Source organism: Peromyscus eremicus, unplaced genomic scaffold, assembly GCF_949786415.1.
Source record: "Peromyscus eremicus unplaced genomic scaffold, PerEre_H2_v1 PerEre#2#unplaced_46, whole genome shotgun sequence".
Taxonomy (NCBI): domain Eukaryota; kingdom Metazoa; phylum Chordata; class Mammalia; order Rodentia; family Cricetidae; genus Peromyscus; species Peromyscus eremicus.
Genome location: NW_026734297.1, coordinates 195,670 through 267,758, shown reverse-complemented (window position 1 = coordinate 267,758; position 72,089 = coordinate 195,670). Strand labels below are relative to the sequence as shown.

Sequence of the window (72,089 nt, the reverse complement as noted above, 5' to 3'; positions counted from 1 at the left end):
AGTGTCTGGTGACCAGGGGGAAGTGTGCTGTGTTGATCAGTGTTTGGATTTTCAGAAAGTCTCTAAATTCAAAACTGGATGTACTTGAAATGGAATCTGTGGTCTTTCTTTTTAAACCAGTTTCATGAGAGAGAAAATATTAAATGAGTTAGCAATACTGAACATCAACTCAGTAGACGTTTCATCCCTTGGATGTGATCACTCCATGCCTAAATAGCCCTGATAGTTGATGTTCTTCCTGCTGGGTTTGTGGCTATTCTCTGTAAACCTCTTGATTCAGTCAGGTTTTCAAGAGACCTGAGAGTAGAAGAACTAGAGATACATCACATTTTTTTTTTTGGTTTTTCGAGACAGGGTTTCTCTGTGTAGCTTTGCGCGTTTCCTGGAACTTGCTTTGGAGACAAGGCTGGCCTCGAACTCACAGAGATCCGCCTGCCTCTGCCTCCCAAGTGCTGGGACTAAAGGTGTGCACCACCACCGCCCGGTGACATCACATTGTTTTAGAGATTAAAAAATCATGTTGCCTGTTGTCTAAATCTTGTGAAGCAAATAACATCAAATGAAAAACAGCTGCTCCTGATTGTAGATGAGCAACTGTGGACAACCAGGGATTTGGAGGTGTGCCTGCCTCTTCCTAGGAGGTTAGATCAGTCCCAAGTGACTTTGTTAAGGGTATGCTGTCCCCTGTGAAGATAAAAGATGCTAGTGTTGGTCAGAAGAGCAAGGGTATTGCTGGAGAGAAGCAGGAGGAGGAGAAATGCACAAGGAGTCAGTTCCCTGGAGAGAAAATGTCAAGAACTGCTTCTGAGGTCCAGAGAGGAAGGGGTAGGACTCCCTCTGTCCGGAAAATTTCTTTTAAGTCTTTTCTTGGCCAGAATGGGTTCTCTTGAAGTTAGTAAGCCTCAGTGAGAGGTCTGTAAAGTTCTTCGTTGCAGTGACTTCTAGTTAAATACTCATGCCTGCAAGTAGCACTTAAATTTAAGGAAGCATTGGTCTGTATACAGTCCTGCACCCTTCCTTGTAAACGACCTTTTCTCCTTCTTGCAGCCCCCCAGGTTTCCCAGCTCAGCTAGACAAGGTTGATGATACAGTTTAAGCCACTGTTGGGAAAGGCAGAATTGAGAAAAGCCTCTTAGGGGAGGTAAGGGACTCTTTTTGATGACAGGAAAATGAATTTCCTCTCGTGGGGTTGAGGCAGCGGCATAGTGGCCGCTGTGGATTTATCCCACAGCAGACGGCCTGTGCCGTGTTGGAGAGTGTGCCTTTGCAGGTCCAGGAAGGTCGAGGGGACAGAAGAGGAGGATAATGTCGCTAGAGTTTTCCTGCCTGGCCCACAGTCAGGACAAATCTCTATCACCTGCCAGTCCCACAGCCTGTCAGACCCGACCAAGTAAACACAGAGACTTATATTGGTTACAAACTGTATGGCCGTGGCAGGCTTCTTGCTAACTGTTCTTACAGCTTAAATTAATCCATTTACATTAATCTATACCTTGCCACGTAGCTCGTGGCTTACCGGCATCTTCACATGCTGTTTCTCATTGTGGTGGCTGGCAGTGTCTCTCTGACTCAGCCTTCCACTTCCCAGCTTTATTCTCCTCCTTGTCCCGCCTATACTTCCTGCCTAGCCAATGGCCAATCAGTGTTTTATTTATTGACTAATTAGCAACACATTTGCCATACAGAACATCCCACAGCAGGATAAAGCTCTCTTCTGCCATGCAGATTTCAGAGCATATTGTGGACGTGTTTCTCCCCAGTGACTGGTTTGTTCTTATCAGCTGTCCCTGGAATAGATCTGACTTCTGAGATGTAGGGGAGTCAGACAGTCAATGTGTGGAGGTTGTGACCCTGTATGTCCTTAGATGGGTGACAAACCAGGGCTTTTTAAACTTGGCAGCTAAGCCAGTGGAGTAGTTTTGGCTAGTCTTTGCATTTCCCTGACTTGTTGTTTTTGCATGCTGGGGGTTAAACCTAGGCTTTGTGATAGTTAGAGAAATGCTCTCCCCCTAAGCTGTTCCCAGGCCTCCAGAGGAATTCTATAAACATATTCTCAACTAAAACCATCTGGAGTCTTTGTCTCTGTAGGTGTGGTGGTGTGAGAATGGTCCCCATAGGCTCATCTAACTCAATGCTTGGTCCCTAGTTGTGCAGCTGGTTGGGAAGGTGTGTCCTTTGGGAGAAGGTGTGTCATTGGGAGCAGGCTTGGAGGTTTCAAAAGCCCTTGTCATTCTCAGTGGGTTCTCTGTGCCTCCTGCTGTGAACCAAGTTGATACAAGCTTTCAGTTGCTGCTCCAGCACATGCCTACCTGCAGCCATGCTCACCACCATGATTGTCATGGAACCATGAGCCCAGAATGAAATGGTTTATTTTATAAGGAGTGTTGGTGCCAGTGTCTTATCATAGGAAAAGAAAAGAAACTAAGGCAGCAGGTAAAGCACTTACCACCAAGCTTGATGTCCTGAGTCTGATTCCTAAAACTCAGAGGTGGAAGGAGAGAATCAAATTCCACCTGTTGTCCTCAGACTGCCACACATGCCCCACGACATCCACGCTCCTATACACATATAAACACATATACTCAATAAATAAATTTAAACCAGAAATATAAAAAAGTCTTTTGGCCTTTAGGGAATTAGAATTTTGAAAATTAATATTTAAATAATTAATCTTTTAACCTTAGAACAAAGCATATGACTATTTACTTACATATGATTCATTTGAATTTCTCAGTAATATCTGTAGGTTTTAAAATATGGATCTTTATCTGCTTAACAAATTTATCTGTATTAAGGATATATGATTAAGTACAGTTTTAAATTCTGTTTTTACATTTTTATGTTTAAATAATGAATGGTTGTGTGTATCATGTGGTCCATAATGACATCTGATGAATGGTTGTGTGTATCATGTGGTCCATAATGACATCTTCATGCGTGTGTCCAACATGGATGAACAAAATAGAATGATCAAATGGGAGTGGTTGTCATATCTATCACCTCATATATTTTCCATTGAGAGGACTTTGAGAAACTGAAGGTTTGGTAAATATCCCTGAGGCCCTGGACTCAGAGACAGCACCAAAAATAAAGTAGACCATGTGTGACAGTGGCAGCCTGAAGGAGAGGATATCTGCAAGCTTGTGTTCCCCTGGCCTGGGTTGTTGTATTTATTTGCATATGCCATTCCACTGTATCTGCCAGACAGGTTTCATTTCTATTTGTTGGTTGTATGCACATGTGGGTGCATATTTTTGCAGGTTCCTGTGCGTGTATATGTAGACCGGAGGTCAAATTTGCGTGCTGCTCATCATGAGTCCTGACCTTTGTTTTTTAAATGCTTGTATTAGCATATACTAATTATGCATACCATGGATCATTACGACCTTATCTTAAATGTTTATGGCTGTGCCGAGCATTCGAAACTAATAATAAGTCTCTGGGTCATGATTTGGGAGGTGGATATTGGCCAAAATATAAAAGACTGTCCAGGAAAATCTTACCAGGAAACTGGGATTCTTGGATGAATCAAATGCAGGATGGAAAAATGTAACTGAAAGCTTTTTATTTACAGCTCTTGGTGTAATTCTATTTTTTCTTTCTGCCAAGCTGGTAATATCAATGGAATAGCTGCAGCAACAGAGAAATATTTCTGCCACTGCTGATGAGTTTAATGCTGTGTCTTCCAGGTGAGGAAATGGAAAGGGAGTAGGATTCTTGATGTAATTCCTTAAGCTTAGTTGATTATTTTGTCTAATAATGCCTGTGTGATCTGTTTTCCTTATCAAGTCCTAGAGATGTACAACAAACTGAAGGACCAGATAAATAGCAAAAGGTAAGACTTCTTAATTGAACAGTTTTTGCTATCTAAAATTTCTTTAATTTACAATACTTAAAAAGATTTATTTATTTATTTTTGTGCATGTGTGTGTCTGTGTATTTGCTGTGTGTGTGTGTGTTTGCCCACAGAGACCAGTAGAAGGCATTGAATCCCCTGGTGCTGGAGTTAAAGTCATTTGTGTGTTGTCTGATGGGGGTGCTGGGGTCTGAACTTGGGTCCTCTAGGAGAGCAACAGGTGCTCTCAACCATCCCCTTGTCTCTCAGGTGTCCCTTTTGCAGTGAGCTGTCTTCAGTCTTTCCTTGACTTCTGTAACCTCATCACTAATGCCTTAGAACCCATACATCTTCATTCTTTGAAATGATTGCTTCTAAGCTTAAAACAGTCATCTTTAACTTAGAGTGGATCTTCAAATAATATGGCAAATTACATATAATGCAAGTTTCTAGTAATAGTAACTTCCATCTACATGAAAGTGCTTTATAGGTTTAATCACTTGTTGCCGTTTGTCTTGACTCGGGTGTGTGGGTTCACTAGGATCCTTGGAAGGAAGACTCAGAGGCATCTTAAGAATGACTCTAGCCTTTCATGGCTGCAGGGGTATAGTGACATTTTATTTGTACTAAAATGTTATTTGTATGTTAATAAATAAAGTTGCCTGGGGTCAGAGCTATTAGCAAGCCATAGGAAAGCAGGGCAGTGGTGGTGTACGCTTGTAATCCCAGCACTTGGTAGGCAGAGCTAGGTAAGTCTCTGTGTGTTCAGGGGTACAGCCAGTATTGGATACACATGCCTTTAATCTCAGTACCAATCATGGAAAACCCGGAGGTCTATACAGACAGGCCGTGACAAGGCGGTCATGTGGTTGGGTTTACAACCATTGAGAAGGCATAACAGAAAATCTATATAACGGCTTTAACACAGAAAGTAGCTCTCTTTCGGAGAGGTAGAACCACTGCAGGAGGAAGGGTAAGGTTTTAGCTCTTAGCTCTGACCTCTTGGCTTTCTTCTTTGCATTGGTTCTGTGTTTCTTTTTTTTTTTTTTTTTTTTTTTTTGGTTTTTCGAGACAGGGTTTCTCTGTGTAGCTTTGCGCCTTTCCTGGAACTCACTTGGTAGCCCAGGCTGGCCTCAAACTCACAGAGATCCGCCTGGCTCTGCCTCCCGAGTGCTGGCATTAAAGGCGTGCGCCACCACCACCCGGCTTGGTTCTGTGTTTCTTATTTAATAAGATGGTTGGTTACATGTACACAGGGGGGTCCAGTCTTGAAGGACTGAAGCACCTTCCCTTCATCTAGGGTATTTTTATTTCTCTCCATTACAGTTTAGCCATTTAATTCCATATGCTCAAAACAACCTGAAAGAGACTCCCTAAAATACAATGCCAAGTGCAAATTCCTGGATTTCTCAGGTACCACAATTTTCCCGGTTTCCTGAACCAAGTTTTGCATAGGCTTTGTATCCTTAGGAGACTCTCAGATAAGAATCACATAAGGCAACTAGAGAAACAAAAGGTTTTGATTAAACAAGGATGGATTAGGGCTAGGTGCTACTCTCTGCAACCAGACCAGGTGTGGTTCAGCAGGAATGCAGCCACAATCATTACCTGTTGTGCATATGAAATTATCTCCTTGTACCTTATATACATATGTAATTTTATGACAATTAACAATCTAAAATTATACCTTTGTCTAGCCTCCCTTTCTTGGTGTTAGTGTTGCCATTGCTTATTTCAGAATACAGCATCATGTTGGTAATACATTTGCATATTTTTCTATAAACTTTCACATTTAAGTATCTTAAAAGATCTTCACTTATCTATATATATTCAAGTAATTCTGGCACTTTTATTTCTTTATTTACACCCAAGGGGTTTTTTTTGGTGGTTTTTATTTATTTATTTATTTATTTTGGTTTTTTTGTTTGTTTGTTTGTTTTTTCAAGACAGGGATTCTCTGTGAAGTTTTGATGCCTGTCCTGGATCTCTCTCTGTATACCAGGCTGGCCTCAAACTCACAGAGATCTGCCCACTCTGCCTCTCCAGTGCTGGAATTAAAGGCATGCACAAACATTGCCCAGCTTAAACCCAAATTCTTTACCATCTGTTTTTGGATTAGTGGAATAGCTGTGAATTTTTTCAGAAATATAGTATTTCTGAAAAATTTTACATAATTGTTGTTTTTCCTAAACTATAACATCCACCATTTTGTGTGTACAGCTTAGTGTTAAGAACATTCACAATGTTATGCCCTTCACTGCCTGACTTTAGAACATATCAGTCACCTTGAAACTTTGCTCCCATTCTTCTTTCCCTTATTCTGGGCAGCTACAGCTCTACTTTATATGTTTTCATATTGTAAATATCTCACATAAATGGGGCCACACATTTGTGGCCTTTTATGTTTGATTTCTCCCTCTTACAGTGTTTTCAGGGCTCACCCATCCTTTGGTGTGAACCAGTACTTCATTTCAGTTTATGGGGGTGCTCTTCCACTGTGTGGATGGACTCCATTTTATTTCTTTCATCAGTTGATGAACATTTGGGTTATTTTTACTCTTTAGTTATGATGAATAAGGCTATAGATATTTGTAAACTAGGTTCTATTGGGAATATATCTGAGTAGAATTGTTGGATCATGCTATACTTGTGTGTTCTACCATTTTGTGAAAATGGTTGGCTACTTCTCAAAGCAGCCGCATCCTTTTATCTAGATAACATCATCATATTGGTGTGCTAATTATTATTTAAATAATAAGTCAGTGCTTATTATTATTTAAAATATTTTTAGATTTGTTTTATTATTTTATGCACATGAGTGTTTTGCCTGCATACGTGTTTATGCCTGTTGCTCATGAAGGTCAGAAGAGAGCTTTGGATTCCCTTTGACTGGAGCTAAAGACAGTCATGAGCCAACGTGGGTTCTATGAGTCAAACCTGGTTCCTGTAAAAGAGCAACATATTCTCTTAAATGCTGAACCAGCTTTCTAGCCCCAGTGTGTATTCTTGTCTGTGTCTTCTAGTTATAGGCATCCCAGTGGAAAATGTTATCTTGTTCATCTGCTGATTCAAAAAAAATTGGTGGAGGGAGCTTGGAGATATGGTTCAGTGGGTAGAGTGCCTGTTAGAGAATTGTTGGGGATGAGGTCTGACTGTGAAGCTGGAGGGAGGGCTCAATGTGCCTCAAGGGACCAGGCCTGGCCACCACAGTAGTCTGGGTGTGGAGCCCAGTGGTCAGAGGTGTCTAGGGGCAGGGCCTACAAGGGGAATCTCTGTGCAGCAGAGAAAGCCACCCCTGCAGCAAAGTGAGTAACCAACAATGGGAACCTGGGTCTGGGACAGCTGTAAGTTACCCACTGTTCAATTAATGGGTAAGGAGATGTGGGAGAGTTGGGAGTTGAGCAGGAGAGCCTGTGAGGTGATGGTCATCCTGGAGAAGGCTCATGGGAAGAACAGGTAGGACATGAGGATGACAGGGTGGTGCAGATGACAGAGATCAACAACCACCTAAAGACCTGGCCCTGGTTTTCCTTCCTGTGGGAAATGGTTGATGCTGGGCATGGAGGCCACAAGTTCCTATAGTGATATTTTATTTGTACTAAAATGTTATTTGTATGTTAACAAATAATGTTGCCCAGGGGTCAGAGCTATTAGCAAGCCTTAGGAAATCTGGGCGGTGGTGGTGTTGCATGCCTTTAATCCCAGCACTTGGTAGGCAGAGCTAGGTAGATCTCTGTGTGTTCAGGGATATAGCCAGCATTGGAGACACATGCCTTTAATCTCAATACCAACCATAGAAGACCTGGAGGTCTGTACAGACAGGCAGTGAGGAGCCGGTCATGTGGTTAGGTTTACAACCAATGAGAAGGCAGAACCGAAAGTCTTTATAAAGACTTTAACACAGGAAGTAGCTCTCTTTCGGAGAGGTAGGACCAACGCAGGAGGAAGGGTAAGGTTTTAGCTATTAGCTCTGACCTCTTGGCTTTCTTCTTTGCATTGGTTCTGTGTTTCTTATTTAATAAGACAGTTGGTTACATCTACAAGCTCTTGAGTGTGTCTGTGGATTGTGCCAGCCACACAGTGGACCTGCAGTAACACACCTTGCCCCTAAGGATGGGAGAGATGTCTAAATGAACTCAATTGCTACTTTTTTTTTTCTTTTTGGTTTTTCGAGACAGGGTTTCTCTGTGTAGCTTTGCGCCTGTCCTGGAACTCACTTGGTAGCCCAGGCTGGCCTCGAACTCACAGAGATCCGCCTGGCTATGCCTCCCAAGTGCTGGGATTAAAGGCGTGCGCCACCACCGCCCGGCTCAATTGCTACTTTTATCACCTTTAATCATAAGTTAACTGTGGACCCTTGTGATAGTGGCTCGCCAGGGCTGGGCTGGGTGGTTCTCACTTGTTTACGTCACTTCAGGTGCTCCTTGCCATGGACAGTCTTGCCATTGATGGTCACTGATAGGAGCTCTGTGTCCTTTTCCATATGCTCTCCTGGCCAGTCTCCACAATGTGTTTTTGTGACCTTGTAGCAGAATGAAAAAGACCCATAAAAAAGGAAGCACATGACCGTACCTACGTATGGTGGAGGAGAGAGTTTATTATAGCTAAAAGGGAGAGCATAGCCAGAGGGAGGGACATCTGAGAGGGTCCAGGGTGGACATGACCCTGATCCTGGCCATGTGAGGAGGGAGAGGTGGGGAGAGAGAGGAAGAACAGGGAACCAGATGCAGAGCCAGAAGGCCTAAAACAGGAGTAAGCAAAATGGCTGGACTATATAGGGAAGGTCACCTGGGGGAATGTCAGCCCAGCCCCTGGGCTAAAGAAGTTTAGGGTGTGCAGGAGGGTATGACAACCATATCCTATAACAGGTAGGGACTGAAGGAGGCAGGGAGAATCTGATGGTAGCATCTGCTTTGATATGTCAAATGGGCACCTCAGCCATTTGTCCAGTGTTTAAGACTGAACATTCACTATTTTTATTGTTTGTAGGTCTAATTGAAGACAGATTCAACACACAAGAGGAAGTAGAAGAGAAGATGATACAGCTTGCCCCTATCATAGCCCAAGATCAGAGAACAGGAAAGCCATCATGAATGCCTGAAATCTACTGAAGCCCATGAGAGAAGGCCCTAGTTTGGGGTATCTGGACTGAGCTGGCTGGCTATTTTGGTTCTAGGGGGTTGCACCATTTGAGTCTCAGAAGAAGAACACATGAAGTTGTTTGTGTGATTAACCTTTCCCTTTGGGAGGAGGTGTTCATGGGTCTCTCTGTAACTAGGGTTAAGGTCAGGGGCAGTGGGGGTGGGGTGATGAGGCATCCTGCTCAGGTCTTTTTGCTATGGCTGTAATTCTACTGATGCTTGGGACTATCACTTTTAGCATCTGACTCAGACACCTCTCTGAACTTCTCTGCCTCTTCTCTGTTTACAGGATTCTCTTTGTGGTGCCAGCTCAAAGGCAGTTTGCAATAGGTTTCATTAATTTCCTAGGAAGCGTTTGACTGCACACCCAGCAATTGGTCATAGCTGTTCTTTGTGGTGGAAGGGACTGGGTGTATTGACCCAGTAGGCCTGCAATAACACACCACACCCCTAAGGATGGGAGAGGTGTCTGCAAGAACTCAATTGTCACACTTATTTTCCTTCTGATTTATGTGTTAACTGTTCCTCTTGTGATGAGGGCTGGCTCAGGGCCAGGCTGGTGGCTCTCACTTATTCACTTCAGGTGCTCCTTGCCATTGGTGGTCACTGACCAGAGCTCTGTGTCCTCTTCCTCCTTAAGCTCTCCTGGCCAGTCTCTACAATGTGTGTAACCTTGTGTTGATGTCACAAAGGGCCCTTTCAGAGTCAGAGGCTGAAAGGAGATAAGGGGAGGGGAGTGCAGCTTTTTCCCAGAATCCTCTGGGGTGTCCCTGTGGGCACTGCACTGGTAGGACAGATGGGCTGGGTCAGCAGCTGGCAGGGGGCTCCATCTCCATGAAGCAACCTTACCATGGTCATCTCATTCTGTACTCCAGGAGCTGAGTTACCTTACCCATTTTCCCCATTGGCCTCAGTTTCCCACCTTCATGGACCCAATCTAAGTTGGAGCAGGGAGGAACAGGAGGATGAGGACATGCTTACTGAATGCCAAGGACCATCCCACTGTATTTCATAGGCAGCCTTTAGTTCTGGAGGAAAGTAATTTCCCAAGCCTCAAGTGGCTCACAATACTCTTATTATTTAAATAACAGAGATGTTAAGTGTTCAAAACATATCAAAGTATCAGGATGTTTGTAAAGTAAAAGGGCCCTTCCCAGAGCAGAGTCACATTTCTCAGTGAAACACTGTTCTGCCTGGCTATGTTGTTCTACTTTTATTTGTGTGTGTGTGTGTGTGTGTGTGTGTGTGTGTGTGTGTGTGATGCTGAAAGTGTTATGTGACAAAACTGTTCATGGGGAGACACCACACACACACATCTACTTAACCCAGATAGGGAGTCCATGACAGACCGAAGTACAGATACCACTGAAGTCCAACCTTGAGAACCAGTGAGTTTTATTGGGGTTATTACAGGAATGTGGGTGAGGGGTCACTTACAGGAGCAGAAATGACTCAAAGATGGCTGCGTCACCCAAGCCCACCCCAGCACGGGTGACAGCTCACAGAGCTGGAACCTGGAGCACACTGCACAGCCTGCAGGCAGTTCAGCAGGTTGGACACTGTCCTTTCTGGGTGCCTCAGTTGGCCTAAACTGAAAGGTTTAAACATTCCCACTTTAATAACTGAATTTAGGTTTCAGTTCTCTGAAAGAAGCCAACAGATGTCTCTTCCAACAAAGCTCCATTTATCAACAAATGACATTCAGGGATGAGGGAGAGAGCACAAACAAGCCTGAGTCAGCCCCACGATGTCTCAAGGACAGTTCCTGCAACCCCCTTGAATCTCACCCAAGGTTGTCTTTCTTTGCCCCCAGGGCCACCATGTGCACTGTGTGATGCGGTAGTGTCCCCGGCTTGCATCATCATGAGTGTGGTGACCAAAGATGATGACAGGTGGTATCATGTGCAGTGGGCCACATGGAATGAACCCAAGGTGAGAGTAGATGGTGTGTGAGTAAATCTGGCTGCAGTCCCTGCTGACCTCAGTGTGGGGCATCTGCAGGAGCCAGGGGAAGGGTGGGAGACTCTGGTTGCTAGATACTGCTGGCTGCTGGGTGGTAGAAGGGATCACCCATGAGGGACCAGGGCGTGTGGGCCAGCTGAGGATGCCTGAGGGGCAGAACAGGACGATTGTCCTTCTAGCTCTTGTATCACCACTAACCTGGGTTTCTGGAGAGTATGTCCCTATCTGGAAATAAACTGTCACTTTTCTTTCAGGGTTAGCTGTACCAGACTCTGTCTTCAGAGGTTGCCTACTCTCCATGCCTCTGATAAATTGCATTATTTCCTCCACAGTCCCAGTCCCCCAAGGTGCCTATCATATCTCACATGCATACTGTAGCAGGTGTGTGTGTGTGTGTGTGTGTGTGTGTGTGTGTGTGTGTGTGCAGCTAGAGTTTTCCTGCTTGGCCCACGGTCAGGACAAATCTCTCTCACCTGCCAGTCCCACAGCCACTCAGACCCAACCAAGTAAACACAGAGACTTATATTGCTTACAAACTGTATGGCCGTGGCAGGCTTCTTGCTAACTGTTCTTACAGCTTAAATTAATCCATTTCTATTAATCTATACCTTGCCACATGGCTCGTGTCATACCAGCATCTTCACATGCTTTTTGTCATCGTGGCGGCTGGCAATGTCTCTCTGACTCAGCCTTCCACTTCTCAGCTTTATTCTCCTCCTTGTCCCACCTATACTTCCTGCCTGGCCACTGGCCAATCAGTGTTTTATTTATTGATCAATCAGCAACACACTTGACATACAGACCATCCCATAGCACTTCCCCTTTTCTTTTCTTTTTTTCAAAAAGGAAGGTTTTAACCTTAACAAAGTAAAATTACATATAATTTGGGAATTTGGGCATAGCTTCTCTTACTACTTCTTGCTGGAGGGGGGCACTGTATCTCATGGGGACACAAAGAAAATTTTAGGATTATGGAGTAGTCCATGAGGGTGTATCATCTCAGCCAGTTGCCTTTAAACCATTCTGGATGTTGGATCATCTGGGCCATGGTGTGATCAGAGACCTTTCAGGGGGTCTTGGCTGGTCAAACCTGATGTAACTTAATCTGGAACAAATCCATAGCCTCTTGCTTTCTGTGGAAACAAAAGCAGAGTCTCCTTTCCAAAGCAACATATCTTTATATCCAAATTTTGAAGTCAAGTTACCTTTAAAATATACATTTTGGCATAACTCAACAGCTTTTACAATCAAATGTTTTTCTGCAGTTAAAAATCTCAAAGACAACACAATCCAGATTCTCTGTGTAATATTCATCTTTAGGTGGCTTATTTTTTATATTAATTTTACTGTGTCTTTAAAGACTTTATTTTTTAAAACTATGTATTTGTTTATATAACTGTATTTATCACCTTTTTTTCTCTTTCAAGCCTACGTATATTTTACACACAACGTAAACTATTACATCTGAATCTGTCTTATTATGAATCTATTGCTTTAAACTGCATCAGCTGTGGCTGCTGGCTCTGCCCACCTCAGCTTCCCAACATGGCGGTGGTACATTTTCCAACAGCTCTGGGAGCTGTTGTGGGTCTATGCTTTTATCCAAGCAGCATGTAGCCCAAAAAAACCTCTTTTTTTTTGTTTTATACTAGCAAAGGCTAAATCCACCATGCAGCTTAATGTGCTACTTGCAGAGGCCTCATTCCCGCCATACAGCAGATTGAGCACAAAACGCCAGGAACCCACAGTAGTTCAAACTAGTAGCTCAAGCAGCTGCCGCTCATTTGAGAGAGACAATTAGGAAGCTCTTTTTAGCTACATTTTATAATCTTTTTTCTCAGTTTTTAGGTGGAAACTCTTGCCCCCACATTGGACACCGTGTGTGTGTGGGAGGGGGCATGTGTACATGCCACACACTTACCCACCACTTTCATCTCTATGGCAGTTCCTCCTCTGCCTATTCCTTTTGACATCTCCCTCACCAATGACCATGATATTGCTGCTTCCCCGTAGTTGGGGAAGGTTGTCAACTCTGGGGCTCATCCAACTGATGGTCCTCTATCAGATGAGCTCCCCTATGTCCTACCTGCCAGGCCTTTGTCTATTTGAGGTCCCCAAACCAAAACCGGGGCCACCATGCAGCCATGCCCCAGGCATGGCCTCTTCATAGAACAAGACAGGCTCTTCTCTTCTGCCTGTGTGGTCCTTCAATTTTTCCTGACAGTGCCTACAGATCAGAAGGTTGCCTGTGACCAGCATGGAGTGCAAATACTCCAGAACTAAAACTTTGCTCCTCTAAGTGTGCTCCTGTGCCCTCTCTGAACCTAGACTCCATGAGGACTGGATGGACTGTGTCTTTCAGATGTTGAAGTCCAAATTCAATAAAGTAGAGTCTGATTTGGAGTAGGACCTTGTAGAGATCAGAAGTTGAAGCCACACTGGAGATTGTTGATCTCCCCATGGACAGCAAGGTGTGGATAAAAGAATTTTCCAAAGACCTGGTTAGGATACCAGGGAAATCAAGGCTTTGAAGATCATAAGTAGTACAAACAGACACTTCTCATTTTTATTACTAATGCACCCTCTGATGGCTATCCTTGGTTGTTAACTTCACTACATCAGGAATTTACTACAACAAAAATGACTGTAAGAGATATTTTTCTTAATTTATTTGAAGTGGGAAGACACAATTCTGATCTGGGCCACAGGAATGCTTGGTCTCCCTGTCTCCCCACAGAGTGACCACACAGAATTTAGTCACACTAAATCAGTCACACTAAAGGGCATCTGTAACTTCCAGCCAGAACTTTCTGTGTGAGCCAGAAGCTCCTTTGGCCATCTCACTCTTCTGTTGGCACTTGTTCCCAGCCTGTGTCCACCTCTTCCTCAGGCACACACTGCCTGGCCCCCTGCTCTTTCCATCCTAGACTGAACACAGTCTATATTAATTTTCTTTTAAGAGGCGGTAACCAGAAGTCTGTTCCCCAGCACCTTTGCTGGCCTTGTCTTTGGTGCATCATTTCCCCTTCTGTGCCTTTTCCTGTAGGGCACACATGGAGACAGGCTCTGAAGCGGGTGAACTCTGGACACAACCATGGGCTGGCCAGGCACCCAGATGACACCAAAGACTTTTCCAAGCAAGCCTCCATGGACATCACCCTGGGGGAGCCTCTGATCAAAGAGATTATTAATGCTTCCAAGGCTAACTGGTAATTGCTCCCTTGTGTGTTTCTTGTGCTCATGAATGCTTGTGATTTATTAACAGAGCAGTGTCTGGTGACCAGGGGAAGTGTGCTCTGTTGATCAGTGTTTGGATTTTCAGAAAGTCTCTAAATTCAAAACTGGATGTACTTGAAATGGAATCTGTGGTCTTTCTTTTTAAACCAGTTTCATGAAAGAGAAAATATTAAATGAGCTACCAATATTGAACATCAACTCAGTAGACATTTCATCCCTTGGATGTGATTACTCCATGCCTAAATAGCCCTGATGGTTGATGTTTTTCCTGCTTGGGTTGTGGCTATTCTCTGTAAACCTCTTGACTTAGTCAGGTTTTCAAGAGACCTGGGAGTAGAAGAACTAGAGATACATCACATTGTTTTAGAGATTAAAAAATCATGTTGCCTGTTGTCTAAATCTTGTGAAGCAAATAACGTCAAATGAAAAACAGCTGCTCCTGATTGTAGATGAGCAATTGTGGACAACCAGGGGTTTGGAGGTGTGCCTGCCTCCTCCAAGGAGGTTATATTAGTCCCAAGTGACTTTGTTAAGGGTATGCTGTCCCCTGTGAAGATAAAAGATGCTAGTGTTGGTCAGAGGAGCAAGGGTATTGCTGGAGAGAAGCAGGAGGAGGAGAAATGCACAAGGAGTCAGTTCCCTGGAGAGAAAATATCAAGAACTGCTTCTCAGGTCCAGAGAGGAAGAGGTAGGACTCCCTCTGTTGGGAAAACTTCTTTTAAGTTTTTTCTTGGCCAGAATGGGTTCTCTTGAAGTTAGTAAGCCTCAGTGAGAGGTCTGTAAAGTTCTTCGTTGCAGTGACTTCTAGTTAAAATAATCATGCCTGCAAGTAGCACTTAGATTTAATAAAGCATTGGTCTGTATACAGTCCTGCACCCTTCCTTGTATACTGACCTTTTCTCCTTCTTGCAGCCCCCCAGGTTTCCCTGCTCCACTAGACAAGGTTGATGATACAGATTAAGCCAGTGTTGGGAAAAACACAATTGAGAAAATCCTCTTAGGGGAGGTAAGGGACTCTTTTTGATGACAGGAAAATGAATTTCCTCTCGTGGGGTTGGGGCAGGGGCATAGCAGCTGCTGTGGATTTATTCCTTAGCAGATGGCCTGTGCCATGTTGGAGAGTGTGCCTTTGTAGATCAGGGATGGTCGAGGGGACACAAGAGGAGGAGAAAGCTCTCTTCTGCCATGCAGATTTCAGAGCATATTGTGGACGTGTTTTTCCCCAGTGACTGGTTTGTTCTTATCAGCTGTCCCTGGAATAGATCTGACTTCTGAGATGTAGGGGAGTCAGACAGTCAATGTGTGGAGGTTGTGACCCTGTATGTCCTAAGATGGGTGACAAACCAGGGCTTTTTAAACTTGGCAGCTAAGCCAGTGGAGTAGTTTTGGCTAGTCTTTGCATTTCCCTGACTTGTTGTTTTTGCATGCTGGGGGTTAAACCTGGGCTTTGTGAAGGTTAGAGAAGTGCTCTCCCCCTAAGCTGTTCCCAGGCCTCCACAGGAATTCTATAAACATATTCTCAACTAAAACCATCTGGAGTCTTTGTCTCTGCAGGTGTGGTGGTGTGAGAATGGTCCCCATAGGCTCATCTAACTCAATGCTTGGTCCCTAGTTGTGCAGCAGGTTGGGAAGGTGTGTCCTTTGGGAGAAGGTGTGTCATTGGGAGCAGGCTTGGAGGTTTCAAAAGCCCTTGTCATTCTCAGTGGGTTCTCTGTGCCTCCTGCTGTGAACCAAGTTGATACAAGCTTTCAGTTGCTGCTCCAGCACATGCCTACCTGCAGCCATGCTCACCACCATGATTGTCATGGAACCATGAGCCCAGAATGAAATGGTTTATTTTATAAGGAGTGTTGGTGCCAGTGTCTTATCATAGGAATAGAAAAGAAACTAAGGCAGCAGGTAAAGCACTTACCACCAAGCTTGATGTCCTGAGTCTGATTCCTAAAACTCAGAGGTGGAAGGAGAGAATCAAATTCCACCTGTTGTCCTCAGACTGCCACACATGCCCCATGACATCCATGCACCTATACACATATAAACACATACATTCAATAAATAAATTTAAACAAGAAATATAAAAATGTCTTATGACCTTTAGGCAATTAGAATGTTGAAAATTAACATTTAAATAATTAATCTTTTAACCTTAGAACAAAGCATATGACTATTTACTTACATATGATTCATTTGGATTTCTCAGTAACACCTGTAGTTTTTAGAATATGGATCTTTATCTGCCTAACACGTTTATCTGTATCCAGGATATATGATTAAGTACAGTTTTAAATTCTGTTTTTACTCTTTTTTTTTTTTTTGGTTTTTTTCGAGACAGGGTTTCTCTGTGTAGCTTTGTGCCTTTCCTGGAAGTCACTTGGTAGTCCAGGCTGGCCTCAAACTCACAGAGATCCGCCTGGCTCTGACTCCCAAGTGCTAGGATTAAAGGCGTGCGCCACCACCGCCCGGCTGTTTTTACATTTTTATGTTTAAATGATGTATGGTTGTGGGTATCATGTGGTCCAATATGACATCTCCATGCATTTGTCCAACATGGATGAACAAAATGGAATGATCAAATGGGAGTGGTTGTCATATCTATCACCTCATATATTTTCCATTGAGAAGACATTTAGAGACTGAAGGTTTGGTAAATATCCCTGAGGCCCTGGACTCAGAGACAGCACCAAAAATAAAGTAGACCATGTGTGACAGTGGCAGCCCTGAAGGAGAGGATATCTGCAAGCTTGTGTTCCCCTGGCCTGGGTTGTTGTATTTATTTGCGTATGCCATTTCACTGTATCTGCCATACAGGCTTTATTTCTATTTGTTTGTTGTATGCACATGTGGGTACATATTTTTGTAGGTTCCTATGCATGTATATGTAGACCGGAGGTCAAATTTGGGTGCTGCTCATCATGAGCCACTGACCTTTGTTTTTTAAGTGCTTTTATTACAATAATACTAATTATGCATACCATGGATCATTATAACCTTATCATATATGTTTTTGGCTGTGCCGAGCATTCTAAACTAATAATAAGTCTCTGGGTCATGATTGGGGAGGTGGATATTGACCCAAAAGAAAAAGACTGTTCAGGAAGATCTTACCAGGAAACTGGGATTCTTGGATGAATCAAATGCAGGATGGAAAAAATGCAACTGAAAGCTTTTTATTTACAGATCTTGGTGTAATTCTATTTTTTTCTTTCTGCCAAGCTGGTAATATCGATGGAAGAGCTGCAGCAACAGAGAAATATTTCTGCCACTGCTGGTGAGTTTAATGCTGTGTCCTCCAGGTGAGGAAATGTAAAGGGAATAGGATTCTTGATGTAATTCCTTAAGCTTAGTTGATTATTTTGTCTAGTAATGCCTGTGTGATCTCTTTTCCTTATCAAGTCTTAGAGATGTACAGCAAATTGAGGGGACAGATGAAAAGCAAAAGGTAAGACTTCTTAATTGAACAGTTTTTGCTATCTAAAATTTCTTTAATTTACAATACTTAAAAAGATTTATTTATTTGTTTATTTATGTTCATGTGTGTATCTGTGTGTTTGCTATGTGTGGTCGGGGGATGGGGGTGGTGCCCACAGAGGCCAGTAGAAGGCATTGAATCCCCTGGACCTGGAGTTAAAGGCATTTGTGTGTTGTCTGATGGGGGTGCTGGGGTCTGAACTTGGGTCCTCTAGGAGAGCAACAGGTGCTCTCAACCATCCCCTTGTCTCTCTGGGCCCCCTTTTGCAGTGAGCTGTCTTCAGTCTTTCCTTGACTCCTGTAACCTCATCATGTTTGAGAAGTTCAGGACTGTCATTTTCGTGTTTTCTTTTTCTTTTGGAGATAAGTGATTTTCAGTGTGTTCTATCGTGCATGGCTTGATCTTGCTGTTTTTCAAAAGGTCACATCTGACAATCTGTTTTGGTTGAGCTCTTTATATCTTTTATGTCTGATACAGTTATTTGTATATGGCTTTCTGTCTAAATTATTTTCCATTTGTCCTCACTGCTACCTGTTCTTTCTCTATGTATCTGCTTTCATCTCAATTAACTAGATTTTAGGACTCTATCTTATCTTCACTAATGTGTTATAATCCATACATCTTCATTTCTTTGAAATGATTGCTTCTAAGCTTAAAATAGTCATCTTTAACTTAGAGTGGATATTCAAATAATTATGGCAAATTACATATAAAGCAAGGTTCTTGTAATAGTAACTTCCATCTAAACAAAAATCCTTTATAGATTTAATCACTTGTTGCTGTTTGTCTCTACTCGGGTGTGTGGGTTCACTGGGATCCATGGAAAGAAGACTCAGAGGCATTTTAAGAATGAATTTAGCCTTTCTTGGCTGCAGGGGAGTCCAGCCTTGAAGGACTGAAACACCTTCCCTTCACCTAGGGCATTTGTATTTCTCTCCATTACAGTTTATCCAGTTAATTTCCATATGCTCAAAACAACCTGAAAGGAGCTCCCTAAAATCCAAGTGCAAATTCCTGGATTTCTCAGGAAAACCACAGTTTCCCAGTTTCCTGAACCAAGATTTGCATAGGCTTTGTATCCTTAGGAGACTCTCAGACAAGAATCACATAGGGTGGCTAGAGAAACAAAAATTATCGGTTAAACAAGGATTGATTAGGGCTAGGTGCTACTCTTTGGAGAGAGACCAGGTGTAGCTCACCATGAATGCAGCCACAATCATTACCTGTTGTGTATATAAAATTATCTCCTTGTACCTTATATACATATGCTGTGGGATGTTCTGTATGGCAAATGTGTTGCTGATTGGTCAATAAAACACTGATTGGCCATTGGCCAGGCAGGAAGTTTAGGCGGGACAAGGAGGAGAATAAAGCTGGGAAGTGGAAGGCTGAGTCAGAGACACTGCCAGCCGCCACGATGACAAACAGCATGTGAAGATGCCGGTAAGCCACAAGCCACGTGGCAAGGTATAGATTTATAGAAATGGATTAATTTAAGCTGTAAGAACAGTTAGCAAGAAGCCTGCCATGGACATACAGTTTGTAACCAATATAAGTCTCTGTGTTTACCTGGTCGGGTCTGAGTGGCTGTGGGTGCGACTGGCAGATGAGAGATTTTTGTCCCGACTGTGGGCCAGGCAGGAAAACTTAAGCTACAAATATGTACAATTATTATAACAATTAATAATGTAAAATTATACCTCTGTCTGTCCTCCCTTTTTCGGTGTTAGTGTTGCCATTGCTTATTTCAGAATATGGCATAGTGTTGATAATACACTTGCAAATTTTTCTATAAACTTTCACATTTAAGTATCTTCAAAGTAACATATTTACTTATCTATATATATATTTAAGGAATTCTGGCACTTTTGTTTCTTTATTTACACCCAAAGTTTTGGTTTGGTTTGGTTTGGTTTGGTTTGGTTTTGGTGTTTTTGAGAGAGGGTTTGGTTTCTCTGTGTAGTTTTGGTGCCTGCCCTGGATCTCTCTCTGTATACCAGGCCGGCCTCAAACTCACAGAGATCTGCCCACTCTGCCTCCTAAGTGCTGGAATTAAAGGCATGCACAACCACCACCTGGCTTACACCCAATTTCTTTACCATCTGTTTTTGGATTAGTGGGATAGCTGTGAATAGTTTTAGAAATATAATATTTCTGAAAAATTTTAGTTTTTGTTGTTTTTCCTAAACTATAACATCCACCATTTTATGTATACAACTTAGTGTTGTTTAAGAACATTCACAAGATTATGCCCTTCACTGCTGACTGTAGAACATGTCAGTCGCCTTGAAACCTTGGTCCCATTCTTCTTTCCCTTTTTCTGGGCAGCTACCACTCTACTTTATATGTTTTCATATTATAAATATCTCACATAAATGGGGCCACATATTTGTGGCCTTTTATGTTTGACTTCTCCCTCTTACAGTGTTTTCAGGGCTCAACCATCCTAGGGGCGGGACTTCAAGGTCATAGACAGAAAAGATATAGCCACTATAGGGGGTCTCATGTGAGTATCAAGAGTAGACACCCAAAGGAAGGAAAATAGAGACTGAGGCAGGTGTCTGCATACCTCATTCACAGTGGCATTTCACTACAGCCAAGACGTGGGTCCACCAAAGGGTAAGAGGATACGATGGGGCTATCCAAGCAAGGGTGGTAACTAAGTTTTAAGAAGTAAAGCAGAACTGACACATGATAATGTATGTGCATCATGCTGAGAAAAATAAGCCAGTCCATGACAGTGGGGTGACCCACAAGTCTGAAGTCTCCAGAACCAAGAGTTCACGTAGACACAGAGCAACATGGTGGGCACCGACAGTTGTAGGGGAGGTTTACTGCTGGATTGGGACAAACTTTCGTTGGGGAAGATGGGAATGTTTTGAAAATTTGTATTATTTTAGATGGGAGCTCATGTATCCCTGCATGGCCTTGGAATTCCTGATCCTCCTGTCTCTATATTCTGAGTGCTAGGTGTGCATAGCACACCTGTCTGGGACGTTCTGGACCCAGCTGGTAGTGGTATTTTGGGGCACTGTAAATCAGCTTTACATCACTTTGCTACACTCACATTGACTGTCATGGGAAGAATCTTCCCTGAATGTTAACAAAAAGTAATAATCTATGGGATGGAAATTTGCCTTCTCTCTCCCAAATGTTCCATAAAATGTGGCTAAATAACTTCAACAGTAGAAAGATTAATGTTAGACATTAATGCTTAAAATATTTGCAGAATGGGAGACAAGTTTACAAGATATGTAAAGATCCAGAATACAAAACTAGAATGAGAATGTTAGGGCCAGATGTGGCGGCACATGCCTTTAAACCCAGCACTCAGAAGGCAGAGACAGGCAGATCTCTGTGCGTTTGAGGCCAACGTGGTTTACACAGTGAGTTCAGACCAGCCAGCGATACACAACTGTGCCTACACTGTTAAATACATGTGCTATTTCTATGTCTTTATGTCTGAGCCAAGATATAATTTCAATTACAAAGTAAAAACATATATGTAGGGCTTCAGATGTAGCTCACGCTGGAGTGCTTACCTACCACTCCTGAGTCCAACCTTCTGTAGTACAACAGTGTCCTCTGAAACTGAAATATTCCATCCCGCAGGGAAGCTCCTAAAGCAGGAAGGTAAACACCTCAAATGTATCCAGAAAGGCCCCCAAACTGACCAGATTCACTAGGTCTTTCCTGCCAGAGTAAACATTAAAAGCTGAGAGTGCCTCTGAGGGGCAGAACCAAGCTGGGAAGAAGAGGCTGAGACCAGACCAGCTAATGAAAGAAATGGAACCCAGAAGAGCTGCCTGGAAGAGACTTTGTTGAGGAAACCCTGAAGGAAGACCCCAGACTCAAATAGTGTGTATTACAATACCAGCATACACCTGGGCATTCACCTGGACAACATGGCCAAGATCCAAAAGGAACATGCAGGTTAAGCATAGCTAGGGGGATTTGAGGGACAGTTAGGTCATCTCAAACATTATTGGTTAGGCAAGCAGCAGTGACATTAGCATACTTTTAACTGGCTGAGGTTTTCTCTCTGACAACCTTGGGTGAGATTCAAGGGGGTTGCAGGAACTGTCCTTGAGACATTGTGGGGCTGACTCAGGCTTATTTGTGCTCTCTCCCTCATCCCTGAATGTCATTTGTTGATAAATGGAGCTTTGTTGGAAGAGACATCTATTGGCTTCTTTCAGAGAACTGAAACCTAAATTCAGTTATTAAAGTGGGAACATTTAAACCTTTCAGTTTAGGCCAACTGAGGCACCCAGAAAGGACAGTGTCCAACCTGCTGAACTGCCTGCAGGCTGTGCAGTGTGCTCCAGGTTCCAGCTCTGTGAGCTGTCACCCGTGCTGGGGTGGGCTTGGGTGACGCAGCCATCTTTGAGTCATTTCTGCTCCTGTAAGTGACCCCTTACCCATATTCCTGTAATAACCCCAATAAAACTCACTGGTTCTCAAGGTTGGACTTCAGTGATATCTGTACTTTGGTCTGTCATGGACTCCCTATCTGGGTTAAGTAGATGTATATGTGGTGTCTCCCCATGAAAGTTTTGTCATGTAACACTTTCAGTATCACACATACACACAAAAGTAGAACAACACAGCCAGGAGGACAGGGGTTCACTGGGAAATGTAACTCTGCAGGTCATCTGGGAAGGGCCCTTTTACTTTACAAACATTCTGATACTTTGATATGTTTCGAGCACTTAACATTTCTGTCATTTAAATAATAAGAGTATTGTGAGCCACTTGAGGCCTGGGAAATGTTGCTAGAGTTTTCCTGCCTGGCCCACAGTCAGGACAAATCTCTATCATCTGCCAGTCCCACAGCCTCAGACCCGACCAAGTAAACACAGAGACTTATATTAGTTACAAACTGTATAGCCGTGGCAGGCTTCTTGCTAACTGTTCTTACAGCTTAAGTTAATCCATTTCCATTAATCTATGCCTTGCCACATGGCTCATGGCTTACCGGCATCTTCACATGCTGGTTGTCATGGTGGCGGCTGGCAGTGTCTCCCTGACTCAGCCTTCCACTTCACAGCTTTGTTCTCCTCCTTGCCCTGCCTATACTTCCTGCCTAGCCAACGGCCAATCAGTGTTTTATTGATTAATCAGCAACACATTTGCCATACATCCCACAGCACTTCCCCCCTTTTTTTTTCAAAAAGGAAGGTTTTAACCTTAACAAAGTAAAATTACATATAATTTGGGAATTTGGGCGTAGCTTCTCTTACTACTTCCTGCTGGAGGGGGGCGCTGTATCTTATGGGGAAACAAAGAAAATTTTAGAATTATGGAATAGTCCATGAGGCTGTATCGTCTGAGCCAGTTGCCTTCAAACCATTCTGGATGTTGGATCATCTGGGCCATGGTGTCATTGGAGACCTTTCAGGGGGTCTTGGCTGGTCAAACCTGATGTATCTTAATCTGGAACAAATCCATAGCCTCTGGCTTTCTGTAGGAACAAAAGCAGAGTCTCCTTTCCAAAGCAACACATCCTTACATCTAAATTTTGAAGTTAAGGTATCTTTAAAGTATACATATTGGTTTAACTCAGCTTCCTTTGCAATCAAATATCTCTCTGCAGTTAAGAATCCCAAAGACAACACAATCCAGATTCTCTGTGTAATATTCATCTTTATGTGGCTTTTTTTATATTAATTTTACTGTCTCTTTAAAGACTTTATTTTTTAAAACTATGTATTTGTTTATATAACTGTATATATCACCTTTTTTGTCTGTTTAAGCCTACATATATTTTACACACATTGTAAACTATTACATCTGAATCTGTCTTATTGTGAATCTATTGCTTTAAACTGCAGCAGCTATGGCTGCTGGCTCCACCCACCTCAGCTTCCCAACATGGCTGTGGTAGTTTACAGTCAGCTCTGGGGGCTATTGTGGGTCTATGATTTTATCCAAGCAGCGTGTAGCCCAGAAACCTATTTTTTTGTTTTGTACTAGCAAAGGCTAAATCTACCATGCAGCTTAATGTGCCACTTGCAGAGGCCTCATTCCAGCCAAACTGCAGGTCGAGCACGCACACCAGAAACCCACAAGTAGCTCAAACCGGCAGCTGCCGCTCATTTGAGAGAAACAATTAGGAAGCTGTTTTTAGCTCCGTTTTAGAATCTTTTTTCTCAGTTTTTAGGTGGAAACTCTTGCCACCACGTTGGACGCCATTTGTAGCTAGAGTTTTCCTGCCTGGCCCACAGTCAGGACAAATCTCTATCATCTGCCAGTCCCACAGCCTCAGACCCGACCAAGTAAACACAGAGACTTATATTAGTTACAAACTGTATAGCCGTGGCAGGCTTCTTGCTAACTGTTCTTACAGCTTAAGTTAATCCATTTCCATTAATCTATGCCTTGCCACATGGCTCGTAGCTTACCAGCATCTTCACATGCTGGTTGTCATGGTGGCGGCTGGCAGTGTCTCCCTGACTCAGCCTTCCACTTCACAGCTTTATTCTCCTCCTTGCCCTGCCTATACTTCCTGCCTAGCCAACGGCCAATCAGTGTTTTATTGATTAATCAGCAACACATTTGCCATACATCCCACAGCAGGGAAAGTACTTTCCTCCATGACTTTTCCTACAGGACTAAAGGCTGCCTATGAAATATAGTTTGATGGTCCTTGGCATTCAATAAGCATGTCCTCATCCTCCTATTCCTGCCTGCTCCAACTTAGATTGGGTTCATTTAGATGTAACCAACCATCGTATTAAATAAGAAACACAGAACCAATGCAAAGAAGAAAGCCAAGAAGTCAGAGCTAAGAGCTAAAACCTTACTCTTCCTCCTGCGGTGGTCCTACCTCTCCAAACCAGAGCTATTTCTGTGTTAAAGTCCTTATATAGAATTTCTGTTCTGCCTCTCATTGGTTGTAAACCCAACCACATGACCGCCTTATCACGGCCTGTCTGTATAGACCTCCAGGTTTTCCATGATTGGTATTGAGATTAAAGGCATGTGTATCCAATACTGGCTGTATCCCTAAACACACAGAGACTTACCTAGCTCTGCCTACCAAGTGCTGGGATTACAAGCATTCGCCATTACTGCCCTGCTTTCCTATGGCTTGCTAATAGCTCTAATCCCCGGCAACTTTATTTATTAACATACGAATAACATTTTAATACAAATAAAGTATCATCATAGTTCATGAAGGTGGGAAACTGAGGCCAATGGGGAAAATGGGTAAGGTAACTCAGCTCCTGGAAGACAGAATGAGATGACCATGGTAGGGTTGCTCCATGGAGATGGAGCCCCCTGCCAGCTGCTGACCCAGCCCATCTGTCCTACCAGTGCAGTGCACACGGGGACACCCCAGAGGACTCTGGAAAAATGCTGCACTCCTCTCCCCCATCTCCTTTCAGCCTCTGACTCTGAAAGGGCACTTTGTGACATCAACACAAGGTTACATACATTGTAGAGACTGACCAGGAGAGCTTAAGGACACAGAGGACACAGAGCTCTGGTCAGTGACCACCAATGGCAAGGAGCACCTGAAGTGAATAAGTGAGAGCCACCAGCCTGGCCCTGAGCCAGCCCTCATCACAAGAGGAACAGTTAACACATAAATCAGAAGGATAATAAGTGTGACAATTGAGTTCTTGTAGACACCTCTCCCATCCTTAGGGGTGGGGTGTGTTATTGCAGGCCTACTGGGTCAATCCACCCAGTCCCATCAACCACAAAAAACAGCTATGACCAATTGCTGGGTGTGCAGTCAAACGTTTCCCAGGAAATTAATGAAACCTATTGCAAACTGCCTTTGAGCTGGCACCACAAAGAGAATCCTGTAAACAGAGAAGAGGCAGAGAAGTTCAGAGAGGTGTCTGAGTCAGATGCTAAAAGTGATAGCCTCAGTAGAATTACAGCCATAGCAAAAAGACCTGAGCAGGATGCCTGATCCCCACCCCCCCACTGCCCCTGACATTAACCCTAGTTACAGAGAGAACCATGAACAACTACCACCAACAAGGAAAGGCTAATCAGGAAGGAACAAACAACTCCAGATGTTGTTCTGCTGAGACTAAAATGTTGTAACACCTAGTACCAAAATAGCCAGCTACCTCAGTCCAGATACCCAAACTAGGGCTTGAGCCAATCCCAAGTCTGTGACTATGCAGTTTTGGAGTACCCCAAGCCCCTTTTGTCTAGCCACTGTTAAAGCCCTCACCCCATGCTGCTCAGGATTTCTCCTGCTTTGTTTCAGCTTCAAATGGAGGGAGAGGCCCCAGTTAACTCACAATAAAGGCTCTTTTGTTTTTGCTTCAGATTTGGTCTCTTGATAGACTGGCTTTTGGGGGGTCCGGAGTTTGGGTACAACAATAGATGTATGACAGTGAAGTCTATGAGAGCACCTAACGCAGCCATGGCCCATTCCCTGGTTTACATGGAGCCTTCTCTTTGGGCTTCAGTAAGTTTCAGGCATTCATGATGGCTTTCCTGTTCTCTGATATCCTGGGCTGTGATGGGGGCTAGCTGTATCATCTTCTTTTCTACTTCCTCTTGTGTGTTGAATCTGTCTTCAATTAGACCTACAAACAATAAAAATAGTGAATGTTCAGTCTCAAACACTGGACAAATGGCTGAGGTGCCCATTTGACATATCAAAGCAGACGCTACCAATCAGATTCGCCCTGCCTCCTTTAGTCCCTACCTGTTACAGGGTATGGTTGTCATACCCTCCTGCACACCCTAAACTTCTCTAGCCCAGGGGATGGGCTGACATTCCCCCAGATGACCTTCCCTATATAGTCCCCTCATTTTGCTTACTCCTCTTTTAGGCCTTCTGGCTCTGCATCTGGTTCCCTGCTCTTCCTCTCTCTCCCCACCTCTCCCTCCTCACATGGCCAGGATCAGGGTCATGTCCACCCTGGACTCTCTCATATGTCCTTGCCTCTGGCTATGCTCCTCATTTTAGCTCCAATAAACTCTCTCCTCCACCATACCTAGGAACAGTCAAGTCCTTCCTTTTTTATGAATCTTTTTCATTCTGCTGCAAGGTCACAAAAACACATTGTGGAGACTGGCCAGGAGAGCATATGGAAAAGAACACAGAGCTCTGGTCAGTTTACCATCAATGGCAAGACTGTCCGTGGCAAGGAGCACCTGAAGTGAAGTAAACAAGTGAGAACCACCCAGCCCAGCCCTGGCCAGCCACCATCACTAGGGGCCATAGTTAACTTATGATTAAGGGTGATAAAAGTAGCAATTGAGTTCATTTAGATACCTCTCCTATGCTTAAGGGTGGGATGTGTTACTGTAGGCCCACTGTGTGGCTGGCACAATCCACAGACATACTAAGGAGCTTGTGGCCTCCAAGCCCAGCACCAACCATTTCCCACAGGAAGAAAAACCAGAGCCAGGTCTTTAAGTAGTTGTTGTGAAAGAGTTAAACATGAGAAAGAGGAATGAGTACCAGTCCCAGGCCCCCAAACCATTAGCCTCAGCAGAAATATTCTTGTGATATTTCTTGTGGCATCCTGTAGCCTCAGGAAAAATGGGCATAAACACGTATGCAGGCAAAACACTCATGTGCGTAAAATAATAAAACAAATAAATCTAAAAATATTTTAAATAATAATAAGCACCATTAATATGATGTTATCTAGATAAAAAGATGTAGCTGCTTTGAGAAGTAGCTAACCAATTTCCAAAACAGTAGAACACAGAACTATAGCGTGACCCAGCAATTCTACTCAGAGATATATTCCCAATAGAACCTAGTTTACAAATGTCTATATCCTTATTCATCATAACTAAACAGTAAGAAAAACCCAAATGTTCATCAAATGATGTAAAATTATAAAATGGAGTTCATCCACACAGTGGAAGAGCATCCCCATAAAATGAAATGAAGTACTGGTTGTCCGGTACACCCTTGTCCAATCCCGAGATACATAACATTCTGCATGTAAGCCTTTCCTTTATAAACCCCTTAAAGTGAGTGCCTGGGATCTTCCCTCTTTTCACCTACTGTAAAGTGGTGTCAGGGAGGTCCCTGCCTAGGCTAGAATAAACAAAACCTTTTGTTCTTACACAGGAAGTTGGCTCCTTGGCAGTCTTGCTGGGAGTCTCAGGCATGGGTATTACACTACAAGTCAGGAGGACTTGTGGGCCCCTTACCTGCACATGGACTCTCAGCACATATCTGGGGTGAAAGGATGTGCATTCATGACATAGAAGTGCAGGCATTAAGGGACCAAGGGTGACAACTGATAGGGTGAACAGTGAGGAGCCAGGTAGAGAGCCTGGTGTTGGTAAATAAGTCCAGGACAGAGTGCTGAACACACACACACACACACACACACACACACACACACAAACACACACACACCTACACATCACCAGTGTCTGCTGTGTTCAATGAGAAGCAGTTTTTTCTCTTCATTCACACCAGAAACCCCCTGTGTGTTGGCACCAACCATTAAGAGTCCTTGTGGGAAAGCAGAGGGTCTTATCTGGTGGATACTCAGGGCCACCTTGTATTTCTGGTGATGCTGGTCAAGGTCAGCTGGGCATTGGTCCTCACCTTAGGCACTGTCCTGGTTTAGTTACTATTTCTGTGATAAGCACAATGATCAGAAGTACACTTAGGGAGGAAAGGGTCTATGTGGGTCACAGTCCATCATCAGGGCAAGTCAAGGCAGGAACCTGGAGGCAGGTGGTTGTTGGCCATTCTGTGTGAGTGTTAGAAACCAAACTCAGGTCCTCTGCTAGAGCAGCAAGCCCTAACTGTGAAGCCATTTTTCCAGCCTTTTTTTGAGATATACTGTAGAGCCCAGGATGGCCTTGTACCTCCCCCTGCCCCAGCCTTCAAACAAGAGATTTACAGGAATGCCACAACACACCTAGCTCCCACTGTGCCAAGTGGAGCAACTGACCCACACTGCATAGATCTGGATGCAATCTCTAGGAGAAGCCTTCATAAATTGCCACCCCTCAGCTGTATTCTGGGTGGTATTTCAATCCCCACTCTGTACACTAGCTGTGTGGCCTAAGCCATTTGTTGTAGTTCTCCAAGTCAAGCTTTGAGAGCTCAGGCCCAGAGGTGACCAGCGTTCCCTGTGGAAACAGCTTAAAAACTTTGCTGTTGACTGACTGTATGAACATCATAGGCACCAGCCCCTGCAGGTCCCCCCACTGTTCTTAAAACCCACCTCTATTCCTCAGCTTCCACACCACGTCTCTACTTTCTACCACTTACCCCTTGACCACCGCCCACACTGGATTCCATGGTTCCTTGAGCACCCACCAACCACCATCACACAGCATCACAGGCACCCACCCTGAGGAACACTTGGGATATTCCATCACTGCCATCTTGAGCTGTTATCCTCCTTAACTAACATGGTGTGACTGAGCCTCTCAGGACCTCCAAAATCTCACCTCCATTTCACCTAGTCTCACTCACTTTCCCCTAGTATCAGCTGGGAAGTGTACAGTCAGCTAATGGCATCCAGAGGAGGAAGGAGTGGCCTCCAGGCCCTTGAAACTCACCATTGTCCTCCCCACTGAGAGTGACATTCTTTGGCATCTATGAGAGAAATTCACAAAGACACCAAAGTCTTGGGTGCTAAAGTTCCCTCTAGACCTCGGCCCAGGATCTGGAGGCAACCTGCCCACACCTTCCCAGTGACCTTGACCCATCTCTACACCCAGGATGTCTGACCCAGCAAAAGTGTTATGTGCACAGCTACACACTGAAAGGACACCAGCCCATTTGAGCACGTGCCCATCTGGCAGGCCTTGTCTTTCTCCTGATTCCCACTCTTGGTAGCCCTTGTCCTTCTCAGATACCCTCTGTCTTACTAAAAATCATTAGATTGTATTCCTGAAGCTAGCCCCCAATGTCCATTCCCATATTTGTCCATTTCCTCTGCCCAAGGCTGACTATCAAGACCCAGTTATCAAAGTATTTGTAGCGAGCACATACCCCAGTTACGGGGGAGGAATAATCACTCTTGATTCAGACTTGGTATAACACTCATTTATTCACACAGTAAGATTACAAGCAATATTCATCCTGTCTTCCAAATGGAAGCAGGAGTACCTCTCTGGATATACAGGTCCGGACTCGCCACGTCTTTTCCTCTGGATCTTGGGTCAGCCTTCCTCAGGTCAGCCACGTCTGCACTGGGCACAGGATCTCACGTCTCTGGCAGAGGAGAGTCGTCTCACGCGAGGGCCTGACGAGCTCTGTTGGTCGGGTCTGAGGCTTCATCTTTTATATTCTTTCCTGGCTAGGTTTCTAGTCTTATCCCTACTTTCACACATAGTCTATAGCTTATCACTACTCCATTTGTGGTTTACTTACATCATTCTATTGCTTATCACTCCTGACCAGGGTTGTTCACCCTAGGCCTTACATGTGTTCCTTACATTCCATCCCCTGATGCCTGAAATGTCTTCAACATAAAAGGCATCACATGAGGTCGCAGCCTGGGAATTTACAATATATTATCCTAATTTGTTAATCCTAGCATTCTTATCCTTCTCATTCTAGGTGGTTTATTTTTATGTTTTTTCTCTATATATGCATTATATAACTTCAACCAAGTGCTATAAGCTGCAAATTCTTTTAACACATCTATAACAAAATCTCTACACAATATTCTAGTACATATGCTTTGTAAATACATTGGTTCTCCTGTTTCCCACTGTGGGTCATTCAGGAAATCTTTATCAATGCTTATTATTGCTTCATCAGGATTATGTTTTAGCCATGTTCTATATGTTTCATATAGTCTGTGATTACCGCGGCCCACATATGCTGCAGCTAAAGCGGCGCTTATATGTAGGGCTGCATCCATGTTATTTCTGTGTATTTTATACATTCCATTCACCCTATATATACTAGATTGCATGGTTCCATAATATCTCATGTATCCATCTCCAATTAATCTCATATCATGTATACCTCTTTCTATTGTCAAGTGGAACGTTAAGTGCATCAAGAGCATTGGGAGGTTGTCTACCTCACCTGGTTCTGATAGGTAGAACATTGCATATTTATGGGTGCAGTATTTGCATCCCTGTATCGTTCCTGCCATAGATAATATACCTATTCTATAGAAAATATCAGACAATGGTTCCATATATTTTTGGTATGTGGTATATAGTAAATTACTCATTCCATTTTTACTAAGTAAATCGAAGCGTCTGCCTGATGGATTCCAAAGTGGGTTTCCTGTTACTTGATTCCTGTAAGACATCTTAAGCATGGAGTTATTATCAAGCACTTGATTTTTTCAGACAAACATAAAGCAATACTTATCCCTAAAATTACTAAAAACCAAAAGGTTGCTAACTTTATCCAATGCCACCATGTGTAAATTGGTGTACATATTAGATCTAATCTGACTAATCTGCCTAAATAATCCCAAAAGCTGCATTTCTGCATCTGTTTCGCCCAGTCCTTGTGTATGTATGTATTTGTTCTTAACAGATTCACTAGATTGTGTGTTTGTGCTTGTGATGTATGTATGGCTGCATCTTGTTCTTTAATTTTGTTATGTATGGATTCTAGTTGTTTCTGATTGAAATCTGCAATGTGTTGTAACTCCATTGCTTGTTTTACAAATGTTTGGTGATGTTCTAATTCTGTTGGGTCATTAAATAAGTGTGAGCCATCAAAATAATGTTTTTCTTCTAGTGTTAATGTGGTCACTCTTTGTTTGGTTATGTTTTTACCATCATAATTAGTGAAATTCATTTGTAAGATGCTACAGTTGTGTACCATATAGCATCCTGATTCTGTAATATTGAATGTTGTGATACCATCATTCATTGTGGTTTCATTAAGATTTATGCAGCTAACTAAAGTAGGTAAATATTTAGCACATATCAAGAAAGTGTAATCTCCTGTATCTTCTAGTGACTGTGTGATAGTAGTTACTGCTAATTGACTAGTTTCAAGTGTGCTTTCTGGTAGATGTGGATAAACGTATGTATTTGCTCCTAATGATATGGAGTCTTCTAATGGTATGTACACTGGTGTGTCATTCATATTGGTCCATAAGTAATGGTCTATGGGTACTAAGTATTGGTGGTTCCATTCTGATACTCCTGTTCTTTCAGTATATAGCTGTGGTATCGCCTTGGAATGATATGCTGAAAATGAATTTTGTAAGAAGATCTGTACTAAATGTATATTGCATAATCCATCTGTACATGAGCTTTCATATTCAGGGTTTAGTATACTTTGATATTCTCTTGTTCTTCTCCCTAACCCTGTGCTAAATAAACTATTTAATTCATTATTCATATTACTGACTTGAGTTCGATACATTTGACACATCATCATGTTATGGTTAGTATTAATAAGTTTTGCTTGATAGGAGAATTGCTCCTTATAAAGGTCTTGTGACATTTTTATCTCGCCTTGCATAGTTTGTATTAGTGTATGCATGCCATCTATAGAATTTGATATAGCTGCTAAAGCTTCTGCTGTTTTCTTATTTACTTCTTGTATGTGGTATATTTCTGCCTTTATTGGTTCTATCATTGCTGCTGATACTCCTCCACCCATTATTCCACCTAAAATTGCTCCTGCCATAAAGGCTGCTACTGCCATTGCTTGTAGTGGTTTTCTTCCTACTCTTGTCGGTGATGAGTAGTCTAAATCGAATCTAAAATTCACATCACTACAATATTCTATAGGTGGTTTCAGTGCTGTCAAGTCTATTGTAATTTCAATTTTTCTAATCCTAGGGTATAAAACTAATTTAGCTGGACTTTTTAGGTCTGGTATAATAGCTGGTGCCTTGACTACTGTTGGGGTTCCTTCTGGTGGTATTAGGTATCCTTTTGGAAAATGAGCTGTATATAATCCAATATTTTCTTTATTTGGTCTAGTCATATTTCCTCTAAATATAATTAATGGTGTGTTGGAATGTTCGCTGAGAAAATCCTTATTTCTTGATATCGGGAGATAATATATTTTATCCCAATATTGTGTATGTGATTTCATCGATCCTCTAGGTTTGTGTGCTACCCATTCAGCCTTATTCCATTCTTTATATTGTGGATTTGGCATTAACATGTAGAAATAATATGGGAGATTATGGTGCTGTAATTCAATTACTCTATCCATTTCATAATCCAAAGTTTGCCAAAAACTCCCTGATCTAGTTATCCCATTTTTATAATGTACCACTAGGTCATCTGGATCCATAACCTTATTGATTCTCATAGCCTTTGCCATTTGTACATATGGTGGGATATATTCTACCTCCCTTATACCTGTGAAGTTGTATGCCCTTTGTTCAATTGCCCTATTAAATATGAAAATATTTTTTGCTGCTACTTCATCTGTAGTAACATTGGCACTGACTTCCCAGGGTATGGGCATGTCCAGTAAGTCTTTAGATTCGTGAAACCAGCAAATTGATATCTTACTGCCACCTAGCATGTTATGTATTTTATGTTTTGGTTCATGTATCATACCTATGGTTAATATTGGTGTGCTGTCAAATTTTGCTAATGACATATGTTTGTTTATTATGGTAATTTTACCATATATATTCAAATTTATTATTGTGGTTGCTTTATTTGTGGTACAGTTAGTCCATACTGCTGTATTATTTGTTTCGGTAAAGCATGATAATTTGTTTCTTAGGCTTGTGGCACCTCGTGTTAGTGATTTTGCTAAGGTTAGGTTAAAAAGTCCCAAATTGCTTGCTTGCGTAAAATATGTTGGATATGACTGTTGGTCATCATTAAATCTCATTATTGCCTGGACCTGTTTAGTAGCTGTTATATTTGCAGTACTGTCCGCAAAAATTCCTAGCCATGGTATTTCCTGGCCTATTGTATCTGTGATTGCTATTAGATCTTGTACTGACCTTGATGTTCTTCCAGTAAATAAAGGTCCTACATGTAGGTCCACTATGGTTTTCGTATTGTTGTTTTGTCTAATGTTTGTGTTTGCTTCGGACATGTTGATACATGCATATGCAAAAGAGTGTTTTTCCCTGTGTAATGTGGAATTTACTGTAAGTATGCAGATGTGTGTTGTGGTGTCTGTGTTGCAATCATATTTAGGTTTCATTGTGTGTCTCATTGAAGCCCAAGGTTGTTGTATAATATCTGTAAGTATGATTGGGAATCTCCAATGTTCTACTCCTAATTGCAGTATTTTTGTCCAGTCATCCCATTTCCATTCCTTTCCTTTTACTGACGGGTTATCTGTGCTATATAATACAGAAAAGTTACCATAGAATGGTAAATTGGGATAGTCTGCTACGCATAACCAGTTAGTACTATTTTGTCCTGGTACATCTAGCTTATGTTTTTTAATGTATCTCCATAAGTTATTGGGACATCTATTTCCCCAGGGTTTGGGTAATGGTATTATTCCAGATACTACTGGCCATGGTTTTACCATTTCACCATCATTGCATACTGTCCAATTCATAGGGTTGCATGGGTTTATAGGTGTTGTAGTTACTTTAGGTGTTGTTGAATATGTACTAGTAGGGTAATCACCATCATAGTAATCATCATTGTAATTATATACTTGTTCTTCCCACCTTTCTGATATCTTATTATACAGCATACCTATCTCCTCCATTTGCTGTGCTATTACTGGTGCGAAATATTGTCTCACAAAGGAGCTATTCATGCCTAGTTCACAGTCAAATTCTGGTTCTGTCTCTATTCCCATTGTATTGGTCCTATAGTGTGAGTTTACCCTTAATGTGTTTGTTCTGATATGTGAATTCTTTGTCCAATACATGTTGTATATGGCTGCGTGATTGGTAATGTTGGTCCATAATTCATTGTAATGGCATTTTAATGGGTTCTGCTCATGTATGTTGGTGTTAACATCATCCCCTGATTCTAGCATATATTCTTTGTTTGGATGGTATATGCTAAGTGCCATTCTATATTGATCACAACCCTTATACCAGGCATATGTTAAACATGCTGCATATTTTTGCCAAAAACTATGTGTTTTTCCTATATAATGTGTAAATCTTCTCTCTGCTGACCAATATAGTGGTAATTTGCCTTCTAGATCATAAATTGTTGGAGTAGCAATGGTATTCTGTTTCCTAGTGCCCACTTGTATAACAATTGGTGTGGTGGTGGGTCTGTTTGTTGTGGGTGTACTGTCCAATAGGGCTGGCATTGGTATGCTGTTATTGCCATCGCATCTGCTAACCTGAGACAGAAAAATGAGCACACAGAGGCCCCAATAGCATATAGCTTGCTTGCCTTTAGTGTGTACATCACCTTTGCTATTCTTATTGCCTCCTGTGCAGATAGTGTATCCAGCATACCGTGAAGTTGGCTGCTCTGGATGCTGCAGAAGCGTATCCAGGATTGGTATTGTTGACTATGTTGTATGAGTAGCTTCTTTGGTAAATGATGTTACAGAAGGGAAAAACAAATTCTAAGATTGGCAGTACTATGTATACTGCAATAGCTATTAGCCAAATTGTCAGGAGGGTTGCCCTTATGAATATCACCTCCCTGACACACATTTATGCTATATCCTCCAGCCTGGCTAATTTCAAGTCCTTTTTACCTTGAGTTATCCACACGTTGTTTCCTGTTCCTGGTGCTATTATTTCTGCTGGGGATAATTTGTTATTCTTCCGGTTCCTGTAAAGGCAATTAGGATTCCTTATTACTTCTCTATCTATAACTGTAGGATAATCTATTGTATGTTGTTTTTGTATAGCTTCTTCTATTGGTGACTTCCTATTTATTCTGGGTCTGGTATTCAATTCATAAGTTGCTATTTTTATTGCTAATGACAGTGGTATTCCCTTATGCATCTCTAGCTTTTTTTTAATCATTCCGTTCCATCTTTCTATTGCTCCGGCTGCTGTCGGTGTATAGGCTCTATGGAAGTCCCATTGAATGTTTAAGTTTCTAGCCATTCTTTGTGTTTTGGCTCCTGTGAAATGAGTTCCTTGATCTGATTGTATTATATCAGGTGTTCCATATGCTGCACACCATCCCCAGACTGTAAGTATCGTCGTGTTTTGATCTGGGTGTGTGCTTTCTCGGGCCATTCCGAGACCTGTCGTTATGTCTACTAGGGTACAGCAATATTTTCCCTTGAAGCTGTTTAACGGTCCTATGAAGTCTATTTGTAGGATTCTATTAAAATCCATTCGGTGTCCTATTATCCCTTGGTAATTGTGTGTTAATCTTGTCATAGCCTTTGGGCAATTGTTGCAACTATTGATTGCTTTCCTTATTGTCTGCCATGTTATCTTAAGATTTCTTTTATCGAACCAACTTTTTAGTGCATGTGTACCTATATGTCCTAACTGCTCATGGATTTTCAATATCTCTTCTGTACTTATAGGTATGTCCTTAGTTGATGGTCTTACCTGTATCCATTCTCTCTGTATTTTACCTTTTCCTGTTTCTGGATCAATGTTTGCCTTCCATGCACCTTTTAATTTTATACTTAATGCTGAAGCTAGTTTGTCTACTACTTCATTGTTTTTACTTGTCTCATCCTGTTTCTTGGTATGTGCATCTACATGGTATACTATGATTTTGATTAGTCTGCTTGCTGCATCCAATTCCTGCCATGCTGCCTTTGACCATATGTCTTTACCATTAATTTTCCATCCATTATTTCTCCATTTACCTGACCATACTGCTATGCCATTTGCCACACACCATGAATCGGTGTATAAATAAATTTGTTTATAATTGTCCTTTATGGTTTGTCTTATCGCCAATAGTGCGGCTATAACTTCTGCATGTTGGGCTGATTTATCAGTGCCCTAGTCTGTAATGACCATTCCATCCCCAGGTCTATAGGCGGCTGCTTTCCATCTCACTTTGTTGTTCACCGTAGTTGCTGATCCATCAGTGAACCAGGCATTAACCAGGGAGGGATCGTACTCTCTAGTCCCCCAATGGCCCATTGGTACCTGTTTCTGGGGAGGGGTTGAGGTTGGGAAAATGTATCCCTCTGGAGTCATGGGCCTGTCGGACTGAAGTATCGACTCCGATACCGCTGGTACCGACGCCTTTGCTGACAGAGGTGTTGATCGAAGGAACTCCTGAAGGTACCATTTCCATTGAAGTACCTTTCCTTCCATGGGTAGTCCAGCCCATGCCTCTCCTGGTGCCTTTACCCAGTCCAAAATGGGTATATGTGACCGGAGAGTCACATGGTTCTCTTTGAGCAGTGAGTGGATTGTCCTGAATGCCTCGTAGGCTGTCCATATGGTTCTTTCGAACAGCGAATATTTGTTCTCTGACCATGGGAATTTCTTGCAGTAGAAGCCTATTGGTGTTTCCCTGTCTTTATTTCTTGAAAATATATTCCAATTACCATAGCCCTGCATATACAAGATGTCCACAAATACGTGGTCACCGGGCTGTATATAATATAGGTGGCTGTACTGGTTTATATATTCCAGTACCAGTTTAATGGCATTTTCACAGTTTTGGTCCCATTCAAAATCCTGTGCTTTTTTTGTTATTTTATATAAAGGCTGTAATATGATCTGTAGGTATGGGATATGTTGCCTCCAATATGCAAATAGGCCAATTAGATGTTGTACCTCAGTTTTATTCTGGGATCGCTTAATTTGTTTTAATTTATCTATTACTGTTTCGGGTATTGTTGGTCCCTCTGTAGTCCAATGTACCCCTAAGAATTTTACTTCTGTTCCTGCTTTATTTATTTTTTCTAGGTTTATAGTCCATCCTTCATTTCTTAAATGTTGAATTAGTTTCTCTAATGTACTTTGTACTTTTTCAATGGCTTGTCCTGCTATCATTATATCATCTACATAGGTATATATGTTACATTCTGATTCTGGTTCGAAGTTCTTTAATGTAGTTGTTAAGGTGTTGTGTGCAATAATAGGACTGTTCAAATACCCTTGAGGGAGTCTCAAGAATTGATATTGCTGTCCTTGCCATGTAAATGTAGTAAGTTCCCTAGATGTTGGGTGTAATGGGATTCCAAAGAACATATCACTTAAGTCTATAGTTGCCATTGCCTTTGGAGCTGAATTTTTAATTCTAAGAAAGATGTCTTCCACATCAGGAAGTTGTCCTGGAAGTTTGGGTGTTTTTTCATTTACTCTCCTGAAGTCCACTGTAAATCTCCATTTGCCATTAGGTTTCAACACCGGCCATACCGGGCTGTTATAATTAAATGATTGAGATTTCTCTATAATGCCTTCTTTTAGCAAAGTTTGTACAGTCTCTGTTATTTCCTTAATACCTCCTTTGATAGGGTATTGTGCCGTGAAGGTCGGGGGTGTGTGTGGTAATTTAATAGGTTGTATTTTTACTTCTGCTAGGTTACATCTGACCTTAGCTATTCTCTTATTATTTAGAAAGTCTGGGAATAATTTTCTTATTTCTTTAATGCCTAGGATATTACAGGGTGCATTGAAACTAGCTGCTTCAATCTCATATTCCTTATTATATAATTTGAGTCTTAATTTTATTACTGGTACTTCTGTTTCTGCTGCTATTCCCTGTATTATAACCCTTTTGTCAGTTTTAAAATGTTCTGTAAATTCCGTTATTATACTAATTTCAGAACCTGTATCTATTAGCCATTTTACTATTCTCGGCCCTTTGTTAGTTATTATAGGTACAGCTACGAATGGTCTACCAGCCGGGTTGATCAGGTCCGTCTTGGTATGTAGCGTCTGGGGGGTCCTGTTCTTGGGGGCCTGTGGTTGTTCTGATTGAAAAATTTTGGTCTGAAATTTGGTTTGAAATTTCGATTGCCTAAAAAAAGTTTTGGTTGGTATGTCTGTCTCCATGGGTTGCTCTGTGTCTCTCTCCATGGGATATTTTTCCTTCCTGTCAACCTTCTAATCGGATTCCATGGTTTGTTTGCATTCTGTCTTATGGGCATTTGATTAGGTTTTCCAAATGGTCTTATGTTTGAAAACCGTGGTGTAACTTTCTTCTTGTCCTGTTTCTTATTAACATTAAATGATACTACCTTGTCTATGTCCATTTCCCTGTAAGATTTAAAGAATTCCATGGCATCTGAGATGGTTTGACATGCTTGCAGGGGTCCAGCTAGGCTCATTTTAAGGTGTGCTGGAGCTCCTTTAATAATGATCTTTTTAAATTGTGGTGTAAAAGGTGCGGCTTGAGGTGTGGGTACCTGGTTGTATATGAAATATAATATACCTAATTTTCTACATTGTTTTATGGCTTGTGCGTATGTTGTCCACTGTGCTGCTGATTCAAATTGAGTGAGGTCTAGTGTTGGAAATGCAAATCTCCAAGCTGCAGTAATCCAATCTAATAGTGGATGTGTATCGCCTTTTGATGTCTCAATTACATGCTCTAGAGCTTCCGATACTGAGGGGTTCTCTACTATGTTTCTGATCTTTCTCATTTCTAGATCAGTTAACATGACTGTGTCAGCTCCCTTTTCCCACAGTCGGCACATATATTCTGCATCTTTCTGTCCATTTTGGGCATAATCTTTCCGTAATTCTGAGATCTCCTGAGGAGTATATGGCCTGATTTCCTCAAACTTCGTTCCCATTTCAAATTTGGGATGATTACTACCTCCTCCAGTGCTGAAGGGGTTCAGAGCTGATATAGTACTTCTAATAGGAGTTCTCTTACTTTGGGTAGAGACAGGAAATGATGGTACGGTGTTACGTCCGTTCCATCCAGGAGTAGCGCTACGCTCCTGTTCCTTCCTCACTATGTTTAAGGCTAGCCTTTTGCCCATTAATCTGTCCTTATCAATATCCTGCACTGTTTTCATAAGCAGTGCCGTAGTTTGTGCCTTGCTACATCCCTCTAATTCTTGTTCTACCACATCCGGATTTGTTAATGTGTTAGTCACATTTACTGATTTCATGCCGGCCTTATTTTTAACCTTGGAGGCTACTTTCCCCCACTGTTCTTCAACCTCATCTTGATATTCTCTACCTGTCACCGGGGAGATGTTAGTTTTCTTAAATTTCTTAATTAATCTATTCATTGTAAGTGGTATACCAAGCCGTACAAAAACTTAATTAATTTTTTCCTACGGTACCACTCCCAGTCACTAATTCGTTTAGACTGATTTAAGGAATCAGTTATCAATTTTTCAAATTTTAAATCCGCAATCCTTTCTATCCTTTTGGCCAGCCAGCGCCTCATTTAGCTCTTTCCCAGCACCTTCCGCTCTTCCCCAGGGGTCTGGGTTGGCATCAAGGTGTCCGGTATTCTTTCGGTACTCCGCACCCTTAGGGAGGGTGGTGTTTCCCGTCTGCTTCTGATACTCTCTCTCCTACCAGTTCTTCCTCCTTGGACCTTCAGATTTTCTTTAGGTCCTCAGAGTTGACTTCGAGGAGTTGATTTCTCAGAGCGGCTTTGAGGTCGCTTGCTAGTTTATTTGGTTTCCTGTAATTTGTTACTCCACCAGAGTAATAGCCAATTCTTTTGTATTACTTATTTTACATTCCTCAGTGCTCAGTGGTCAAGGAGGCCTTAAGCCCAAAATCCTGCCGACTACGCCAACTGTAGCGAGCACATACCCCAGTTACGGGGGAGGAATAATCACTCTTGATTCAGACTTGGTATAACACTCATTTATTCACACAGTAAGATTACAAGCAATATTCATCCTGTCTTCCAAATGGAAGCAGGAGTACCTCTCTGGATATACAGGTCCGGACTCGCCACGTCTTTTCCTCTGGATCTTGGGTCAGCCTTCCTCAGGTCAGCCACGTCTGCACTGGGCACAGGATCTCACGTCTCTGGCAGAGGAGAGTCGTCTCACGCGAGGGCCTGACGAGCTCTGTTGGTCGGGTCTGAGGCTTCATCTTTTATATTCTTTCCTGGCTAGGTTTCTAGTCTTATCCCTACTTTCACACATAGTCTATAGCTTATCACTACTCCATTTGTGGTTTACTTACATCATTCTATTGCTTATCACTCCTGACCAGGGTTGTTCACCCTAGGCCTTACATGTGTTCCTTACAGTATTGAAATCCAGCAATCAAAAGTCCCCTTTAGCTCACCTAATTAACATTCCCAATTGAAATTAAATACCTCATCCCAAGGCAAGATTTCCCATTTTCCCTTTATAAACCACCATTTCCCTATGGGCCACGGCTATCTCCCTCTATCCAGAGGCATTCCTTTTCCCCTCTGTGACAAATATCCCTGTCTGTCACGTCCGCCTCGACCAGCAAGGATGACGCGATGCCAGACTCTTCTCTAAGCAGTTTATTCAGGAACCTTGAACAATCTTCTGACCCCGGGGAAAGTCATTTTCTTCTGCTCTCTCACTCTCACTCTCTCTCTCTCACTCTCCTCTCTCACTCTCACAGTCACCCCCTCTAAAGCCAGCCCACGCCCTTTTATAGCCACTGGGCAATTCAACCCTGTGGTGCCACGTGAACAATGCCGCTAGGGTCAGACATATGCAAGCAAGCCAGATTAGGTCCAGGTGTGCAGAAGCAAGCCAGATTCTAGCCTTAGCCAAATAAGGAGCACCTGCCATCGGGAAGGCAGAAGCCAGACGCTGCGCCATCTTTGAGGCACGGCCATGCACGGCTCTCTACACCTGTCCCCTTCTCTCTTGTCTTCTATCTACTGTGGGTTTTTTGTTTTGTTTTGTTTTTTGTTTTTTCTTATTCCCTGCCCTCTGTCCCTCTGGGGCAAAGAATTCTCCTTTGTGCTGACAACTTGGTCTTGGGGATCCTGGGTAGATACTTTTTCTTTCCTACACTGTGCTTTTTCTTTTTTTAGACAAGGTCTCCCCATGTATCGCTGGCTGTACTAGAACTCACTATGTAGACAACCAGGCTGGCTGCAAATTCATAGAGATCCACCAGCCTCTGCCTCTGGAGCACTGGGATTAAAGGAGTGGGCTCTCAAGCCTGGCCTAATACGCTGTATATGTTAGGAAATTGTAACAAGAAAGACTGCATGTTTCATTCAAATACAATTTATTTTTCAATCTTGGGATTAATTATGAGGCCTTGCAACATGCTATGCAAGCCTACCTGAGCTATACCCCAGCCCCTCACTTTTAGGCAGAGCCTTAACCTCTGAGCCATGCACCATTACTCTTTTTATATACGCATTTATTCAGTGGGTGTATGAGACAGAGAGAGAGAGAGAGAGAGAGAGAGAGAGAGAGAGAGAGAGAGCACACCAGCCCAAGTATGAAGGTTTGGGAACAACTTGCAGGAGTCATTTCTCTCCTTCCACCATGTGCATGTGGGTTCCAAGGATGAAACTCATCAGGTATGGCAGCCAACACCATTACCCACTGAGCAGGCTTACTGGCCGTGTACAACATAATGTCTTCAGAATTTCTCCGATGATAATTTGACACTTCACACTGTGTGAATCCCAGGGATGTTCAGTCACTGTCCACATCCTCCTGGTCTCTCCACACAAGGGCCTCTCCTACCACATGTGTGGACCATGACCATGCCTTTGGTTTGTGTCCCTGTGGCCTCTGCACCCCTCACTGACACTTCAGGGCTGCACACAGCTGTCCTGCCAACCAGAGGCAGGGTTCCCCAGAGAGCTTGAAGCCACAGGACCATGTTGATGTGGCTTTCAGTTGAGCTTTGTGTCTTGAGAGTGATCTTGTAAAGACAATAAAGGTGGAAACTTGGGATTACTACTACATTGAAATACACTAAGGAAGTAAGCAAGCTGTCCTCTGGGAGATCTGGGAGCAGATGGACAGGAACCAATGACCTTTTTTGTTTTCTGTTTCCTCAAACTTCTGCCTTTTGTAAACAACCAGGAGGCTGTTAGGCTGTTATGTCTGAGGCCACAGGGGAAGTGATTGTAGGGAGAAGGACTGGTGGTCACTGGCTACTTCAGTCTCAATGCTCAGAGGTTCCAAGTGGAAAGTGTGGAAAAAGAAAGAGCAAAAATTATTCATAAAACTGCCTCACCTGAACCTCCTTCAGTCTACGTGAACAAGGGTAGGAGGAAATATGAATGGACTGGAAAGGCAGATGGGAAATGTGGCAGGACAGGGTGCCTGGAGACACTCAGGGGTCAGGCCTGAATTGTGATTAGTCCTATCCTGGGAGGGGGCTGTGGTCCCTGAGGGCATCTGGACTGAAGTACCAGTGGCTGCAGGTGGGGATGTCGGGACCTCTTCCCAGACTTAATGGTTTTTCAAAGCTGCTTCTTTACTAGACTGGGAGGAAAGTTCCAGCACCTAGCTGACATCTGTGGACAGATGAAAAGGGGCAAAAATTCTGCCTGAGGGAGACTTAAAAAAGAATATTTATGCATATATATATATATATATATATATATATATATATATATATATGCATCTTACCTGTGAAGGTCAAAGGACAACTTACCGGGGTTGGTTCTCTCCTTACATGTAGGTTCTGTGGACTGAACTCAGGTCATAAGGCTTTACTTGCTGAGCGATCTCATGATCCTAATGGTGTCTCTAAGGCAAAACTGTAGGTGCTGGCACAGTACAGAGGTGGTGTTTTGATGCAGGGGTATGTGGGTACCTGGTGGAAAGAAGACCCAGAGGCACCTTAAGAATAAATGTAGCCCTTGGCGGCTGCAGGGGGTTCAGCTTTGAAGGACTGAAGCATCTTCCCTTCGCCTAGGGCGTTGTTATTTCTCTCTAATTGCAGTTTAGCCAGTTAATTTTCATACCTTCAAAGCAACCTGAAAGGAGCTCCCAGCCATAAAATGCCCAGTGCAATGTACTTGATTTCTCAGGTACCACGGTTTTCCTTGTTTCCTGAGCAAGTTTTGCCTAGGCCTTTGATCCTTTGGAGACTCTCTGATAAGAGAGACAAAGGTGTGGTTAAACACAGGAAGGATTAGGGCTAGGTGCTACTCTCTGGAACCAGGCCAGGAGCTCAGCAGGACCCAGGCACAGTGGTGGATCCTCTGGAGCCAGAATTGCAGCTGTTGTGCTGCCAGATGTTAGTACTGGGAGCACAACTCAGGTTCTAGGTAAGAGCAGCCTGTGCTTTTCACTGTTGAGCCATCTGGCTCGCCCCATAAATCTCCTTGTAGAAGATAAATTAGTGCCAAGCATTGTGGCATGCACCTTTAGTCCAGCACTCAGGAAGTAGAGGCAGGAGGATCTCTATGAGCTGGAGGCCAGCTTGCCTGGTCCACAAAGCAAGTTCCGGGACAGCTGGGTTGTTACACAGAGACACCAAGAAACTTCATTTTCTACAAAGTCAGGTGGAATGATGAGAGCAGCCCCTCCAGGCTCCTGGAGCTATGAAGTTAGTAGCTCCTGTGCTCAAGACCCAACCCAGCACTCAGGAGTTCAGGGCTGTCCTCAGCTACACAGCAACTTCATGGCTAGTCTGGGGTACATGAGACCCTGTGTCTAAAAAACGAGGGATGGTTTGGCTTGCTAACTGGCTGAGTCCATGAAGGTGCTTGCCTGTGGCTCCATCCACTAAGGGGTAAAATCCAAATAAAATGTGTGCATATCCCTTAGGGTCAGAGTCACACTTAGGTGTGAACCGTGTTTAAACCCAGGCAAGTCCATGCCCCTGACTAACCAGCTGAAACAGCCCTCATTTAGTCCTATGAGAAAATCCTAGCCAGGCTCATGGGTTCCTCTCATCCCCACCTGGGAAGAGAGAATTGTTGGTTTTGTATTGTTGTTGTTTGAGACAGGGTCTCATGTAACCCAGGCTGGCCTCAGTATCCCCATGTGGCCAAGAATGACCTTGAGCTCCTGTCCTTCCTGCCTCTACCTCCCAAGTGCCCAGATGTCAGGCATCCCACTGGGCTATAATTTCTGCAGAATCCCTAAGCCATCAGCAAACTGCAGCTCCTGGCCAGTCCTGGCCTGCACCCTGATTCTGCAAATAGTTCTTTGGGTATCTGGCTTTGCCCTCGGGCACTCTGCCCCGAGCTCCCATCATAACACTTGAACCAGGTCCTTACTGACATAGACCCCTAGATGGTCAGTCTTTACTGTCAACCTGACACAATCTAGAGTCACTTGGGAAGTGAAAGATTGTCTGGGTCAGGCTGGTCTGTGGGTGTGTCTGGGAGGGTTGTCTTGATTGTCCTGTGGGAGGCCTGGCAGCCCCTTCCTTGATCTCAGAGTCCCTGCCCCATGGATCACCACCCCATCTGAGCCCTACATTTGCCCCTAGATGCTGGCCTTCCTTCCCTCAGGAGGCTTCCCTCCCTTGGCTTATACAGAAACCTGTTATGGGAACAGTCAGGGGTCAGACCACCTTCCCTTTGATGTGCTTTCTTAGAGGTCAGAGGGGGATGCAGGAGTTTTAACACTGGGTGTACAGCATTAGCAGATTTTGTTAAATGGGACAGCCACATGCATCAGACATAGGAAACTAATGCATGTCTGCTGGACCACCTTCAACACTGAATCATCTTGAAGGGACTGTGCTTCTGTGTGCTATGGAGGTGCCAGCAACTGACTTCTTACGGCATTCTCAGGGCATGCTTGCTTTCTACACAAAATACTGTCGACTTAAGGAGTCCAAATTTCTACACTGGTGTAAGTCTTCAAAGCTTACAAAGAGCAACAGCAACAGCACAAGCAAAGGTGGGTGCCAGGCTGCCAGGTACCACAGATAAAGCAAGAAGGAGCACAGAGGGTGTGGTGTTGTGGTTCATACCCTTCTCATTCACCACTGGGCCAGGGGATCCTCTGTAGGAAATCAGGAGGCAGCAGGATGGAAAAGGAAAACTAAAACACTCTCCTTGCAGAAAACACCCAAGCCTATTCAGACTAGAGTGAAGAAGATTGCCAAGTATGCGGGTCAGCCTGTGTATCCAACTAAAATGGATTTCTAGGCAGATATCCGAGCCAGTGAGCTGCAGACTCCAAGCCTGTATAGGTGGTACCAGCCAGGCCCTCAAGGGCGTGCAGAGAATCAGCTGTGAAGAACAGAGTGCAAGCTCTACTTCTTGCCTGTCTGACAGCTGGGCTTGGTAGTTAAGAGCACTTGCTGCTCTTACGGAAGATCTGGTTTCAACTCCCAGCATCCACATGGTAACTCCAGCTCCAGGGGATGCAATGCACTCTTCTGACCACCAAAGGCAGCAAGACTGCACATGATGCACAGACATACATGCAGGTGAAACATTCATGTGCAGAAAACAAAGAAATCATAAAAAGAAGCAAAGAAAGAAAGAGGAAAAATGTCACCATGAGGCTATCTCAACAAAATGAAGGGTTGGCTGGAAGAGAGCTTGCCTTGCGTGTGTGAGCCCTTTCATTCACTTTAGCACGAAAAGCTAAAAACAAAAGTTAGGCCAGTAAGATGATTCAGTGGGTAAAGGTGCTTGCCACCAAACCTAACACCCTGAGTTTTATCTGCAGGGCCCATGTGGTGGAGGGTGAGAACGAATACCCACAAGTTGTCCTCTGACAGCTATATGGACATGTGGCATGAACCCTGCCCCTAATGCAAAAAAAATGTAAAAAGTCATTTTTAAAAAGTGACCTCAAAACTCATTTGCACAATCAATGCTAATTAAAATGTTCCAGCCATGTATTGGTGGCACATGTCTTTAATCTTAGCCCTCAGGAGGCAGAGGCAGGCAGGGAGATTTCTGAGTTTGAGGCCAGCCTGGTTTACAGAGCAAGTTCAGGACAGTCAGAGCTACACAGAGATACCCTGTCTTCAAAAAAACCCAACCAAACCAAAATTAAAAATAAGTGTTTCAAAAGCACATCCTTAACAATTTCAGAGTGAAAAGGCAATGTTTTGAAACCAGATATCACCCCTAAATGTCATACATGAAACTGTGTGGGGAAACCCGTGAGGAGCCATCTGGTAAATCGGGACATGGTGTTCAGGGACTTGATGACCCTCAGCACCAGCACACCCTTGACACTGATTCAGGATTCCACAAAGTCAAACACCAGGCAGGTTCTGTGTTCTCACCTGGAATATGAAAGGCCTGGATTCCATCTTCACCATGACACAGGCCTGTGCACACACATGACCAACATGTGGTGTTGGATGTGGTAGCCCAAGCCTTTAATCCCAGCCTTCAGTTGGCAGAAGCAGGTGGATCTCTGTGAGTTCCAGGCCTGTAAGGGCTATGTAGAGACCCTGTATGGAAGAAAAAAAATCCTAATGGAATATTGATCTCTTGAAAGCAAATCTAGAAATTCTACTAATCAAGACACAAGAACTTCTTGCTGCAGCTGCTGGCAACTAGCTATTAAAAAACCCTCAGACTCAGTAGTGAGAAAATGTTTAACTTAGAAAATGTTTGATCTGAAATGTCAGCAATGATATGAGAATTTTATGACCAACAAGTGGGCTGTGGAGACACTGGGAGGGTCTTAGCAGTTGCTCTGAAAGCCTGAGGACCTGAGTTTGAATCCTCAGGAACTACATAAAAACAAGTCCTGGAATGCAATGGGAGCCTCTAACCCCAGGAAGGGGTGAGGGACACCCAAGGAACCTGAGAACTGGTAGTTCTTGAGAGCCTGTTACAAAAGAAAGATACGTGATATTTCACTGTTACCCACATTTGCACTTATGGTTGTTCAAACTGGCGTGGTCACACCTGTGTCACAGACACAATACACACAATACACACACACACACACACACACACACACACACACACACACGAAATAAGACAAGCAACAGGTATAGGGCAATGACTACAATGAACTGATGTGGAGAGACCTGCTGCTCCCCTTCACCTGCACCCCACTTCCCAGCTCTGCTTCATAGAAGCACTATAAGGTCTCTGCATTTGTGGCCTGTTCTCCTTTGGTCCTTGTCTGCCCTTCAGATGCTCTGCTGAACCTTCTGATCACAACAGGGCCCCACCATGGCCCTACTCCAGAACCCAGCAGCCACCAGCAACTTCAGGTCCATGTGTGCAGCAGTAAATTTGCTGCCTTAATCTTAAATGCCCTTTTTTATCCTGTCTCAGTTAAGTTGTTGGTGTGAAAAATGAGCAGTTGGGTTCCAGAGGGTGCTGGGGATCAGTTCCCCTGTGGTTTTTCCTGTTTGGAAGACAAGTGTCTGGCTTGCCTCCAGATACAGAGTAACCATTCCTTGACCCCTGCTGTTAGAGGGGTGTATAAGCCCATGTTGGTACTAATAAAGTGAGCTCCTTCCCTGACAAAACTGGGTGTCTAGAGTGCTGTTTAACCTCGGTGTCCCTCGCCAGATTTCGTGCTCCAGCTGCCTAGGCCGCAGCAGGTCCAGGACTCAGGACTCCTTCCCCCTTAAATGGTCACTCCAGGCTGACACAGGCTGGCCTGCTGCTGGGTCCTTAGGCCCTCAGTGTCTCTGAGTACCCCGGGTCTTGCCCCTCACTGCAAAGGAGCAGCTGCTGCCTTCCTTGCCCTGCCTCTTCAGCCATGGCATCCCCACTGGAGCAGCCTGGGTATCACTGGGTTTGTGGTGTGCCATGTGGCTTACCTCCCCAGGACTGGGGATGTCTGCATGCTTGGCTTGTGTCTGCAGCTGGACATGGAGGCAACACCTGACTGCACTGGCCAGGATGGCCTTACACCCTTGGTCTCAGGAGATTCTCCTGCCTCCCAAGTGCTTAAATGACAGGTGTGTGCCACCATGCTGGTTAGAAAGTAGGTTTGATCAAAGACAGGGATCTGAGGTCCTGGTACTTCCAATGAAAGGACCAAGCAGATGCCATAACTGGCTGTTCAGTCTTCTCTCAGAGATCAGGCCTCAATTTCAGTTTCCTGAGACTTGAGCAAGCAGTTTCTGGGAGGGCCATGAACAAAAGACATAGTCCTTGCAGTAGCTCCCTTTCTGCACATACTCTGACTGCTCAAAGTTCAGCCAGATGTTTACTTTCTGGGGCCCCTCACCAACTTAGAGTTATGTGCAGTACATGCTTAGCCAGCCAGCCCCCATGGTGGCTCAAGGACAAAGCCTGGGACTTGTGCTGGACTGCCCCCAAAGCAATAAATTGTAACCACCAACCAGTAAAAGAGAACAGAGATAGAAATAAACCAATCCAAGTTACACCCGTGCAAAACTCCCCCAACCCCCCTGAAGGGCTTGTGGATTTTGCCTTTAAAAAGCTAGCCACACAAAGAAAAAGCAAGTTCCTCCTGGCCTCACGACTACGAGTGAGTGCTTTGGATCGAGCTTCCCTGTCTGCGGCTTGTAAACAAACAGAAATAAACCATGCTGTTGCATTCTGAACCTAAGGTTTGTGGTGAAGTCTTTGGGGTCCCTATCTGGGCATAACATTTGGTGCGTTGGCCGGGAACCCCAGAGACCCCACCAGGACCCTCAAGTGTCCAGAGGTTTATTGACATCTACCGGTAAGAGCGCTCTCTGTCTTGTCTGTGTCTGTCATGTTACTGTTGTTTTGTACCGGTCGATCGATTTGTACTTTGCAGGCTCGATTTGTACTTTGCAGGCTCTCACTGGGACAGACGTGTCCGGACAGTGATCCTGGGAGGGAAAGAGAGACGTCTCATTCCCTGATTTGGGCAAGAGACCTCTTGGTCTCGAGCCATTTGAGGCCACCTCAGAGGTGACCATTTGGTTTAGGAGCATCTTTGGGTATCTTCCCCCAAGGTGGTGGGAGGAAGTGCCACTTTGTATTTTGTCCTGGGAATTTGTCAGAGCCATTTTGTGGGGTTTTTTTTTTGTATGTTTTGTTGTGATCATTGTTACTTTACTCTCTCCTTCTCTTCCAAGAAAAAAAAAAAGGTGCATGTCTGACTGACAGGGATGTGGAAGCCTCTGATGTCTGTTTGATCAAGGACAGAGATCCTCGAGTCTGGATTGTTTTTGGTGTGATTGAGCCTGGAGGGTCACTTCCCCCAGAGCACATCAGGTTGTCATTGTTCTTGGAGCTTTGTTGGTTGTCTTGTTGGGGCAAAGTTTTTCGTGTGCCCTTGGTCTTGTGTGTAATGTGTTAATTGTTCTCATTGTTGACTTGATTGTGAAGGACGCTATGGGACAGTTCCCTTCTTCTCCACTATACCTTTGCCTAGCCCACTGAAAGGATGTGGGAGCCACAATAGAGGGAACTGGGTCCCCCACCCCCACTCCCCGACTGAACTGAGATAAACAGGTAGCTCCTGCCAGGTGGGGCTTGCATTCTGCAAGAGCTTGCTGGCTGTGAATGAGGCCATCGTCTCAGTGCTGATGTGCCGGTACTTGGATTGTCTGTGTAAATGTTATTTGTTTCTGTCTACTAACCTCCCTTACTTTCCTAGAGGAAGAGGAGGAGAGAGAGGCATAACAAAGGCCACCTCCCTCCCTCCGTAGCTCTCTTGCTATCAGGACTGCAGCCAGCTGGCTGCTCTTAGGAGGGTGGGGGTGCATGCTCTCGGTACAGGCGAGCAAAGATGGGAGCTTTGGACAGGGCAATGGGGTCTGCCTGCAATTGACAAAAACTGTGTGAACACTGAGCAGAGAATCTGACTTTAGTCAGAGGAGTTAACAAAACCTTTTTTTTTAGGAACACTGGCAGTCAAGGACATGCTCTATGCCCACTGCTCCCCCTCCCTCCCTTTACTGTGATAACTTCAAGGTCTCTTCTGCTGGCCAGCAGCTTCTCTTGTTAACCCTTCTCTGTCCTGGTATTGCTTAAAAAGAAATGTTAAATTACTAGTTCAAGATACTGGGAAAATTATGCTTTTGTTTCCACAGGAAAAATAAAAATTTACATGGTGTGAAACCTCAATAACCCCCCTTCTTCTATCCCCTACAGACAAAGAGGAGCCTAAACCAGGATTCCTAAGTGTAGATAAGAAGTTAGACCCCTTTTTCCCAGGTGGCTTTATCAGCTACAGAAACTTAGAAAAACACAGAGTCAGAATATATGGCCATCTGGCAGAGGCTAAGTGGTCATAAAACATCCCAAACTTCTCAAACCCCGGAGACAGCTCGTAAAACTCCTAGACAGGGTTGTTTAACTAGCCTCACAAAGAAAGGGTGCGCTCCTTCCAATCTCCCTGCTGTGTGTGAGAGATTTGGAACAAGCCCCCTGCCGCGGCTTGTAAACTTTGACTTCATCTGAAGTCAACCTTCATCATAAACCTTGCTTTTTGCATTCTGTACCTAAGTCTTCCAATGGCTTCTTTGGGGGCGAACTGGGCATAACAATGGGTTTTGGTCATTTAAGTTCAGTGGGTTACAAATACTTGCCATCATTTAAGAGAATTGGTTTCAAATTATTGTTGGTTAAGATAAAATATAATATTTTTATAAAAATACAAAGGTTTGAGATATGAAGATAAAAGTTTAAATAAATGATTTTTTTGGTTTGAGAAAGCAGTTTAAGATATAAAAGTTTAAAGGCTTAAGCGTGTCATGAGGATTTAAATATATGATATTTTGGGTCTAAATAAATAGTTTGAGATATAAAAATATAGAACTTTAAAGTTTAACTTTAAAGTTTAAATAAATTATAAGATTTAAATAAAGTTTATACAGGATATAAGATATGTAAGTTTGTAAAAATTCTCTTGTTAGATCTGTGTTAAGAAATATCTAGGTGTTTGCTAAGTTAAATATATGCTAATGGTAGCCCTGTATAAGTTTGTAAAATAGATCTATAGAGTTCCTTTAAGAATATAAGCTTGCAAGAAGAATCTAAGGTAGTCCTAAGACATGTAGTAATAAGCTTGTAAGAAGTAAAGATGCTAGTTGTAAATGTAAGTTTAAATAAGAAATAAGATGGAATGAACATAAGAAATATAATAAATATATAAGAAATAATAAGAAATATATTTGCTAAAGTAGTTCTATAGTTTCCTTAAGGAATATAAATAAATAAATGTTAATATGTTATATATGAGTTTGTAAAATGTTGAATATGAGTCTAAATGCTTTGCAAGGCAAAAAAAAAGTTATATGTGAGTTTGTAAAATGTAAATGTTAAATGTGAATCTATTCTTAATGTATATGGTTGAAAGAACCTGAGACACGGAAGGAAGTGTCCTAGTAGACTGCAAAGTAGTCAGTCAGAGTAATTTTCAAAAGTTCCAGAAGCCGCTAAGAAGCTAAGAATGGCGGACGCCAGAACCAGCACAAGGCATCCGCAGCTGAGATCCGTGGAAAATTGACACAACACAGAAAAACCTGAGCTAACATCAAAAATGGTGCGGTTTAGAATACTACTGTACCTAAAAAGGTCTCTGGCTTAAGAATAAATTCAGAGACGCTTGTTTGAACAAAAATTGTTAACTGCAAAAAGTTTTGGTTGAAAAACATCTCTTCATATTTTGAAGTGAGAGCCTAATACCAGAATTTATTTCTTGTTTGAACTTTTTGAACTTAAAATGAGATAAAACTACAGAAAGATTTTGGTTCTGGATTTCTTCATATTTGGAAGGCTAGTACCAGAATTTATCATTTGAATTTAGGACTTAATGAACTGAACAATAGATTTCATTGCAATGGGACAATTTTGAGTTTACTTACAGTAATGACCCAGAAACTGTTTTCTGGGACTGGTTTTGTTACAAATGGAACTGTTTAAATGGAAAAGTTTGGGTTCCTCTAACTAGGTTTGAGATTTTGTTTAAAAAATTATAAAGAAAAGGAGGAGTTATGAGATTGAATTATGTTTGCAGAAACCTATTGATATTAATGCACCCTGGTTTTGTGGAGTTAAGGAAATATTTAAGTTTGATGTGAATACATTGAAGTTTTTCCTATGTTCTGTTAGCAAGAAAATTCAAATGATTGAGTTAAAGTTGTAAGACGGAGAAAATTATTAACTATATTTAGCACCATATATGCTAATTCAAATGGTTCTGTTAAGAGTTTGCTTTGAGTTGTAAGATTGAGAGAATTGTGACTATGTATAGCAATATTTATGTTAACCTGTTAATGGTAATGATGAAGCTAAGGGATTCTTTAAGTTTATAGTCACCTTAAGAGTTTTTGGTTTAGAAAGGGCTTGAGGCAGCTAAGACTGCTGTAGTCACCTTAGACCTAATTCAAAAGAGAAATGCCATCTTTATCATCATCTACTCCCATACTGGGAGGTGTAACAGCTATGGAGATTGCTGTAAGCCATTAATAGGTTTTTTTATATATATTAAGAAAGGGGGACCTGTGGGAGCCCGTTCTCGGGTTCCTCGTGGCTTTACCCAGCAGGTACACATAGAGGATGATTAGACCACGGGCCTAAGTGCAGGTGTCTGGGATGGTCTGCACTTGGCTGTGCTGGAGGAGGAGGTCTTTTGCTCCACCCCTTGGCTTCTCTATAAAAACTCTGGGGAACTGTGGGGGTGGTTGGGTAAACGCCTCACAGTTATTAGAATACGTAAAAGCAAGATATAAGGGTCTGAGGATAAAAAAGGCTTAAATAATGATTTAAAACAAATGACTTGAGATATATAAAAAAAAAAGAAACATGTTTCAGATTTCTTTGTCTTGCTATTCTGCTGTTACATTGAGACTCCAAAGGGTCATAGTTGTAAAAATGTCTGTCTACTCTACAGGTATGAATGAAAAATGTGGCCACATGTATGTTTGGTTTTGAATGTCTGAGTTTGCATGTCCTTTGTGTTAAGGAATACAAGTTAATACTAGTCATCTGGCTATTCAGATACTAGTTTAAAGCATAAACTGTTCTATTTTAATTAAAAAAAAAACTAAGAGGTATATTTGACTAATATATCTATAGGAGAACAAATTGGCCTGGTTATTGTTACCAAACTTAGAGATATTTTCAAGATTAGGCCTAGATTTGTTTGGCTTAGATACATTTAATAGATAATGGTCCTCAAACCTGTCAAAGATCTGATAAATATGGCATTTACATTATTTGATAAAAAGCTTACTATAGCAAACAGAGACTCCGAGCTCCCCAGCTCCTAGCAATGACTCCCAAGGTCTCCAAAGAAGATATGGAACAATGACAAGAAGATGCCACCTGAATTGTGGACAACACCAACCACTGGGCAAGACGCTCTGACTCAACACCTGCTGCCAGGGATCTGGCATATGAGACACTGACAAGATAAGGTCAGTCTTTATCCTCCACAGGGAGAATTTCACATTATGGGCCCAGCAGCCAAGACTGATGCTGTCCTGACACCTGTCCTGCCAACACTATGAAGACTATAGGAGCCTGGGATGATGGCAGTCTGGGTAATGAATAGTCTCTGTTGTTTTTTAAATAGACTTAAAAGTCTGCACTCAGGTAAAGTTTATCCTTCTCAGATCTTTGATGACATTGATGACTGGACTAGCTATAGCTTTCTCAGCTTAGTAATTGATTGATCAATGGATTAATTAATTAAATCTAATAAGTCTCTTTAAAAAAGATAAACAGGTTCTAAATATAGACTTACAGATGCTTTTCATTGGGCCAAGGAAATTTCAGTCTAATCTATACTTGGTTCTCTAGATAGAAAAGACACTATGGATTTCAGGGCAAATTGATAATACTACAATTACTAAGACTATGGGTCTAAAAGTTCCAAATAAGTTCGTAAGTTTTAACTCCTGTTCCTAGTTTATATCTATCTCATAGGTTTCCACTTGGCTGACAGATACATCCAAGCATCATTTGCTGGTGACAACCTACTGCAAATGACTATGAGCCCTGAACTTGCTGAAAGCTGATGTGGACCAATTCAGCCGATATGCATACCATCTCTTCAGCTGGTCAATTAAAACATTCCCTCTTGTCTTTGTCTAACATTCTGGCTTTCCAGGGTCTTGACAACAACGTCCCAATGTCAGCAGGAAGTAATTACAGAAGAGAAACCATCGCCCTTTTTCCCCCCACCCTGGAATGTTAGATCAAAAGGGAATTTCTTGTCATAGGGAACCTGAGATAAAGTTCCAAGTTCCTTGAGGATAAGGAACTCTCTCAGCCATCATAAGGCTTTTGGCCCTGTGCCTCTGCTAATTACTGTTGGCTCTTATATCACTGATGTCTTAACTAAATGATGATTCATGTCTGGGTACCACTAAACTGAGGATGCTAGAATTCCAATATCCACCTCTGAACCCATGACACACTTGCAGATGGCAAAAACTGAATAGGGGAAGCTTGCTTTGCCATTGATAATGGAAAAACTCTTATGTTCTGGTCCAATTAGTCTCTGATATGAAATTCTTTGAGCAGAGAGGCAGATACACTCGAGAACCTGTGTCTATGACTATTGTCCTCTTGTTAGGTATTGGGGGCATCGCTGCAGGAATTGGTATAGGAATTACTGCCCTCGTGCAGAGCAACCATCTCATGCAGTTACAAATAGCTATGACTACTGACCTAGAGGCCATAGAAAGATCCATTTCTGCTCTGGAGAAATCTTTAACCTCACTCTCTGAGGTTGTATTACAAAACATAAGTGGTCTGGATTTACTATTTTTAAAGGAGGGGGGATTAAGTGCAGCCTTGAAGGAAGAATGCTGCTTTTATGCCGACCATACTGGTATTGTCAGGGAATCGATGGAAAAATTAAGGGAAAGGCTGGCTCAAAGAAAAAGGGAGTTTGAAGATCAGCATGGGTGGTTTGAAAATTGGCTGCAAGGGTCCCCCTGGCTCTCCACCTTGCTACCTACCATTCTAGCCCCCTTAATTGTTTTTCTCCTTCTCATTACCTTTGGTCCCTGGGTCTTTCAGCGGTTGACTCGGTTTATCAAAAATCAGATTGATTCGGCCTTACCACGACACGTCTCGATTCATTATCACAGAGTAGATTCCGAGGAGGCCGGCCAGGAGCCCCATCAAGGACTCAGATTCAGTGTCCCAAGGCCCTAGCGTCCCCACGGACCTACTAGAGGGTACTCAATGATGGGAATAGTACAGGGCCTACGCCGGAGACAACAGCATACAGAGGTCGTCCGAGCGTGAGAAGCTCCCTGTGTAGCCTAAGACAGGGACTCTCTCGGACCCTAGCCACCCCGATCACAATGGACTTGGTCCATTTTTGAGAAAAGAGGGGCAACTGTTGGGGACCGACTCCGGACAGCTGTGTCCTGAACTTTGTCAAGCCTTGACAGGAGGTTCCTGGCCTAACTGCAGGATATACAATTAGATAAACTTTCTGGAGCCTGTCGGCCAGCTGCAGGGGACCTGGGACCAAAGCGACCTCACCCTCCCTTAGGAATTTTCCATTCTTCTCTCCATGCTTCCCTTGCTCCTCCTCCCTGCCTGAAGCCCTGCTTATAAGCCTCAACACCCAGTCAATAAACGAGACCTTGATGCAACTCAGACTGACTTTGTCTTCCTTTATGCGCCTGGTCTCCTTTCTCTCTCGCCCCCATTGATCTTTCAGGAGGTGCCTCCTCGGGTCTCATCAAATAACCTGGCCCATGGGACGGGTCAAAAATTTATGAACTTAGTTGGAATTTTGAAGCTCACAGCCTTAGTAATTAGGAAGGGGAGGAGTTTGAAAACTCAAGGTGTACTGTTGTACTTATCTGGAGTCCTTCTGACCTCTGTGAAGTGGATCCAATGGCTTCTTGTGATCCTCAGTGCCTTATGTGAATTCTTATTTTGTAAAAGGACACAAAAGTTTGAAATATATTAGTATTATCAATCAGTAGGGAAATCCATATTGTAGAAAAAGCAGGCAAATGGTATTGTAAACAGCAGCAGTAGATATGAATCTTTGAGACCAAAAAAAACTATAGTTTTGGGTTAAAAATAAATATATGTTTTCCTTCTGTCCAGAGAGCCAGCTATAAATTAGATTTAAATGTCTTTGGCCTGATAAAAAAGCATCTGTAAGTCTATATTCATAAGATAACCAAAAGATATCTAAAATCTTACGCTTATGATTCGAACAATAAGCAATCATTGCTCTATTAGCTTCTCAGATTTCTATTAATGTTAAATTTCTGAACTTTTGAAATTTTAAACAAACAAAACCCACCAATTCCATGACCACTACACCAGCTCTCTGCCTCTCAGGCTGTCCAGCTGTGCCCCCATCAGACCACCCTCCTTGCTTCCTGGTCCTTCCTTTCACTGTACCACCCTGGCATGTCTCCAAGACAGCCCTACCCACCCTGCCCCCTGCCCCAGGAGACACTCCTCATCCACTCAGGAGCTGCTTTCCAGTGCTCCCTCTATGTGTCCTCACCTCCTGGACTGCCCTGGCTATGGCTATCCTTAATATACCCAGGAGAGGCTAATGGTCAAGGCTGGTGCTACTTTGTTTACTTCCTGGATGTGAGGCTGAGCATCTCCCAGGCTTCCCAAGAGAGCAGGTGCCCTGAAGTGGTCCGAGGATTCTCCATGGAGTGTGTGACAGCGAACTTCTGGTGACCTGCAGCTGCTGACACCAAAACCTCACACCACAGCCACAGGCTGCCAGAGCCTGACCCTGACCCACAGAACCATGCTGTAAGGACTATAAGGACTTGTCCATCTTCAGTGTTGGGAATTCATGACACAGTAACAGCAGAACACCCCTGGACCATGGTGGAGGTTCTGTGGGGCCCTCAGACCCATGCTATGCTATAAGACCTGGACAGCTCCTGTCCTCACCCCTGGAGCTTTGGACAATAGGTGTGGGATGACTCATCCCTAACAGGCTTGAGGGCCAGAGGGCCCAAACAAGTAAAAAAGATACTTTCTGATAGCCAGCCTGGGTCTGCCTGATGGTCTTAGCAACAGCAGCTGAAACATGATCTGGAGATGACCTAGACCAATGAGAGGCAGCCATGTCACACCAGCTGATGCATAGTCATCAGACCTTCCCTCAGGGTGGGTTAGAGGGTATATAAGGCTTGCCTCTTCCTGAGTAAACTGAACTTGTTGTTTCAACATTCTCCCAGAGTCTCTGTGGTTTGAGTCTGTGCCTACTTGGCCACTTTGCCTACTTGGCCCTGTAGATGTAACCAACCTTCTTATTAAATAAGAAACACAGAACCAATGCAAAGAAGAAAGCCAAGAGGTCAGAGCTAAGAGCTAAAACCTTACCCTTCCTCCTGCAGTGGTCCTACCTCTCCAAACTCACTACCCCTGTGTTAATGTCTTTCTCATCGCCATCTGGGGTTGTCAGAAACTGATCAGAATTGCTGGTCACAAGTAAGGGTATGACGTTTTCTTTCTGATGAACAGGCTGGCGATGGAAGTGGACAGGTTTTCTTCCGTGGAAAGGCCTTGAGAGGACTTGCACTTGCTCTGGGATTTACTGGAGGATATCCCGGGAGTGCTAGCCAGGGGAGGATTAAATAGCTTCTCTTCCATTTTGGCTTCCTTCACATATTGACATGACTTCCCCAACAGCACAATGCTATTAAGTATTTTCAGGGAGATCAACCCAAAATAGAAGAGTATGACACAGGCATAGGACAGGATTCCTTGCACTTTAATTGAGCTTGTTACAACTCTGATGAGTAAGACAGCTAGCGGGAGAGGAATAAATCCCATTCTTCGTGCTACCGAGTCACTGTAGTCTGTATACGCATTTTTCTGTCGGCTGCTGACAAGGTCAAATGCAAGGCTGGCTCTATACTCACTGTAGACATCTGCAGTGATGTCATTGAATTTGGTGATAAAGGCGTGCTTTACAATATCCACAGCAATTTCTGATGCAATCACCATACAGACATCAGGAAACAACACCCAGAGATGATCTGGATTCCAAGAAAACTGTTCCATGTTTCTTAAGCACACTATTAGCAAAAGCACATAATATTTGTGAATCGTTCCTTAATATCACTATTTGACATCTGAAAGAGATTGTTCTTTTCAAACTTCTTGAAAACACTTCCTTTAATTTCAACAAAATTGTTGGACATCATGATGGTAAGCAGTGACTTGTTGTGAGAGTTAAAAGCCACATTGAGAGTCGTTGCTTGAACCATTATGAGAATTGCATGTAGAAAGACATAGAGAACAGCCATGAAAAAGTGAGGAATGACTCCGATGTGTGCTCTTTTTCTTTCTTTAGGCTCGGTGGCTGTCCAGTAGAGAGCATCTAAGATATCTTGTCCAAATGAAGAGAACAGACGATCGGCTACCTCTAGCATGTTGTAGATGATATAGAGCTTGATGACAGACTGCCCTCTTATCAGGTGGTACATCATGGAGTAGTCAACATAGTGCATCATAAAATAGCAGATTATCAAAATGACACCCTTCAAAATGTCACACACCTGTGCAGGCTGAAGCAAACGTTTGTCCCGTAGGCCATAGCAAGGCAGAGTGAAGAGCCTGAACAGCGCCAGGAAGACTCTTAAAGGAAGCAGGGTGAACACATACAGAAAGGCATCGAGGCACTGGAAGATTCCAAAAAATATGAGCTTTTCCAATTCTCTTGGTATTTGCATACAAGTGTACACTCTTTCTCTTCGCTCTGTATACTTGGCCTTGTTATGTTCGAGGAAGTTCCCTCTTGTTAGTTCAGCACTGAGGAACCTCAATAATGAAAGTTCTGCTCGGCCACGGCGCTTTTCCCGCCGGCGGTCGCTCTCATAGAAGCCCAGCGGGGGGGGGGGAGTGCTGTGGGATGTTCTGTATGGCAAATGTGTTGCTAATAGGTCAATAAATAAAACACTGATTGGCCATTGGCTAGGCAGGAAGTGTAGGCGGGACAAGGAGGAGAATAAAGCTGGGAAGTGGAAGGCTGAGAAAGAGAGACACTGCCAGCCGCCATGATGAAAAACAGCATGGGAAGATACCGGTAAGCCATGAGCCATGTGGCAAGGTATAGATTAATGGAAATGGATTAATTTAAGCTGTAAGAACAGTTAGCAAGAAGCCTGCCATGGCCACACAGTTTGCAACCAAGGTAAGTCTCTGTGTTTACTTGGTCGGGTCTGAGCGGCTGTGGGACTGACAGGTGAGAGAGATTTGTCCTGACTGTGGGCCAGGCAGAAAAACTCTAGCTACAAATGGCGTCCAACGTGGTGGCAAGAGTTTCCACCTAAAAACTGAGAAAAAAGATTCTAAAACAGAGCTAAAAACAGCTTCCTAATTGTCTCTCTCAAATGAGCGGCAGCTGCCGGTTTGAGCTACTTGTGGGTTCCTAGCTCGACCTGCAGAATGGCGGGAATGAGGCCTCTGCAAGTGGCACATTAAGCTGCACGGTGGATTTAGCCTTTACTAGTACAAAACAAAAAAAAGGTTTCCGGACTACATGCTGCTTGGATAAAAGCATAGACCCACGATAGCTCCCAGAGCTCGTGGTAAACCACCGCCATGCTGGGAAGCTGTGGTGGGCAGAGCCAGCAGCCACAGCTGCTGCAGTTTAAAGCAATAGATTCACAATAAGACAGATTCAGATGTAATAGTTTACAATGTGTGTAAAATATACGTAGGCTTGAAAGAGACAAAAAAGGTGATATATAAAGTTATATAAACAAATACATAGTTTTAAAAAATAAAGTCTTTAAAGAGACAGTAAAATTAATATAAAAAATAAGCCACGTAAAGATGAGTATTACACAGAGAATCTGGATTGTGTTGTCTTTGGGATTTTTAACTGCAGAAAAACATTTGATTGTAAAAGCTGTTGAGTTATGCCAAAATGTATATTTTAAAGATACCTTGACTTCAAAATTTGGATATAAGCATATGTTGCTTTGGAAAAGAGTCTCTGCTTTTGTTTCAACAGAAAGCCAAAGGCTATGGATTTGTTCCAGATTAAGATACATCAGGTTTGACCAGCCAAGACCACCTGAAAGGTCTCCGATGACACCATGGCCCAGATGATCCAACATCCAGAATGGTTTGAAGGCAACTGGCTCAGACAATACAGCCTCATGGACTATTCCATAATTCTAAAATTTTCTTTGTATCCCCATAAGATACAGCGCCCCCCTCCAGCAGGAAGTAGTAAGAGACGCTACGCCCAAATTCCCAAATTATATGTAATTTTACTTTGTTAAAGTTAAAACCTTCCTTTTTGAAAAAAAAAGGGGGGGAAGTGCTGTGGGATGTTCTGTATGGCAAATGTGTTGCTAATAGGTCAATAAATAAAACACTGATTGGCCATTGGCTAGGCAGGAAGTGTAGGCGGGACAAGGAGGAAAATAAAGCTGGGAAGTGGAAGGCTGAGAAAGAGAGACACTGCCAGCTGCCACGATGACAAACAGCATGGGAAGATACCGTTAAGCCATGAGCCATGTGGCAAGGTATAGATTAATGGAAATGGATTAATTTAAGCTGTAAGAACAGTTAGCAAGAAGCCTGCCATGGCCATACAGTTTGCAACCAATATAAGTCTCTGTGTTTACTTGGTCGGGTCTGAGCGGCTGTGGGACTGACAGGTGAGAGAGATTTGTCCTGACTGTGGGCCAGGCAGAAAAACTCTACCTACATGGCCCCCACCCCCAAAGGGAACAAGAGCAAAGGATGTTCAGACCTTGTAGAAGAAGTGGGGGTTGTTATGAGAAATCTAAGAGTCTACTTAAAGGGTAAAGAAATTTATTAGGGAGAAAGACTCACTACAGTAAGGGAGATTTATTATAGTGTCCCGGAACACCGAGGTACAGTCCCACGCTGTTCTTCCACCCGAGTCTGTCCCAGCATCCAAGCCCACAAGCGAGAGAGGAGGAGTGGTGTACGTGCCCCTCGGCTCTTAAGAGTAGCCCAGGGGGCCACTTCCCAGGGCAGATACTACAAGGACATATGTAGGTAGGACAGTTACCTGCTACATCTCTAGGGGCGGGACTTCAAGGTCATAGACAGAAAAGATATAGCCACTATAGGGTGTCTCACATGAGTGTCAACTCTGTCCGGTGCCCCCTTGTCCAATCCCAAGATACATAACATTCTGCATGTAAGCCTTTCCTATACAAACCCCTTAAAGTGAGTGCCTGGGATCTTCCCTCTTTTCACCTACTGTAAAGTGGTGTCAGGGAGGTCCCTGCCTAGGCTAGAATCAACAAAACCTTTTGTTCTTACACAGGAAGTTGGCTCCTTGGCGGTCTTGCTGGGAGTCTCAGGCATGGGTATTACACTACAAGTCAGGAGGACTTGTGGGCCCCTTACCTACACATAGACCCTCAGCACAGACCTGGGGTGAAAGTGCTGTGCATTCATGACATAGAAGTGCAGGCATTAAGGGACCAAGGGTGACAACTGATAGGGTGAACAGTGAGGAGCCAGGTAGAGAGCCTGGGGTCGGTAAATATGTCTAGGACAGAGTGCTGAACACACACACACACACACACACACACACACATACACACACACACACACACACACGCACGCGTGCACGCGTGCACGCGCACACACAAACACAAACACACAAACACCTACACGTCACTGGTGTCTGCTGTGTTCACTGAGAAGCACTTTTTCTTTTCATTCCCACCAGAATCCCCTGTGTGCTGGCACCAACCATTAAGAGTTCTTGTGGGAGAGCACAGGGTCTTGTCTGGTGGATACTCAGGGCCACCTTGTATTTCTGGTGATGCTGGTCAAGGTCAGCTGGGCATTGGTCCTCACCTTAGGCACTGTCCTGGTTTAGTTACTCTTACTGTGATAAGCACAATGATCAAAAGTACACTTAGGGAGGAAAGGGTCTATTTGGGTGACAGTCCATCAAAGGGCAAGTCAAGGCAGGAACCTGGAGGCAGGTGGTTGTTCGCCATTCTGCGTGAGTGTCAGAAACAAACTCAGGACCTCTGCTAGAGCAGCAAGCCCTAACTGTGAAGCCATTTTTCCAGCCTTTTTTTGAGATATACTGTAGAGCCCAGGATGGCCTTGTACCTCCCCCTGCCCCAGCCTTCAAACAAGAGATTTACAGGAATGCCACAACACACCTAGCTCCCACTGTGCCAAGTGGAGCAACTGACCCACACTGCATAGATCTGGATGCTATTATAGGAGAGGCCTTCATAATTGCCACCCCTCAGCTGCATTCTCGGTGATATTTTGTAGCGAGCACATACCCCAGTTACGGGGGAGGAATAATCACTCTTGATTCAGACATGGTATAACACTCATTTATTCACACAGTAAGATTACAAGCAATATTCATCCTGTCTTCCAAATGGAAGCAGGAGTACCTCTCTGGATATACAGGTCCGGACTCGCCACTTCTGTTCCTCTGGATCTTGGGTCAGCCTTCCTCAGGTCAGCCACGTCTGCACTGGGCACAGGATCTCACGTCTCTGGCAGAGGAGAGTCGTCTCACACGAGGGCCTGACGAGCTCTGTTGGTCGGGTCTGAGGCTTCATCTTTTATATTCTTTCCTGGCTAGGTTTCTAGTCTTATCCCTACTTCCACACATAGTCTATAGATTATCACTACTCCATTTGTGGTTTACTTACATCATTCTATTGCTTATCACTCCTGACCAAGGTTGTTCACCCTAGGCTTTACATGTGTTCCTTACATTCCATCCCCTGATGCCTGAAATGTCTTCAACATAAAAGGCATCACATGAGGTTGCAGCCTGGGAATTTACAATATATTATCCTAATTTGTTAATCCTAGCATTCTTATCCTTCTCATTCTGGGTGGTTTATTTTTATGTTTTTTCTCTATATATGCATTATATAACTTCAACCAAGTGCTATAAGCTGCAAATTCTTTTAACACATCTATAACAAAATCTCTACACAATATTCTAGTACATATGCTTTGTAAATACATTGGTTCTCCTGTTTCCCACTGTGGGTCATTCAGGAAATCTTTATCAATGCTTATTATTGCTTCATTATGTTTTAGCCATGTTCTATATGTTTCATATAGTCTGTGATTACCGCGGCCCACATATGCTGCAGCTAAAGCGGTGCTTATATGTAGGGCTGCATCCATGTTATTTCTGTGTATTTTATACATTCCATTCACCCTATATATACTAGATTGCATGGTTCCATAATATCTCATGTATCCATCTCCAATTAATCTCATATCATGTATACCTCTTTCTATTGTCAAGTGGAACGTTAAGTGCATCAAGAGCATTGGGAGGTTGTCTACCTCACCTGGTTCTGATAGGTAGACATTGCATATTTATGGTTGCAGTATTTGCATCCCTGTATCGTTCCTGCCATAGATAATATACCTATTCTATAGAAAATATCAGACAATGGTTCCATATATTTTTGGTATGTGGTATATAGTAAATTACTCATTCCATTTTTACTAAGTAAATCGAAGCGTCTGCCTGATGGATTCCAAAGTGGGTTTCCTGTTACTTGATTCCTGTAAGACATCTTAAGCATGGAGTTATTATCAAGCACTTGATTTTTTCAGACAAACATAAAGCAATACTTATCCCTAAAATTACTAAAAACCAAAAGGTTGCTAACTTTATCCAATGCCACCATGTGTAAATTGGTGTACATATTAGATCTAATCTGACTAATCTGCCTAAATAATCCCAAAAGCTGCATTTCTGCATCTGTTTCGCCCAGTCCTTGTGTATGTATGTATTTGTTCTTAACAGATTCACTAGATTGTGTGTTTGTGCTTGTGATGTATGTATGGCTGCATCTTGTTCTTTAATTTTGTTATGTATGGATTCTAGTTGTTTCTGATTGAAATCTGCAATGTGTTGTAACTCCATTGCTTGTTTTACAAATGTTTGGTGATGTTCTAATTCTGTTGGGTCATTAAATAAGTGTGAGCCATCAAAATAATGTTTTTCTTCTAGTGTTAATGTGGTCACTCTTTGTTTGGTTATGTTTTTACCATCATAATTAGTGAAATTCATTTGTAGGATGCTACAGTTGTGTACCGTATAGCATCCTGATTCTGTAATATTGAATGCTGTGATATCATCATTCATTGTGGTTTCATTAAGATTTATGCAGCTAACTAAAGTAGGTAAATATTTAGCACATATCAAGAAAGTGTAATCTCCTGTATCTTCTAGTGACTGTGTGATAGTAGTTACTGCTAATTGACTAGTTTCAAGCGTGCTTTCTGGTAGATGTGGATAAACGTATGTATTTGCTCCTAATGATATGGAGTCTTCTAATGGTATGTACACTGGTGTGTCATTCATATTGGTCCATAAGTAATGGTCTATGGGTACTAAGTATTGGTGGTTCCATTCTGATACTCCTGTTCTTTCAGTATATAGCTGTGGTATCGCCTTGGAATGATATGCTGAAAATGAATTTTGTAAGAAGATCTGTACTAAATGTATATTGCATAATCCATCTGTACATGAGCTTTCATATTCAGGGTTTAGTATACATTGATATTCTCTTGTTCTTCTCCCTAACCCTGTGCTAAATAAACTGTTTAATTCATTATTCATATTACTGACTTGAGTTCGATACATTTGACACATCATCATGTTATGGTTAGTATTAATAAGTTTTGCTTGATAGGAGAACTGCTCCTTATAAAGGTCTTGTGACATTTTTATCTCGCCTTGCATAGTTTGTATTAGTGTATGCATGCCATCTATAGAATTTGATATAGCTGCTAAAGCTTCTGCTGTTTTCTTATTTACTTCTTGTATGTGGTATATTTCTGCCTTTATTGGTTCTATCATTGCTGCTGATACTCCTCCACCCATTATTCCACCTAAAATTGCTCCTGCCATAAAGGCTGCTACTGCCATTGCTTGTAGTGGTTTTCTTCCTACTCTTGTCGGTGATGAGTAGTCTAAATCGAATCTAAAATTCACATCACTACAATATTCTATAGGTGGTTTCAGTGCTGTCAAGTCTATTGTAATTTCAATTTTTCTAATCCTAGGGTATAAAACTAATTTAGCTGGACTTTTTAGGTCTGGTATAATAGCTGGTGCCTTGACTACTGTTGGGGTTCCTTCTGGTGGTATTAGGTATCCTTTTGGAAAATGAGCTGTATATAATCCAATATTTTCTTTATTTGGTCTGGTCATATTTCCTCTAAATATAATTAATGGTGTGTTGGAATGTTCGCTGAGAAAATCCTTATTTCTTGATATCGGGAGATAATATATTTTATCCCAATATTGTGTATGTGATTTCATCGATCCTCTAGGTTTGTGTGCTACCCATTCAGCCTTATTCCATTCTTTATATTGTGGATTTGGCATTAACATGTAGAAATAATATGGGAGATTATGGTGCTGTAATTCAATTACTCTATCCATTTCATAATCCAAAATTTGCCAAAAACTCCCTGATCTAGTTATCCCATTTTTATAATGTACCACTAGGTCATCTGGATCCATAACCTTATTGATTCTCATAGCCTTTGCCATTTGTACATATGGTGGGATATATTCTACCTCCCTTATACCTGTGAAGTTGTATGCCCTTTGTTCAATTGCCCTATTAAATATAAAAATATTTTTTGCTGCTACTTCATCTGTAGTAACATTGGCACTGACTTCCCAGGGTATGGGCATGTCCAGTAAGTCTTTAGATTCGTGAAACCAGCAAATTGATATCTTACTGCCACCTAGCATGTTATGTATTTTATGTTTTGGTTCATGTATCATACCTATGGTTAATATTGGTGTGCTGTCAAATTTTGCTAATGACATATGTTTGTTTATTATGGTAATTTTACCATATATATTCAAATTTATTATTGTGGTTGCTTTATTTGTGGTACAGTTAGTCCATACCGCTGTATTATTTGTTTCGGTAAAGCATGATAATTTGTTTCTCAGGCTTGTGGCACCTCGTGTTAGTGGTTTTGCTAAGGATAGGTTAAAAAGTCCCAAATTACTTGCTTGCGTAAAATATGTTGGATATGACTGTTGGTCATCATTAAATCTCATTATTGCCTGGACCTGTTTAGTAGCTGTTATATTTGCAGTACTGTCCGCAAAAATTCCTAGCCATGGTATTTCCTGGCCTATTGTATCTGTGATTGCTTTTAGATCTTGTACTGACCTTGATGTTCTTCCAGTAAATAAAGGTCCTACATGTAGGTCCACTATGGTTTTCGTATTGTTGTTTTGTCTAATGTTTGTGTTTGCTTCAGACATGTTGATACATGCATATGCAAAAGAGTGTTTTTCCCTGTGTAATGTGGAATTTACTGTAAGTATGCAGATGTGTGTTGTGGTATCTGTGTTGCAATCATGTTTAGGTTTCATTGTGTGTCTCATTGAAGCCCAAGGTTGTTGTATAATATCTGTAAGTATGATTGGGAATCTCCAATGTTCTACTCCTAATTGCAGTATTTTTGTCCAGTCATCCCATTTCCATTCCTTTCCTTTTACTGACGGGTTATCTGTGCTATATAATACAGAAAAGTTACCATAGAATGGTAAATTGGGATAGTCTGCTACGCATAACCAGTTAGTACTATTTTGTCCTGGTACATCTAGCTTATGTTTTTTAATGTATCTCCATAAGTTATTGGGACATCTATTTCCCCAGGGTTTGGGTAATGGTATTATTGCAGATACTACTGGCCATGGTTTTACCATTTCACCATCATTGCATACTGTCCAATTCATAGGGTTGCATGGGTTTATAGGTGTTGTAGTTACTTTAGGTGTCGTTGAATATGTACTAGTAGGGTAATCACCATCATAGTAATCATCATTGTAATTATATACTTGTTCTTCCCACCTTTCTGATATCTTATTATACAGCATACCTATCTCCTCCATTTGTTGTGCTATTACTGGTGCGAAATATTGTCTCACAAAGGAGCTATTCATGCCTAGTTCACAGTCAAATTCTGGTTCTGTCTCTATTCCCATTGTATTGGTCCTATAGTGTGAGTTTACCCTTAATGTGTTTGTTCTGATATGTGAATTCTTTGTCCAATACATGTTGTATATGACTGCGTGATTGGTAATGTTGGTCCATAATTCATTGTAATGGCATTTTAATGGGTTCTGCTCATGTATGTTGGTGTTAACATCATCCCCTGATTCTAACATATATTCTTTGTTTGGATGGTATATGCTAAGTGCCATTCTATATTGATCACAACCCTTATACCAGGCATATGTTAAACATGCTGCATATTTTTGCCAAAAACTATGTGTTTTTCCTATGTAATGTGTAAATCTTCTCTCTGCTGACCAATATAGTGGTAATTTGCCTTCTAGATCATAAATTGTTGGAGTAGCAATGGTATTCTGTTTCCTAGTGCCCACTTGTATAACATGTGGTGTGGTGGTGGGTCTGTTTGTTGTGGGTGTACTGTCCAATAGGGCTGGCATTGGTATGCTGTTATTGCCATCACATCTGCTAACCTGAGGCAGAAAAATGAGCACACAGAGGCCCCAATAGCGTATAGCTTGCTTGCCTTTAGTGTGTACATCACCTTTGCTATTCTTATTGCCTCCTGTGTAGATAGTGTATCCAGCATACCGTGAAGTTGTCTGCTCTGGATGCTGCAGAAGCGTATTCAGGATTGGTATTGTTAACTATGTTGTATGAGTAGCTTCTTTGGTAAATGATGTTACAGAAGGGAAAAACAAATTCTAAGATTGGCAGTACTATGTATACTGCAATAGCTATTAGCCAAATCGTCAGGAGGGTTGCCCTTATGAATATCACCTCCCTGACACACATTTATGCTATATCCTCCAGCCTGGCTAATTTCTAGTCCTTTTTAACTTGAGTTATCCACACGTTGTTTCCTGTTCCTGGTGCTATTATTTCTGCTGGGGATAATTTGTTATTCTTCCGGTTCCTGTAAAGGCAATTAGGATTCCTTATTACTTCTCTATCTATAACTGTAGGATAATCTATTGTATGTTGTTTTTGTATAGCTTCTTCTATTGGTGACTTCCTATTTATTCTGGGTCTGGTATTCAATTCATAAGTTGCTATTTTTATTGCTAATGACAGTGGCATTCCCTTATGCATCTCTAGCTGTTTTTTAATCATTCCATTCCATCTTTCTATTGCTCTGACTGCTGTTGGTGTATAGGCTCTATGGAAGTCCCATTGAATGTTTAAGTTTCTAGCCATTCTTTGTGTTTTGGCTCCTGTGAAATGAGTTCCTTGATCTGATTGTATTATATCAGGTGTTCCATATGCTGCACACCATCCCCAGACTGTAAGTATCGTTGTGTTTTGGTCTGGGTGTGTGCTTTCTCGGGCCATCCCGAGACCTGTCGTTATGTCTACTAGGGTACAGCAATATTTTCCCTTAAAGTTGTTTAACGGTCCTATGAAGTCTATTTGTAGGATTCTATTAAAATCCATTCGGTGTCCTATTATCCCTTGGTAATTGTGTGTTAATCTTGTCATAGCCTTTGGGCAATTGTTGCAACTATTGATTGCTTTCCTTATTGTCTGCCATGTTATCTTAAGATTTCTTTTATCGAACCAACTTTTTAGTGCATGTGTACCTATATGTCCTAACTGCTCATGGATTTTCAGTATCTCTTCTGTACTTATAGGTATGTCCTTAGTTGATGGTCTTACCTGTATCCATTCTCTCTGTATTTTACCTTTTCCTGTTTCTGGATCAATGTTTGCCTTCCATGTACCTTTTAATTTTATACTTAATGCTGAAGCTAGTTTGTCTACTACTTCATTGTTTTTACTTGTCTCATCCTGTTTCTTGGTATGTGCATCTACATGGTATACTATGATTTTGATTAGTCTGCTTGCTGCATCCAATTCCTGCCATGCTGCCTTTGACCATATGTCTTTACCATTAATTTTCCACCCATTATTTCTCCATTTACCTGACCATACTGCTATGCCATTTGCCACACACCATGAATCGGTGTATAAATAAATTTGTTTATAATTGTCCTTTATGGTTTGTCTTATCGCCAATAGTGCGGCTATAACTTCTGCATGTTGGGCTGATTTATCAGTGCCCTGGTCTGTAATGACCATTCCATCCCCAGGTCTATAGGCGGCTGCTTTCCATCTCACTTTGTTGTTCACCGTAGTTGCTGATCCATCAGTGAACCAGGCATTAACCAGGGAGGGATCATACTCTCTAGTCCCCCAATGGCCCATTGGTACCTGTTTCTGGGGAGGGGTTGAGGTTGGGAAAATGTATCCCTCTGGAGTCATGGGCCTGTCGGACTGAAGTATCGACTCCGATACCGCTGGTACCGACCCCTTTGCTGACAGAGGTGTTGATCGAAGGAACTCCTGAAGGTACCATTTCCACTGAAGTACCTTTCCTTCCATGGGTAGTCCAGCCCATGCCTCTCCTGGTGCCTTTACCCAGTCCAAAATGGGTATATGTGACCGGAGAGTCACATGGTTCTCTTTGAGCAGTGAGTGGATTGTCCTGAATGCCTCATAGGCTGTCCATATGGTTCTTTCGAACAGCGAATATTTGTTCTCTGACCATGGGAATTTCTTGCAGTAGAAGCCTATTGGTGTTTCCCTGTCTTTATTTTTTGAAAATATATTCCAATTACCATAGCCCTGCATATACAAGATGTCCACAAATACATGGTCACCGGGCTGTATATAATATAGGTGGCTGTACTGGTTTATATATTCCAGTACTAGTTTAATGGCATTTTCGCAGTTTTGGTCCCATTCAAAATCCTGTGCTTTCTTTGTTATTTTATATAAAGGCTGTAATATGATCTGTAGGTATGGGATATGTTGCCTCCAATATGCAAATAGGCCAATTAGATGTTGTACCTCAGTTTTTTTCTGGGGTCGCTTAATTTGTTTTAATTTATCTATTACTGTTTCGGGTATTGTTGGTCCTTCTGTAGTCCAATGTACCCCTAAGAATTTTACTTCTGTTCCTGCTTTATTTACTTTTTCTAGGTTTATAGTCCATCCTTCATTTCTTAAATGTTGAATTAGTTTCTCTAATGTACTTTGTACTTTTTCAGTGGCTTGTCCTACTATCATTATATCATCTACATAGGTATATATGTTACATTCTGATTCTGGTTCGAAGTTCTTTAATGTAGTTGTTAAGGTGTTGTCTGCAATAATAGGACTGTTCAAATACCCTTGAGGGAGTCTCAAGAATTGATACTGCTGTCCTTGCCATGTAAATGTAGTAAGTTCCCTAGATGTTGGGTGTAATGGGATTCCAAAGAACATATCACTTAAGTCTATAGTTGCCATTGCCTTTGGAGCCGAATTTTTAATTCTAAGAAAGATGTCTTCCACATCGGGAAGTTGTCCTGGAAGTTTGGGTGTTTTTTCATTTATTCTCCTGAAGTCAACTGTAAATCTCCATTTGCCATTAGGTTTCAACACCGGCCATACCGGGCTGTTATAATTAAATGATTGAGATTTCTCTATAATGCCTTCTTTTAGCAAAGTTTGTATAGTCTCTGTTATTTCCTTAATACCTCCTTTGATAGGGTATTGTGCCGTGAAGGTCGGGGGTATGTGTGGTAATTTAATAGGTCGTATTTTTACTTCTGCTAGATTACATCTGACCTTAGCTATTCTCTTATTATTTAGAAAGTCTGGGAATAATTTTCTTATTTCTTTAATGCCTAGGATATTACAGGGTGCATTGAAACTAGCTGCTTCAATCTCATATTCCTTATTATATAATTTGAGTCTTAATTTTATTACTGGTACTTCTGTTTCTGCTGCGATTCCCTGTATTATAACCCTTTTGTCAGTTTTAAAATGTTCTGTAAATTCCGTTATTATACTAATTTCAGAACCTGTATCTATTAGCCATTTTACTATTCTCGGCCCTTTGTTAGTTATTATAGGTATAGCTACGAATGGTCTACCAGCCGGGTTGATCAAGTCCGTCTTGGTATGTAGCGTCTGGGGGGTCCTGTTCGTGGGGGCCTGTGGTTGTTCTGATTGAAAAATTTTGGTCTGAAATTTGGTTTGAAATTTCGATTGCCTAAAAAAAGTTTTGGTTGGTATGTCTGTCTCCATGGGTTGCTCTGTGTCTCTCTCCATGGGATATTTTTCCTTCCTGTCAACCTTCTAATCGGATTCCATGGTTTGTTTGCATTCTGTCTTATGGGCATTTGATTAGGTTTTCCAAATGGTCTTATGTTTGAAAACCGTGGTATAACTTTCTTCTTGTCCTGTTTCTTATTAACATTAAATGATACTACCTTGTCTATGTCCATTTCCCTGTAAGATTTAAAGAATTCCATGGCATCTGAGATGGTTTGACATGCTTGCAGGGGTCCAGCTAGGCTCATTTTAAGGTGTGCTGGAGCTCCTTTAATAATGATTTTTTGAAATTGTGGTGTAAAAGGTGCGGCTTGAGGTGAGGGTACCTGGTTGTATATGAAATATAGTATACCTAATTTTCTACATTGTTTTATGGCTTGTGCGTATGTTGTCCACTGTGCTGCTGATTCAAATTGAGTGAGGTCTAGTGTTGGAAACGCAAATCTCCAAGCTGCAGTAATCCAATCTAATAGTGGATGTGTATCGCCTTTTGATGTCTCAATTACATGCTCTAGAGCTTCCGATACTGAGGGGTTCTCTACTATGTTTCTGATCTTTCTCATTTCTAGATCAGTTAACATGACTGTGTCAGCTCCCTTTTCCCACAGTCAGCACATATATTCTGCATCTTTCTGTCCATTTTGGACATAATCTTTCCGTAATTCTGAGATCTCCTGAGGAGTATATGGCCTGATTTCCTCAAACTTCGTTCCCATTTCAAATTTGGGATGATTACTACCTCCTCCAGTGCTGAAGGGGTTCAGAGCTGATATAGTACTTCTAATAGGAGTTCTCTTACTTTGGGTAGA

At 42.5% G+C, this 72,089-nt stretch overlaps 1 protein-coding gene and 1 long non-coding RNA gene across 2 annotated transcripts; one reads left to right on the top strand and one right to left on the bottom strand.

Annotated features, from left to right (window-relative positions):
* The first annotated feature begins 48,713 nt into the window (after positions 1-48,713).
* Positions 48,714-54,203, top strand: LOC131901186 (uncharacterized). Its single transcript, XR_009376425.1, has 3 exons — positions 48,714-48,911; positions 53,605-53,709; positions 54,095-54,203. It is a non-coding gene; the product is annotated as an uncharacterized LOC131901186 (long non-coding RNA).
* A 3,178-nt stretch (positions 54,204-57,381) lies between these two features.
* Positions 57,382-62,397, bottom strand: LOC131901176 (transmembrane anterior posterior transformation protein 1-like). The gene is given in 5 exon segments (XM_059252415.1): positions 57,382-57,408; positions 57,543-57,649; positions 57,652-58,219; positions 58,222-59,029; positions 62,336-62,397. Coding segments are annotated over 5 exon segments (1,572 nt in total).
* Between the last annotated feature and the right edge of the window lie 9,692 nt (positions 62,398-72,089).